The sequence below is a fragment of the Pinus tabuliformis genome, chromosome J (assembly GCF_031772625.1).
Source record: "Pinus tabuliformis cultivar Carrire ecotype Pingquan chromosome J, CPIR1, whole genome shotgun sequence".
NCBI classification, from domain to species: domain Eukaryota; kingdom Viridiplantae; phylum Streptophyta; class Pinopsida; order Pinales; family Pinaceae; genus Pinus; species Pinus tabuliformis.
The window spans coordinates 1,037,476,811-1,037,548,899 of NC_142295.1; the positions used below are offsets into that span (position 1 = coordinate 1,037,476,811).

Here is a 72,089-nt window from a genome sequence, read left to right on the forward strand (position 1 = left end):
GAGAGGCAGCGCGCGAAAGTGCTTAGAAATCTGAATCATATTTTCTATCCCGACTTTAGTTTTTGCATCATTAATGCAATGTTATTTATCCTTGTATTTCTATGAGCATTTTTATGGATCACATGTGGTTTATATGGGTGTACTTTCATGAGCATTTCTATTGTTATTATGTTGGTTATATGTGTGTTTTGACAACAACTATGTGTGGCTCTCAACATGATTTTACTTGTACATGAATGGATAATGTATCTATGGCCTAATAAATGGTAATGCAACAAATTACATGAGGGAATAATGGTTCTTAACGATTCTCAGATAAGTACAAGATCCCTATGTTTAATTCTATTGGTTACACCTATAGATTACATGCTTGCCACATGTTTGACGAAATGCTTGTCATGGCTAGTAGGGGTCTGATTAAGGTATTGTTTAACTGATTGCTTTTGCATCATTGTTTCCCTATTCTATTACTTCTCCTAAGTTATCATTCCATTCTAGGAAGTGACCTAGGCTCTGGGCCTGAAATAAGTAGCTCAAATTCTGGGGATGCTGGCATAACACTGGTAAATTGGGTCTCTGGACGCTGACAGACAAGTCTATGAGAGTGACTTTGGGTTTCTGGATGCTTTCATGCTTATAACATGAGAGCAATTGAGGCTTAAGATGTCCAAAACATCAGTGGGACCCAAGGACATGATGTCTAAGTGGCTGACATGTCTCCTGAGGGTTCTGTTGCTAATGTGGATAGGTAGGTTGATGTGTTCCAACGATTCCACTTTCTTAAAGTCACATAGGAGGTTGAATCGAATCATAGCAGCCTCTCGTCACATGTTTACCTTGGTTTCCTAGGTTCTTGGGTACATGTGTAAGGAGGGCGTTGCAATTCTATTTGGCTTGCTTTGATTTTATTGGCGATGATATATTGCAAGTGGTGGAATACTCCAAACAACATGTGAAAATTATTGCCTCCTTCAACACTACATTCATCACCCTTACTCCCAAATTTGATAAGCCTGTCTCCTTTGATCAATTTCAACTCATCTCTCTCAACAATTCTATTTATAAGATTATCTCTAAGATAATAACCCTTCGTTTAAAACCTTACTTCTCTAAGCACATATCTTTGGATCAGTTTGGCATTTTGAAGGATTGGCAAATCCACAAGGTAATTGGTCTTGATCAAGAGGGTTTTCACTCCATCCATACACACAATCAAAAAGTTGTTATTTATGAAGTGGATCTATCTAAGGATTTCAACAAGGTGGATTGGATACACATTATATATATTCTTCTTCACCTTGGTTTCAACTTTCTCTTTGTATCCTGGATCTATAGTTTCATTAATACTTCTTCGATGGCCCTATTAATCAATGGATCAACTTCACCTTTCTTCAATCCTCATAGAGGTCTCAAACAATGTTTCCCCCTATCCCATTTCCTCTTTCTGCTTGTGGTTGAAGCTATTAGTCGGGCTATCATCGATGTGAATAAACACCATCTTATATGGGGTATTTGGGATTTCTCATGCTTGTTCTCTTGCACATCTCTTATTTGTGGATGATATCATCCTCTTTCTGACGATGGATGTAGGTACTGTTCAATCTGTTCTCCATGGCTACTAGCATGCTAATTAACCAGGCCAAATATACTTTGGTTGGAAATTCCCTCGACCAGGAAAACTATGAACTAGTCTCCAAGATCCTCTCAATTACCCCATCACCTTTGGGTGATCCCTTGAAATATATGGGCTTTTTTTCTAAAGCATAATTGCAACAAGAAGCATGATCGGGCTTGGTTAATCACAAAAACTTTAACTTAGAATAAAAAATTGGTGTGAAAGATGGCTATGAAGGGATGACAGGTTAGTTCTTTATAAGGATTTGATAGAACCTATTCTTGTAAACTAGGTGTCACTTGCATGGGTCCCCCTAGGCATCTAACACAAAATTAAGCAGATCTCTATAAGATACCTTTGGGTTGGAAAACATGATTGTAGACCCTTTGCTCTTACAACATGGTCTTCTATTTCCCTTCCAAAGCAACTTGGAGGTTGGGGTTTAAAAAACCTCATATGTTTCTCGATAGCGCTAATTGGAAATGGAGTATGGCGATTAATTTAGGGCTTTGGGCTTAAATTAAGGTAAAAAAATACATCTATCCTTCTACTATTTTAGATTGGCTCAGAGCCCCAAGAAGACCATCACTTTCTAGATGACTAGTTTGGAAAGTTATTAAAAGCTCTGCAACTATCATTTTTTAAGGCCTTAGATGGAAAATTGGGGATGGTTCAAAGTTACTAGTTAGAAACGATCATTGGATATGAAGTAGCGAATCACACATTTTTACTGACCAAATCACCCATGCTCTTCATTCTCAAGGATTTTTCTTCTTAAATCAGGGTTCTACTCAGATGGGATTCATGGGCCAGCGAGCTTGGAAGAGGGCATAAGACTTACAACTCGAGGGGGCTTTGGCTATTGAATGGTGTTGATTTTCTTAGTGCAATAGAAACTAGCACACTATTTTTGAAAAATTGGTAATTACTTTTGATGTTGATCTTCTTTTAATTGTTCCAATATATCATTAAACAATTATACTTCAAAAGTTCGACCATACATGAACAATAAAACAATATTGATCACAATGCACAAAGAGAACATGAGATTTACTCTAGGAAAACCCACTAAGGGGAAAAACCATCAACCTTTTTAAAAGAGAAATTCTCCTATTTGACAAGAGACACACCTAAACCTTCTAGTCATCAACTAGGTCACACCTGATCAAACCCTTTGAGTCAAGTGTCTTAACCTGATCCAACACTTTTCTTTGCTTGACTTGACCTAGAATCATGACCCTCCTTAAACTGCCATAATCCTAAAATTTCAACCCCCTGCATTAATCTCCTAGAAATTTCGGCCCTTGCAAAAGAAATTGCCCAAAAATATGTGAATTCCAAAGAGACAGAGTCTATCCACACGTGTGATCTTGATAAAGATAAGGAGATACAATTCGTCCCTCTTTTCGTCCTCCTTGTCCTTCTTGATCTTCGCTAGGATGCCCATAAATTGTCTTCTTGAGATGGTACGAATTGGTGCCACGTGGAGGAGGTCAAGCTACCTTTATATAGCGATCTACTTGGGTTGAAGGGGTGTGACACTGCTTGGGCCAACTTGACTTGGAGGGAGGCCGACTTGACAAAATTGAAGCCAAAAATTTCAATTTCAAAATTTCGATTTTTCTTCTTTTAAAAGTCCAAATGGGACTTTACTCAAAATATAATTTTCTTTTGACTTTAGCATTTAAAATATGCTTTACAATAATCAATATAAATACATCAAGGGCCAAATATATGTTATGATGACCGACCATAGTTACAAAATTCAACAAATGGCATACATATCTCAACTCCCTTCACCATAATTTTGTCACTCCCTCACATATTGAAGATACTTTGCTCTAGTCTTATGCTCCTTCAAGAATCTAAAACCCAAAATACAGGTATCTCGCGATTGCACAATAACCATCAACCCAACCACCTCCGTGGTGGGTAAAAAATATCTAGAAAAAAACTACATGCCAAAAACAAAACTTTTTATGTGGCAACTCCTGAAAAATAAAGCCCCAACTTGGGAGATTCCTCAGAAGAGATCCTTCTGTGGGCCTAGTAGATGTTCACTCTATTTTTGGATGTTGAAGATATCCCTCATCTCTTCATAAAATATCCTTTTACTGTCAGAGTCTAGGATGAGATTTAGAAATCTATGGAACCACCCATACATGGCAAGGGAACTCAACGGATGAATACCTAAAAGATTGGCTTGGTAGGAAACCTCCCAATAATATAAGAACCCCCCCCTAATTGTATGTTGGGGCATATGACTTGAATGAAACAACTCTATCTTTGAAAACCAAGATCAATCTTTCTCAGAGTGGCAGTAAACAATCTTTCCCCTCAACTTCTATTTCAAAAAACTAGCCTGCTACTCATATTTGGAACAACACTGAAATTAAAATTATTAAAGACAAACCATGGGATTTTTTCAATGGGGCATCACAGCAAAATTCTTCTTTGGGAGGCTTAGAAGGTCTTATTTATTTGACAAATACTCACATCTTCTCATTCTCCTTCATCATTGGTAATGCATCAAACAATTTTGTTGAGTTATTTGCTCTCAAATTATTATTGCAGTTAGCAAAGTATCTATATCGCTTTGAGCTTCATATTTATGGAGACCCCATGGTTGTTTTAAAATGGATGCATGGAACAACCAGACTAAAAAACTATACTCTCCTTCCATTTGTATGAAAATGTCACCCATAAAACAAGATCACTTTCTCACTTATCTTTGACTCATATATACAAGGAAGAAAACAAAACGATCGATCAACTTTCAAAGAGATGACTAGCACTGGATCAAGGGCAATGGGAAATCCAAGAAAGCAATGGATGTTCAATTAGGCAACACTAGCTATGCCCCTGAGCATAATTAATTAATCATATTTTCTTCTGACACAACTCTTTCATGCTATATCAACAATACCATTTTGATAACAAACATATTTTTGTATTCTCTATTTTAATGTTTCAATTTTAACTTGATGGAATCTACAAGATTTATGCGTTGGTTTTGGACAATAAGGCAATGAACAATGCAAACATGTATCTCAAATCTGACTCCCCCTTATTGGCTCCTTCGGAAAAGTTGCATGAAGCATGGTTTTACAAAGACAATGTTTGACACTAGATGATGTTTTCAACTATTATTAGGAGCTCTCTTTTCTTTGGAAGACATCAATTTTGGATCATAACATGTAGTTTTTCATATGTTAAGTAACGGGTCATATATTTGGGCCTCTACGCCACTAGAATGCTACAACATCTATGTTTAATATATTTTATTTTGACTATAAATAGAATACATATTTTTTTGTTTGGGAAAAAAAATATAAATTAAAGACCCATTTTACATTATAAATTAAAATAATGATTCATATTCATAACCATTATATTTCATAACTTTATATTTAGATTTAATTAATAAACAGATAAAAACTTAATATTTACAATATAACAAGGTTTTTATTCACCCCCACTTTACCATGGAGATTGTTAACTTGTAGATAAGCTTTGTTGCAATAACATGGCTTATCAATACTACATGTTCGGGAAAACCACAACTCAGTTGAAATTCAAATATCTTATATAGATTTTATTTTTATTTAATTTTATAACATTTTCTTATATAAATTTAAAAGTTAAAATAACATAATTACTTTTGAGATAATTTTTTTTTTCTTTTTTTTCACAGAAACGGTTATGGAATATATTAGCTGAGTGGTCTAAATGCTAGATTTCAGATTACAATGAGAGGGAGCAGAGCCCAAATAGTTCCGACAACCTGAAGTGCTATGGAGCTTGTGTTCAGCTGCCAACTCTTTTTGGTTACAGCTATGGCATCGATTTCTGTGATTTGCCCAAGCTTATAAATACAAACGAATTGTTTCAATAGCAAGCAATAAAACATATCAGCTCACTGATTATGGAATTGGATCCCATGTTTCGTCCCTGTCTCTTATCATTGCCCCAACAGAGAGAAGAGCAACTTTATTAGCTTCAAGATCTGCTTCTTTATTGTTATCTCTTAGAACGTGGAAGTATTTCAGGTTTTGGAATAGTTTCCCCAAACTTCTGATTCTAGATATCAGTCTTGCCAATCTTAGGTCCCGAGGGGATGAGTTGGTCACCATGATTTTTATTATCACTTGAGAATCTCCAAAAATGTTTGCCTCCTTGATTTCCAAATTCAAGAGCAACTTAAGACCTTGGAAGAGGGCCAATGCCTCAGCTTGAATGCTGGAGTTGATCCCCAGACCCCAAGCAAAATTGTGGGTCAATATGCCTTCAATGTTTTTTACAGTTCCTCCTGCCCCAGCCTTGCCAGGATTTCCCTTTGCTGCCCCATCAAAGAAGAGAGAGTGTACCTTTTGATTGGAGATCTAGTCTTGAAAGTCTTCATTATTTTCCCCCCTTATTTTCCATTCCTTAGAAGAGGAGATATTTCTGATGGCTTGATGAAATTGCAGATTTAAGGAGGTCCCCCAAACAGTATCTAACTGATTTAGATTTGAAGCGTCTTTTTGATCTCCCAAGCATTCTTTTAACATAAACTTTATCTTAGCTGCTACCACCTTGACATCACGCTGAGTGTTTCTAAAAATTTTGCTGTTTCGCTCTAGCCAGATCTGCCAGCAGCAAATTTTAGGAAGGGAAGACCAAGCCGCTTTAATCACTCTGTTTTTGGGAGGAGGCCTGGGGTAGCTGTTTTGCCAGTTAGCAAATAGATCAATTATGGAGGTGGGAAGAACAAAGTTGGGGTTCCAATAATCCATCAGCTCCCTCCAAACCTGCACAGTGAAACTACAGTTTAACATGAGATGCATGGCACATTCCACATTCTCTCTGCACAGGGAACACCTGGACGGGCCATGGAATCCACGTCTTTGCAATTTGTCATGAGTGAGGATTTTCCTGTGGCATAGGAGCCAACAGAACATGTCGATTTTGGGCAGAGAGGAAATGCTCCAGATCGCTTTCCACAGAGTAGGGTCAGGAGGGACATTCGGTCTCAAAGTGAGTTTAGCGTAGCCTTGAGCTACTGTGTAACCTGCAGACAGTGAACCCCAGCCATGCGAGTCTCTTCTGCGTATATGCGAGGGAGCAATTCCATTCAGCATAGCCTGAAGGCAGCTGCATTCCTGAAGAAGATCTGGAGGCAAATCAATGAAACTCCAACCTGCCCAACGCGTCCCAGCCCACGTGGATATATCCCACAGCGTGGATTTCCCATTTCCAGGAATCCAGTAAGCATTGGAGTAGATCAGGGGGGCGGCTTTGGAGCAGAGTCTTACAAAAGGAGAGACGCCTTGGGGCAGAGGCCCATCCAGGCATCTAACTCTCTCGCCTTTGAAATACTTCCTCCATAACGCTATTTGGGCCTAGCCAGGCTTGGGCGCAATAATTTTCCTATTCTAACATATAAATTAGATAAACATTTTAATAAATTAAAAATAAAAATATTTCTAAAAATGTAAAATTTATATAAATATAAATATTATTATGAAGAATTAACATAGCTCTAGGTTACCAAAAAAAAATCAAATCTGGAAACCAATACCATAAATCAAATATTTCAAAGTAAAAACTTTCCTTTAAATTTTACATTTAAAAAAATTGCATCTTAAAACTGGATATACATCCAAAATTAAAATAAATATAACATTATTAAATTTTATAGCCACTTAAATTATTTTTACTTTGGCCATACATCCCAAGTTAAAATAAATCTATAATATTATAAATTTTATAACCAATAAAAATATTTTTTTTCCCTTTTTTGTTTTCACTAGTTGTTTAGATAAGTCTTATCGGTATCCTCCACATGGTCACCACGTGCAGTTATTAATGCCACCAAAAAGTCAGAGTAAGGTTCCGCCCGGCTATAGAAACACAAATTTGGCACATGCCAAAGCATTGCGATTCGTCGGCCAGGGATGCCACGGATGGAGCGAAGGTCCATCGTGGCCGTTGTTTTTGGTAAAATCTGGACCGTCCAATAATTCCCACCCAATATGTATTAAATTAGAACCTTCTAGCTATTTAATCTCTTGTCCAATCATACAGGGTTTGTTCACGGGAAAAAATGTAGAGTTCAGGAAAGAGCAGCGGAAAGGGAGGAAGGGAGCAGGCTCCAGGAAGAAGTCTGTAAGCAAAACTGTGAAGGCTGGATTGCAATTTCCGGTTGGGAGGATTGCCAGATATCTCAAGAAAGGGCGGTATGCTAAGCGTGTTGGAAGCGGCGCGGCCGTTTACATTGCTACTGTCTTGGAATATCTCGCCGCCGAGGTGTTGGAATTGGCCGTAAACGCCGCCCGTGACAACAAGAAGAGCAGGATCATCCCTCGACACATTCAGCTGGCTGTTAGAAATGACGATGAATTAGGGAAACTCTTGGCGAGGGTTACAATTGCAAGCGGCGGAGTGTTGCCAAATATTCATCAGGTTCTCCTTCCCAAGAAGTCCGCCGATAAAGCAGAGAAAGCTGCTGTGTCGAAGTCCCCCAAATCTCCGTCCAAGTAGAAAAGCCCTTCATAGCTCTGCTTCTTTGAAGTCGCTGAAAATAATAATGGTGTTCTATAACACCGTCCCTTCCTGTCGGAGCCGATTTGTCTGACCATTATCGGTGGCGTTGTTTGTGACAACCACTGAAGCTACATTGTGAAGCTTCTGGAATAAAATTCAATGTTTACTTCTGTAATGGCCGTTAAGGCAATTGTGCTTTATATCTCAAACGAGAGGGGAGTGAAACAGGCCGGCAGTGCTTAGATCTGGCCAGAAAGTAAAAACGAGAGGAGGGTAAATGGTAAATTAATTATATGGAATTATTTTTGATTGGCTAAACGGCATTAGTTTCTCTTCTAGAAGAGGGTAAATGACAATAGTATTAATTCCAGGTAGCTAGATCCAGTATTTTCTTTGATTGGTAAGTTGTAATAGTATTGATTTTAGGATTTTCAGTCAGGTGTTTTTTGATAGGTAAATGGCGTAATTTAATTTAATTAATTACTTTATTTATTTTTATGAATTTATTAATAATAATAATAATAATAATTATTGATTTAATTTTTTTTTGGTTATATATATAGATGCCGTTTCTATTTTGCAGACTATAGAAAAGTAAATGTTCGCTGACATGCCAGGCATTTACCTTTTGCTCTCTTTTTCTAGGTTGCTATCTCGATTCGGGTGCTCTCTTTCTCCAGGTTGCTATCTCCATTCTGGTGCTGTGAGAAAGAGGGCGAAAAATAAATGTCTGGCATGTCAGCCAGCATTTACTTTTCTATAGTTTACGAAATAGGAATTTTCTATATAGATAAAGGGGCATTAAATTTTGTTTGAAGTCTGTAGTTTTGTTTTTACAATCTTGCCTGTTATCTTTAGTTTCTTTTATTTTTAAAGTCTTACCATGTTATTTTGTAAGTTGGTCATACGCTCTTAAGGGTGACTTACATGAAGTGATTTTTGGTGGTTGCCTAGAGATTTGTATTTTCAGATTTTATATGGTTATTCTTTTTTCCTTTCCATAAAAATTGTAACAAGTATTTGTCTTTGCAAGTGTTCTTTTACTATTTCAAACTTATTGTGGGTCAAAGTTTACTGCAGTAGGAGAATGCAGGTGTTATTTATTTTGGTCAGAAAACTTTTACTATTTCACTATTTCAAACTTCTTGTGAGTCAGGTTTTACTACATGAGGAGAATGGAAGTGTAAGTGTTATTTATTTTAGTTAGACAACATGACTCAAGGTGTTATCTATTTTGGTTAGACAACATGAGTGGAAGACATCATGCTCATTTTTGAGTAATGTTTTTGGAGATGATTTTAATGAAGGATGAATTTACAACTTTTGTGATTATTCAGATATTTTATGAATTAGCCAGTGTTACGAGTCTCAAAAATTTAGAGAGATAGTGATAGATATTTATGGATCTATTTGTTCTTGTTATCGTCATCATTATCATAAGTGTTATGAAGTATAATTTATAAGGAGAGAGAATATTGATAGTAGTGAAAAAATTGATAAAAATAGAGTTTTTGTTTTGTTTTTTTTTTGTTTTTGTTTTTCGTTTTTGTTTTTTTGTTTTTTAAATTATTGTGGGGTAACACTTTTAATCTCTCTTATTTTGTTTTGGATTTTATTTTTTTAGTCACTTAAATTTCACTTTAAAAAGAACTAGAAGTGAAGAAGAGAACCCTTCTAATGGAGAAGGAGTGATTTTTTGAAAATTAGAGCCTTTTGGTTGTAGGTTGGGTATGAAAACATGAAATTGAGCAAACCTTAGGAAGGCCATAAACACTATTTGGGAAAAGTCAATAAGGTTTATGGATTTAAAGCTACCTCCTTTAAGGAAAATTGTGAAGAGAGTATCATATTTTACAGACATTTTAAAATTGTAGGTGAGCAAATATTGAGAAGATCCTCTAAATGGTTGCTCTTTCATTGTTTAATTGATGAAGATGACAATGAAGAACTAATGAAAGAAATCATAAAACCAAAGTTGGAAGTTCTTCATAGTTAAAAAAAACAAAAGCCTTGGTCTAGATGGCCTTTCCATTGAATTCTATTTGGTTTGTTTTGATTTTAATGAAAGAAATCACAAAACCAAAGTTGGAAGTTTTTCATAGTTAAAAAAAAGAAAAGCCTTGGTTTAGAGGGCCTTTCCATTGAATTCTATTTGGTTTGTTTTAATTTTATTGGTCATGATTCAGTGTAGTGGTGGAATATTCTTAACATAGGGAGATCACTGCACCTTTCAACACTACCTTCATCATTGTTATTCCCAAATCTAATAAGCTTGTCTCCCTTGATTAGTTTCAACTCATCTCTTTTAGATAATTTTATTTATAAAATTATCTCTAAGATAATAGCCCTTCATTTAAAGGTTTTTGTCTTTAAGAAAATCTTTGGAGCTATTTGGATTTTTAAAGGATTGGCAAATCCATGAGAAAATTGGTCTTGCTTAAGAGGGTTTTCACTCTAGCCATATAAAGAACCAAAATATTGTTATTAATTTGATCTAAGGAATTTGACTAGGTGGATTGGTTATACATTAGATATATTCTTTCTCACTTTGGTTTCAATTTGTTCTTTGTATCTTGGATCTATAATTGCATTAGTACTTCTTTGATGGCCTTTTTAATCAATGGATTGACTTCACCTTTCTTAAATCCTCGTATAAGTTTTGGAGAAGGTTTTTTAAATACTTAAGAGGTTTTTGATGATGGATTTAGTTAGTGTTCAATCTATAAATCACATATTAGACATAATCCCTATGGCTATTGGCATGCTAATTAATTGAGCCAAATCTACTTTGGTTGGAAAAAGGATTCTTCAATCTTTGGAGAGGTTTTTGATGATGGATGTAGTTAGTGTTCAATCTATAAATCACATATTAGACATAATTTTTATGGCTATTGACATGCTAATTAATTGGGCCAAATCTACTTTGGTTGGAAATGCCCTTGACAAAGAAGATTTTGATCTTTTTTTCCAAAGGAAAATGTGTAATTTTCATTAAGATTTTAAGAAAATTACAAGTTGTATGCCAACATTAGAGCAATGCTTTCACTACTATCAAGTGGTGAGTTAGTTTAGATGTTATGAGCATTATATTTACATATTCCTTCATTAAACTTGAAGGATCAAAATAACCATAATTGTATTTCCAATGTTAAAAACTGTAGAGCAAAAATAAAAATAAGAAACAAAAACTAAGATGATCATATTGATCAGTCTTGGAGGTGAATTGCTTTGTTGATGAAAGACCTGTGGTAGATTTGGAAAAAGTCTCCATCCTTGTACTCTTAGATTATCCATTGTCTTTTGGTTAGTTATATGGCCTTTTTGGAAAGATCAATGACTTCATTCCTTTCCTTGTAGATATGAGAGTAGATAAAAGGCTCAAACTGTGATTTCAAATCAATGGCTTTTTCCACCAAGTCTTTGAGTGTGTGCAAGTGATAGTTATAAGTCCCATTTATTTAATTTATGATGAGTTGAGAGTCTCCAAAGATTTGTATGTTGTGGAAGTGTTTTTCTTTGGCAAAGAAGAGTAGGTGTTTGACATTGTTTAGTTTTGTGAAATTGTTTGTGCCTCTCTCTAGTCCCACTTTTATTTTGTAGCTCATAGAGTTGTTTAGGTGTAGGATAGCTCCTTCAAAACCCTTTGGTTGGGTTGAGCCATCGAAGTATGCCCAAGGTCGGCCTTTGTCTATTAGTTCTGGGATTATTCGAGGGGGACATTGTGCTTATCTTTAGGGATATAGTTGTATGTGGCTAGGATGTGGTTGCAGATAACCGCTCCTAATATGTTTTTGTTTTGGAAGATTCTATGGTTTCGGACAATCTAGATGCCCCAATAGATAATTGGAGGCAGGTTTTTTTAGCTTTTGGTTGGTTGTATTAGACCACCAGCTTTGCCAAGCCTCCTTTACATTTTGGCCAGTCTAGTGAACAGGGACAGTGTTAAAATTGACAACCAGGGCAAAACTTCACGTGGGTCATCTTATTCATGGCTAATAATATTTTTATTAGATTCCTCTCGTCGAGAGGTGTAGGATTGATATAAAGATCATCCAATTCCGATAAGTATTCATGGAGATATGAATTTATTTTGATTATAGAATTATTATCAAGCCGACCTACAACTCATGTAGGCTCAGAGGCCCAACAGTTGCATCTATTCACCCACCAATGTTATGTATAAATATAAGAGGACTTTTCTTCATTTAGACTCATTCATCTCATCACATCTCTCTCTCTCTCTCTCTACTGCGTAGATATGAGTCTCTTCTTTACTGCGTTGAAATGGGTCTTTCTCTCACACATGTGAAGCCGGAAGTTGTTGAATTTAAAGCTGCAACAACAGAAGTAAAGATTGACTTGCGTGGCCTAGAAGATCTCCTCTTTGGAACTGTGTTGTAGGTTCATCTAAACCTCTTTTGAAAGCCGCAACTTTTGGTGGTGGAATGAAGTCAATCTGATGAACGGTTTGCAAGATATCGACTGCCTAAGTTTGAAGTTGGAAACTGCTGAAACTGAAGTTGCAACTGTAAAAGTAAAGATTGACTTGCGTGGCCTAGAAGATCTCATCATCTGAACTGCGCAATTCTTGGAACTCTTCCAAAGCTGGCAAGAAGCTGGTGTCTTCTGCTAGAGGAAGTGTTCTCAATTTTGTTCCTGGAACTCTTCCAAAACTGGCAAGAAGCTGAAGTCTTCTGCTAGAGGAAGTGTCCTAGATTGCCAGCTGAAGGCATGCTCAGGGGCATCTTTGTCTCTGGCTACAACTCTGAAACTGGTGTGGCAGGTTGTGGCTCAGGCTCGCTTGATGTGACTTTGAAGCTTGTAGATGACCATCATTTCCCCCCTGTCAGATACAAGGTGAGAAGATGGAGAAAACTCAACTGCAAGACTGTTCAATATTTTGGAACAAGTTCTGACATGTGTTTGGAATATCTTCTTGGCTGTTGATGCCCATTGCCAAGAAGCGATCCATCCAAGATGAATCTTTGTTCTTGTAGGATGTTTATTTCTGAAGCATCTGTGTGAAGAATGACTGGTTTTATGACAGTGCTTACATGGATGAAGATCAAAACAATGATCTTTCAAATGGCCAACTCGGTCACAGTGTTGGCATTTTACAATCTGTTGTTGTTGTTGCTGTGGAGGAAGAGGAGTAGAATCTGGAATAGCTGAAGTTGAACTGTCATGAGGAGTAGGTGTACTCTCATGAGGAGCAGGTGAACTGTCATGAATGAATCCAACACTCTGAAACTGAATGGGCTTTGAGTAGTCTGGAATATGAAAGGACAAGTTCTTGTCATATCCAAGACCAGTTCTGTGCTTGTTGTGGACAAGTTGTTCCCAAGGTCTGATGATGGGCTTGGGAAGTGCAAACCGAGTTTCTGCATCTGCATGTACAACTGCTGCTTTATTGGATTCTGGATCTGATTCAACCTCAATCTTACTAATTTCACCACTTGCTGGTTTAACCTTGAACGACATATTGTTTTGAGCAGAAAACAATTTGGAATGACAAATTCGTTGAAGCTCATCTTGCTGGAACTGAGATTCTAGTTGCAAAAAATCAATTTTTTCTTGTGCATCATGCAGGCAGGTTTGAATGTCACAAAGAGTGTCTTTGCTAACATTTACCTTCCCACCAATAGTGGAGTGTATTAGTGTATTCAGTAACTCTAATACATCATCAAATCTGGCCATTGTCTCAACAAAGAAATGAACACTCAACAATCCTAGTGGAGACTATAGCAAGTCTAGACAAACCCCAGCTATTGAAGATTTCAAAAATTAAGAATATCAGTTTGAAAAATACGTTGTCCAATACCAGACTTTCAAAGATTCTGTTCTTTAAATTCTGTAGAAATTTCACATCTGACTAGACTTTTTAAATTAAGTTACGTAGCTGATTCCTTCAAACTTTATAGAACTTGCCTCTATATCCCTTCTGGAAGCTCAGGAATGCAAAAAGAATAAAAAAATCCGTGAATACTAGCAATGGAGACACGGCTCAAACTCGACGAATATACACAAGGGTAGCGCGACCTCTTCCTTCAATAATAAATCCAAGAATCTCAACCCCTTTTTTTATTGGAAATGACCCCAATGATGTAAAAAACTTCACCGAAGGTATTCAAAAGGCACTCAACTAATTCCAGCTAAGAATTTAGCCAATCACTAACAGATTTGTGTCCAGCAAGAATGAGAGGCTCAAAGTCCTTCCAACACAGATATAAGAGATATGTTTCACCCTTAAAATGCTCAGGTATACCAAGATACGCTTTGTATGGATGCACAACTAAATGACTTCTTCATTTTTTTGAAATTCGAACTTCAACTACAGGAATGGATTACATATACCTCTGATATATCAACTCTAATAATAACAGAGATCTGAAGTAGAATATACCAGCAGATGTTAGGAAGAACAGTGGCTGTAGATAAGTGTTATAACATCAAAGAAGCTCCATCATTACAGAGAAAACACCACAGTGATAATATATGCAACGTATTCAGCTCCAAGACAGAGAAATAAATATGAAGTGTCTTCAATATATTCACAGCCACACATCCAATGAGATGAGGAAGTTTGAGACCCTCTATAGCAGAGGTACATCACCAAACATCACTTCCAATAGTCTATACTTATTAATATTTCAAGCACGGGTACAGTGATATGCTGCTTAACTGAAACAACCACAGAAAATACAAGTTTGTAGCCTTGGGGCTAGATCATTCTTTATGTGCCAAGAGGCAGTCACTATCTATGTCTCCTGTAAAATATGCTCTGCTTCATCTTCTGCGTATTTCACATCCCTTCTCTGCGTTATTTTCGCTACCATCAAAACTGCAGAAAGTTACATATGTTACACAGATATTATTATTTTCAGAACCCGTCATTCTTGTCTCTATACAACAACTTAATTGTGACCACCTGGAGCCTGGCCACCAGAAGGCACGACATCGCACAGTAAATTCAAGCATTCACACAACACAGCGTTTAATGCAGTCTTCAATTCAAAACAACTCGCAACATAATGAAATAGTGCCAGCGCACCATTCAAGGCTTCCAAAATTGATGTGGGTCTCTACAACTTCAACCCTTCAAGCTCTGGTCAGAGGCGGACGAGCTCTGTAGTTTAATCTACCACCAGATCCGATTTGGTGATTCCGGCGACGGTTCTTGAGGGCAAGACAAGGGTTTGTACAAGCCTAAAACAATGGATATGGACTGGATGAATGCCCCTCACTCCATGGGGACAACAATTATCGGAGTGACCTACAATGGAGGAGTGGTGCTCGGAGCTGATTCGCGGACAAGCACAGGAATGTATGTGGCAAATCGAGCTTCGGATAAGATTACTCAACTCACAGATAATGTTTATCTCTGCCGCTCAGGCTCAGCTGCAGATTCGCAGGTGGTCTCTGATTATGTGCGCTATTTCCTTCACCAACACATAATACAACTTGGGCAACCTGCCAAAATATCCTTCATGCGGGCAGAAGCAAATTCGGAGATCTGCTCTTCTTATTGTAGATGCCAAACAATGACTCAAAAACTGCTCCAACGTGCCTCTTAATACCGCTGCCTCTCTTAATACCAGTGTTCGAATCCCTTGAGTTGATCAGATAGGGATGGCAACTGGTCTCCCGAAATCCCCAAATTTTCCTATGTTGAACCACTGGTGGAAGCAAGCGCGAAACTGTTACTTGGAAATTTTTGGATGACAGCTAGGCATTTAAAACAGCATGATCCCTGCATCGAAAATGGAGAGATCTCATCATATAAACCCGACAATAAAACTCCTCTGCTTAGTCCCAATGTCAAGCTCAGCAGCGACCGTCAGGTCAGCTAACTTTTAGAATAACCCAATTCAGAAATAGCTGGCGCCGGAAAGCTTCAGCAGAGGGAGTGAGCGACACGGCTTCGTTTCTTTCTTTGAGAATCGCAGTAGACTCCAGAAAAGAACGAGGGACAGAGTATAAAGGCTGCGACGTCCAAAACGGATTATGTCATTCCAGAGTTTCTTCTCTGATAGCCCTCACATGTGCTCATATTGTGTACAAAGAAGCCATGGTCCACAGCCCATATTAAAAACTCTTTTCACCGAAAGTGGAAGACTATAACAGTGTGGTGGCCAAGGCCATTACTTCGGCGTCAGGGCAGATTATCAAGGGTATATTTTTCTGCATCAACGCTTATGCTTCTCAGGTGCATTCAATATCAAAAAACGCACATTCAGCAGCGCATAACTATGGACAGTGCGCAGTCTCAGGATAGACGCGCTCAGGACAGAGGGCGCAGTCTCAGGACAGTGCGCAGTCTTAGGACAGAGGCACGCAGGACAGAGGCGCTCAGGACAGAGGCATTATGGCCAGACAACTGTTCAACATTTACTTAAAAACGCATATGTCAGAGTGCGCAGTTTAGACAAAATGCACAATCTTGGCAGAAAAACGCATATATGTGCATGAATTTCGATTAGGCACAACAGAGAGATAATCGAAGGAATCGACAGAGTAAAAGCATCAAATTTCTGACTGTCAGTGAATTAATGGAGTGTTATGGACAGTGAACATAAATGTCATAACTGATATGCACATAGAGGCCACAAAACAAATGGCTCAAATTGGAGCAGGACCAGCAATCGCCTGCTCTGATACCATGTTAAACACACATGGACAACAAAGACAATATGAAAGATAAAAAATGTAATACAATTTTATTAACAAGAGATTTACATTTATAGTACATTATATGACTCTTGGGTTTCAGATCCCAAGGTCTCTTGGACTGCTTTGGTCTATTCGGCTTCCACACTAACCCATTTAGGATTAGGTGTCCAACAATGAATCTAACACTGTTGACGATAAGCAAGCTGAATATTATCTACCAGCTGCTCTATCTACCTCCGCTCCTTCGGACTCAATGGGAAGTGGTGCCTCAAGACACTTCACTGGTTACAAAGAAGTACTCTATAATCTGGTAGAGAAAGAAACTAACCTGGAAATTGTCCTTGGAGATGACATGAAATACCCAGTGAAAGGTGTAGGCAGTGTTTCTCTTAAACTGAATCAAGGTAATACGATTCACTTACAAGATGTATTATATGTACCTGATCTAAAAAAGAACCTGGTATCCATCTCGGAAATGGAAGACATAGGCTATAAGGTAACCTTTAGCAATGGTAAGGTACGCATATGGAAAAATAATGTTAAAGATGCTTTCACTCTTGGGTTTTGAGTTGATTCTTTATATCAAGTCGGTGGAATTCTGCTAGGTGTCATGTCTTGTGACAACACTTACGTTCGAACTTTGGCATCAGAGGTTTGCCCACCTTCATTACAAAGCTCTACCCAATATAAGACAGATGGTAACAGGGATGCCTGAATTCCAAGTAGAGAAAGAAGGTGTATGTCCGGGATGTGCCGAAGGAAAGCTCAAGAGGGGACCATTCCCTTCAAGTCAAAGCAAGACCTCCGATATATTACAACTAGTTCACTCAGACATATCAAGTATGATGCCTGTGAACTCCTTGGGAGGATACTCATATTATCTCACTTTTATAGATGACCATTCTCGAAAGACCTGGATATACTTCTTGAAAAAGAAGGATGAAGTGTTCCCTTGGTTTCGACACTTCAAAGCCCTAATCGAGAATCAAACCGAAAAGAAGATCAAGATCTTAAGAACCGACAATGGGACTGAATATGAATCTAATGAGTTCCATGATTTTTGTAAAGACGCTGGCATCAAGAGGGAGACTACTACACCATATACTCCTGAACAAAATGGTGTGGCAGAAAGGAAGAACCGCACAATTATGGAAGCTATCCGGGCCATGCTACATGATCAAAGTCTTCCTAAGTTTCTATGGGCTGAAGCTGCAAACACTGCCGTATATGTACAAAATCGATGCCCTCATCAAGCATTGGGTTCCAAGACTCCTGAAGAAAAATTCACCGGTAAGAAACCTGATGTTTCTCATTTTAAATTTTTTGGAAGCCCTGTATACTTTCATGTGTCGAAAGAGAAAAGAAATAAATTGGGAGCATCTGGAAAGAAGGGAATTTTCGTGGGCTATGGTGAAAATACTAAAGGCTATAGAATCTATGTAGCCGATCAAAGGGAAGTCATAATTAGTCATGATGTCACCTTTGACGAAGATATGGCTCTCAGCAAGGTGATCAATCTTCCGACTTTGAGGAGCTCTCAAGAAGCCGACACCAGGGAACCGAAAGAAAAGGATGATGAATCAATGCCTGATGTAGAAGAACCCATGGATCCGATTGATCCTCCTCCATATGAGCCTTCCTCTTCTAGGAAGAGGCCTTCATGGCTTAAGGGGTTACTTGATGATGCTGAAGGACATGCTGCACCCCGAGGAACCTTTCGTGAAAGTAAGAAACCTAATATGTATCAAGGATACCTGACCATCATGAGCACGATCATACAAAATGAGCCTTCGTCATTCTCAGATGCCGTCAAGCATCAAGTATGGAAGGATGCTATGACCGAAGAATATGAGTCTATCATAAAGAATGATGTTTGGGAAGTAGTTCCCAGACCCCAGGACAAGACTATTGTTACTTCCAAATGGCTTTACAAGATAAAGCATGCAGCAGATGGAAGCACGGAAAAGTATAAGGCTCGTTTTGTTGCTCAAGGTTTCTCCCAAAAGGAAGGTATAGTCTATGATGAGATATTTGCACCTGTTGCCAGATATACGACCATCCGCTCGATCATAGCCCTTTCCGCTTCACAAGGATGGAACCTACATCAGATGGATGTCAAGACTGCGTTCTTGCATGGCTCGATCAAAGAAGAGGTCTACGTGGAGCAACCCGAAGGATTTGAGATTTATGTTCGAAAATCTCATGTATGCAGGTTGAAGAAAGCTCTCTATGGGCTGAAGCAAGCACCCCGAGCATGGTATGAGAGGATCGATAGCTACTTGATGAAGCTGGGATTCACTAGGAGTGAAGCCGATCCTAACCTTTACTTTAAGGTTGAAGATGACAGGCCTCTCATACTGGTATTGTATGTGGATGACCTCTTTCTAACAGGTGCAGACCCTCTCATTCACAAATGTAAGAGGGAGCTGGCCTCTGAATTTGAAATGGAAGACCTAGGACTGATGCACTACTTCTTAGGACTTGAAGTGTGGCAAAAGCCAGGAGAAATTTTCCTATCTCAAGGAAAATATGTGGTGAAGATATTGGAAAGATTTGGAATGGTGGACTGCAAGCCTGTAACTACTTCGATGGAGCTTGAATTCAATAAGTTAAGCGGTAGTGTTGCTGGACCTGTTTTACGAAATGCTACCGAGTATCGACAACTCGTCGGAGCATTAATGTTCTTAGTGAACTCCCGTCTAGATATATGCTTTGCAGTCAACACGTTGAACCAGCATATGGTTGAACCCCACCACATACACTGGATTGGTGCCAAGAATCTGCTGAGATATCTTCGTGGCACAATCTCTCATGGATTAAGATACACTGCCGATAGTTTGAGACTACTTGGATACATTGATGTTGATTGGGCAAGTAGTGTGGTGGACCGTAAGAGAACTTCCGGGTATTGTTTCACCTTGGGATCTGCTTCGATATCCTGGATGAGCAGGAAGCAGAAGTCGGTGGCTTTGAGCACCGCCGAAGCAGGATATATTGTTGCTAGCATAACCTCGTGTGAGGCAGTCTGGTTGCGAAAGCTCTTCAGTGAGCTGTTTGGATTTACATTGGATACCAACTGTGATTCTCTGTAACAACCAGAGGTGGGATTCGATTATTGAGGAATCCTGTATTCGTCAATTGCTCCAGCAAATAGACATCATCTGGGATATGGTAAGTCGATGAGCAAGGAAGCTCCATCACATTAAGATGATGTACAGGTTGATACACCTTGTCAAAGCCCCGAGGAAGGATCTAATCTGTGATTTTCCCAAACGATTTGGAGTCAGCAAGAAACCCTTGTACAAGGGTCTTGCATGTTTGCATACATCGAGCTCTGGGAGCTCTGAGGGCTTGCGGTTCCTATTGGAGCAACATATGACCACAGGGTGACTCACCCTCCCCTGGTGGTGCATACTGGAACAAGATGATTCGTTCTCTTGTGGGACAAGATGATTCGCTCTCTTGTGGAACAGGATGATTCGCTCTCCTGTGTAGCAGGATGATTAGTTCTCTTGTGAGGCTTGGATTGATGTGTTCTCCATGGAAATTGTAGCAGGATTGATGTGTTCTCCTGTGAGGCCTGGATTGATGTGTTCTCCATGGCAGTTGTAGTAGGATTGATGTGTTCTCCTGTGAGGACAGGATTGATTAGTTCTCCTGTCGAGGCATCCTACCCATGCAGTCTGGGACTCATGGGAAGTACCTTTCATCTGATCAATGAGCAGGGAAATGAAGTTAGGGACCATAGTAGTACCGATGGATGCATCGTTGTAACTATCGTACTCCCTACGCTAGGATGACCTCCATTGATTTGGGATCAATGATACTGGTCTGGGACCAGTGGTAGGAGTTGTACCATACTATGATGCTGACTTCGGGTCGGTTGAGACTGGTCTGGGATTAGTGGTACATACTCTGAGACTGACTTTGAGTCAGTGGAGGATGATATTGGTCTGGGACCATTGGAGTTGTACTCACTATGATGCTGACTTTGGGTTGGTTGAGACTGGTCTGGGACCAGTGGTACATACTCTGAGATTGACTTTGAGTCAGTATGATACATCCTCGATCATTTCTTCTTCTTCATAATTTAGACAAAAGCAGAGTAGAACAGAACAATGCAGGAGCAGAGCAGAACATAACAAAACAGTACAGATAGTGCAGGGTAGAACAAGACAAAGCAGAACAGGCAAAATAGAGCAGAGCAAGGCAAGGGTCAGGCTGTACAAGGCAGTGCATTTGATGGATGAATAGTAACGACCGATAGACAGATTGCAGATGAAGTTCTCCATGGTTGAGAGGGAGTGTTAAAATTGGAAACCAGGGCAAAACTTCATGTGGTTCATCTTATTCATGGCTAATAATATTTTTATTAGATTCCTCTCGTCGAGAGGTGTAGGATTGATATAAAGATCATCGAATTCCGATAAGTATTCATGGAGATATGAATTTATTTTGATTATGGAATTATTATCAAGCCGACGTACAACTCATGTAGGCTCAAAAGCCCAACAGTCGCATCTATTCACCCACCAACGTTGTGTACAAATATAAGAGGACTTTTCATCATTTAGACTCACTCATCTCATCACATCTCTCTCTCTCTACTGCGCAGATATGAGTCTCTTCTCTATTGCGCTGAAATGGGTCTCTCTCTCTCACACATGTGAAGCCGGAAGTTGTTGAATTTGAAACTACAACTGCAGAAGTAAAGATTGACTTGCGTGGCCTAGAAGATCTCCTCTTTGGAACTGCGCTGTAGGTTCATCTGAACCTCCTTTGAAATCTGCAACTTTTGGTGGTGGAATGAAGTCAATCCGACGGACGGTTTGCAAGATATCGACTGCCCTAGTTTGAAGCCGGAAACTGCTGAAACTGAAGCTGCAACTGCAGAAGTAAAGATTGAATTGCGTGGCCTAGAAGATCTCCTCATCTGAACTGCGCTGTAGGTTCATCTGAACCTCCTTTGGAAGCCGAAACTTTTGGTGGTGGAATGAAGTCAATCCGACTATCGGTTTGTGAGATATGGTCTGCCCTAGTTTGATAATGAAGCCGCTAATGCTGATGCTACTGATCTAGGGTTTGCTACTGCTGATATGAATCAGATTTATTGTACTATTTCTCTCTACTGAATTATTGAAGATAAAAGAAGATTTGATCAAAGGGTTTCCCCACACATTGTGGGGTTTGTCCCTGGCTAGCCGCCACATCTTGTGTCTCTTGTCTTGGCTTGTTTTCTGTCGATCGTTTAATGTTCTATCTGCACTTTACTTTATGTACATGTGATTGCTAATCGATGGAATATAATAAGAAAAAGAAGTAAACTGTTATAAGCATAGAATATACCATAACTTAACATGAGTGTTGTGGTGGTTATTCTCTAGATGTCCGCCGAGACAGAGCAGTGGAGAGAAAGGTGGTCAGTGTCCTCGATTGCCATTTTGCAAACGTTGCATCGTGAAGGCCCATGTAAATTTTGATTTGTCAGGTTTTGATTTGTTGGGATTTTGTTTGATAGTATAGACCAAAGGAGAAGTTGTGCTTTGTGAAGGGCTTTCTGTTGGAAATAATACTGAGAGGGGGGGTGAATCAGTATTATCAAATTCTTTTCAATATATCTTCCTTATTTATACTTTGAATAATTCTTCAAATATTGATCATTACTTTGTATGTCAGTATCATAAAATAATGAGCAAGAATAAGAAACGCAAATAGTCACACAAAAGAACACCAGATATAAGGTGGAAACCCAATGTGGGTGAAAACCACTTGCTGCAATATGTCTCTATCTTCTTTTAATAAGAAACTCATTTTACAATGATTTTGTACTGGTGCAGTCCTTTACCAGTACGCAGGCTACAACCTGCAGAGAGCTACAACCCTCTTAGCTCTTGTACTAGCCAAGATACTAGTACATAGGTGCTGGCCTACTGAAGGCTACAACCTTCTCTTTCTTCCAGGGACCACGTTTCATAAATTTTCAGACTGGATCCATGAACATCAATCAATCCTCAAGTATATCTGCATCAAACAATCTCCTTTTCCCAATTAGCACTGAATGAAGTAAACACTTCTCTGACAGCTGTACCCAGAACACAGTAACAGTAACCACACACCAAATTCTGAACCCAGAATACTGCAGCAATAGACAGAGGCAGCTAGATCATAATTTAAAGATATACGCTACTTCAACAACCTGAAACCTGCGTGCAGATCTATAAAGGATAATTCCTTCTTTCAAATATTCAGACACTAATTAACCCAGATTGTCAGATTTATAGATCAAGCATGCGCCTCATATAACAGATCAAAATCATGCAAAGATACTATTATTCAAGCATAAAGATTATGACCCATCAAAAGAACTTATCCTTCTTTATGCGCTAAGGTTCCTCCTTCATTCAGATCCAGATCTGCACCATAACCCAATCACAAATATTTCAAATCCAACACTTATTAGATATTCAATTCATTCGATAATACTTTGCCAAATGATCTCCTTCCTCTTTTATAGTCTTAGGCCTTCCACAATACCACGATTCAAAACCATAGGATCAAAAAACCGTTGGACTAATACCATGAACCAACCATGAAAGTGCGTGAGATCAACACTTTTGGATGCAATACCATGGGCCAAAACCATAGGATCAAAAACTGTCGAACTAATACCATGAACCAACCATGAAAGTGCGTGAGATCAACACTTTTGGATGCAATACCACGGGCCAAAACCATAGGATCAAAAACTGTCGAACTAATACCATGAACCAACCATGAAAGTGCGTGAGATCAAACCTTATCTCTACATGAAATAAACTTTTCTCTGCATAAAAGTGCGTGAAATTTTCTCTCCATGAAATAAACTTTTCTCTTCATAAAAGTGCGTGAACATTTCTCTACATGAAATAAACGTTTCTCTGCATAAAAGTGCGTGAACTTTTCTCTACATGAAATAAACTTTTCTCTGCATAAAAGTGCGTGAACCTTTTTCTACATGAAATAAACTTTTCTCTGCATAAAAGTGCGTGAACTTTTCTTTACATGAAATAAACTTTTCTCTGCATAAAAGTGCGTGAACTTTTCTCTACATGAAATAAACTTTTCTCTGCACTATAATTTATCATCTTAGATGAGTGGGTTGCCATCAAGTACAACATATGTATCATAATGCCAACACTTTCAGCTTCCAAATGGAGCGCCACCACCAGCGCAGAGGGCCATTTTCTCGAGCTTCCATGATGGCCTCGAACCTAGTATTGGGGGAGTAGTTGCCATTGGGGGCCTTAGCCCAAATTAGCAAATCTTCTTTTGCTGTAATCTTGATGTTCGCCTCTTCTAGAGCCCCCACGAACCTCAACCACTCCCTGCTCCATTTGTCACTTATGCCCAAGTTTTCAAAGGTCTACCATTGTATATATGAATTCTCAGCTCGCCCCTCCTCCTTGATGTGGGCTAAGTGTGAGTATGCAACATCTTTGAGTTCCTACCTCATTTCATATGGTAATATGTGGGCGTTGCCACTACCTTCCTAGGCATCAACCTCGATTCTAATTTGGGTGCCATCCCCCACCTTCCAAGCCAGGCCTTGTTTGATGATGTCAATGGAGTGTGTGATGGCCTTCTAGATGTTTGAGACTCCAACATGGTAGTGGCTAGGGTTGCGAAGCCAATCTGAAATTGTTTGTGGATAAATATATTTGTTGTAAATCACTTATGTTCAGAGGTTGTTAGAGGTAATTATTTTCTAGGCTAGCTTTGTGCCCAGGGCCTTTGCGAACCCCTGAGGTTCCTTTAGGCCCCACCTCCCCACTTCTTTGGTTTTGCTACCCTCTCCCACTTGCCACAGGTGAAAGTTTTGCCTGCTTTTTGGCCCCTCGAAAGGAATCTGCAATAGATTTGTTCGATTTTGTGGTGAATACTTTTAGGGATCCAGGTTAGGGACATCCAGTAGATTGGAATGGCCTCAAGGATCGATTTGTTGAGGGTAAGTTTGCCAGCCCTAGAGAGCCACTTCTGCTGCCAGATGTGTATGTAGGTTTCAATTTTTGTTATCATCCATGCCCAGTCTGCAATGCAGTACCCATTTGTCTTGAGTCTGAATCCCAAGTATTTCAGACCATCCTCTAGCTCCTGTCTTTCAAAGCCGAAGTGTTGGGAGGTGAATCTTTGTTTATTTGGGAGGTAGGAACTGAAAATGATTGTTTATTTGACAAGGTTTGACTCCATTCTTGTAGCTTTACAAAAGAGATATAAGATTGCCTTGAAACTAGAGGTATCCCTATAGGATCCATTTAGAAAAATTAGAATATCATCAACAAAGAGAAGGTGAGAAATGATGGCCCTGTCATCGATTTCCACTCCTCCCAGTGTGCCATCGATCCTTGCTGATTTTATGAGTTTGTTGAGTCCTTCCATTATTAGTAGGAAAAGCATTGGGGAGAGAGGGCAGCCTTGTCTGAGGCCTCTTTTAGCGTGGAAGAAAATGGAAGCTGCCTCGTTGATCAGGACATTGAAGGAAACAAAAGTGAAGTAGCTCCCCATCCACTTGATGAATTGGTGAGGGAAACCAATGTGTGTGAGCATGCGCTGAAGATAAGTCCAACTGACTTTGTCGGAAGCCTTGGATAAGTTGATTTTGAGGATGGCCGCTTTTTTTGATGAGGCTTTTATGGAATGAAGCATTTCCTAGGCAGTGCTTATAGCGTCTTGAATGTGGCAGTGCTTGAGAAAGGCAAATTGTTCCTTTGAGATCATCCTGGAGAGGATTGGTTTAATGCAGAGTGCAATTATCTTGGAGGTAATCTTGTAGATGCAGTTGCATAAGGAGATGGGTCTGAAGTCATCAAAGGATTGAGGTTTATCCACCTTGGGAATGAGGGTTATGAAGGTGGAGTTGAAGGCTTCAGACATAGTTCCTGAGGTTCTGCAATCTTCGGCAGCCAGAAGGAGGTCCTGGCCGATGAGCTCTAGGAAAGTGATGTAGAATTCGATGGGCCAACCATCTGGCCTGGGGCTCTTATCTTTGCCCAGAATTTTAAGGGCAACCTCCAATTCCTCCAAGGTGATGGGCGAGTTCAAAATCTCCCTTTCTTCTTCCTCGACAAATCGAGGGACCGCTTCAACCACCCAGAGGATTTTCACTATATTTGCATCTCTTGGACTTTTGTAGATGTTCGAGAAGTGTCAAACCCCTAGATCCGCTAGTTGTGTGAAAGTGTTGGCTTCTCTCCCATGTTGGTCCTTTAGAGCCCAGATAGTGTTGACACCTCGCTTGCCTCTGGCGAATTGTTGAAAGAATTTTGTGTTTTCGTCGCCAACTTTTAACCAAATAGCTCTACTTTTTAGGCACCAAGTCTCTTCGGCTCGTCTCAGGAGTTTAATTTTTTCCTTCTCTAGATTGATAAGTCGATCCTTAGTGTGGAGAGTAGCATAGCTTGGCAACGCGAAGGATTCGAGTTGAGCTAGTTCTGCCTCAATCTTGACCAACTTCTCCTCTTCTTTTTGTTTTTTGGTCTTCACCCAAGCTATTGTTTTCCTTTTGAGACAATTTAGGTTGTTTGTAATGAATGATGCAGGAGACAGCTCAACTTCCCTGCTATAATGGGTTCAATTTTCTTTAACCAAGTCCTGAAAACCATCCTCCTCAATCTAGGCAGCATTGAATTTGAAGGGGGATCTTGGCTTCCTAGCTGCACCTTCAATTTCCAGGAAAATCAGGGAGTGGTCTGAACAACCCCCAGAATCGACCCAACCCTGATTCGGCCAAGACTGTTTAAGAGGGATACTTGATAAGGAAACGGTCTAGTTGATGGGGCAAGGGCGTTCTTCCTTGTTCTGCAGTTCCTCCAAGTGGGCATATTGTGAGCAGAGTCTATGCTTATGAGGTCATTGTCGTCCAATATTTTTTCGAAAAACCCTATTAGGACATCAGATTGAGCCTTGTTCCCCCATGATTCTGCAAGCCCCAGGGAGAAATTTAGATCTCCCCCAATAATTATGTTCTTTGACTGCATGAAGTCCGTCTATAAAAGGCTTTCCCAGAAAAACTCTCTGTGATGGCAGGGGTCGTATATGTTGTAGATTCTCAGAGTGATATGGGGTGAGTTTGAAGTAATGTCAGCTCCCAGGAAGCCCTGCTCTCCCCAGACATTTGTGATCTTGAATGAGGATTTTTTGAAGCCCAGGGCTAGTCCTCTCGAGTGACCTCTCGCATCCAGAAAGAAAAACTCCCAGTTGGGCAAAAAGGGTTTGAGTGTTTGTAGAACCAAGGGGTCATTGCCAAGAGTTTCTTGTAGCATTAGGAAATCCAAACTTTCAGCTAGACATAGTCTTTTCAACGTCAACTTTTTATCAGGGCTAGCTAAACCCCTACAGTTGAAAGAGAGGCCTTTCATAGGTTTTTTTATGGAACCAATTCACAAAAAGATAGAAAAGATAAATCAACACCTTAGAAATAAGCCTCTTCGAGGGGGCAACCTCCTTTACATTACACAAATGAACAATTTTTAGATGATACAAATGACAAGACCTCCTTTCTATATATAGGAGTCTAAGGGGTCATAATATAATCAAAGCCGACATAAGAATAATAATGTAAGGGCAAAATAATAACAATAGTGGGCTTCTATGGGGCACAATAATAAAAGTATGGGGACTACATGGGTACAACAATATAATGAGGGGGTTGTACTAATAACAATAAGGAGTTTTACACTAGTGGTATAGGGGCCTAACATGCACCTCTCCTTCAAAAAGTGTTGTCCTCAACACTTGAGTAGTTCCTGATGCTTTTGTATAAAATTCTTTTCCTCCCATGTGAAATCTCCAGTGGGTAGGTTCTTTCACTTAATGAGATACTCTGAAATTGATCGATTTCATAGCTGTCGGGTTCTTGTTTCTGTGACTGCTCCAGTTTCCAATATGATTTTTCCTTCCTCTTCTAGAAATATTGTTTGATTTGAGATCTTCTGCAACTTTTGATTGAGTGGCCACACTTCTTCGTCCTTCTTCTATTCATCCCTTGCTTTGTTTATCCAATATGAATGGATAATAGAATTAGCACAAAACAATGCTTCCACATTCTCATCCTTTCTTGAAAGTGCATCTGCAACAAAATTTTGCTTCCATTTTCCGTAAGATGATGTTAAAGTCATAACCCAACATATTTGTGACCCATTTTTTCTGTTCTTCTAAAGATAATATTTGTTCTAAAAAGTATTTAAGACTATCATGATCCATTTTTACCTTGAAGTGTCTTCCCATTGGGTAAGGTCACCATTTTTTAAGTGAATGTAGTATTGCAAACTTTTCTTTTTCATAAATATCTTGCTTGAGATGTAGTCGTAAAAATATCCAGTCACCTACATCAAAACTTTTTTCACTGCGATGCTGATCTACCTGTTGTTTCATTCGATTTTGCACCAAAGTGGAATTATCCTTCAAAAGTTGGGAACTTGTTTTGATGCTCAATGTGATCTTTCACTGCTTGAACCTTTTTATTTTTGATATGTCTTTCTATCTTGAGAGTTTGAGGAGTGGAAATTTCTTTCAATGCTTTACAAGATATGGTTAGATTCATTTCTTGATGCTCGATGTGATCTTTCACTTCTTGAACATTTTTCTTCTTGATATGTCCTTCTATCTTGATAGTTTGAGGAGTGGTAATTCTGGCCAATGCATTACAAGATATGGTTGGATTCATTTTTTTTTCTCGATGTGATCTTTCACTTCCTGAACGTTTTTCTTCTTGATATGTCCTTCTATCTTGAGAGTTTGAGGAGTGGTAATTCTTGCCAATGCTTTACAAGATATGGTCGGATTCATTTCTTCCTTCTCTGGGTTGGTTCCTGGTGTATATCATCTCCTTTTGATGTTTCTTGATCATTTTCTTCCTCCTCTTCATAATCAATGTAAAATAATTTCTTTTCAACGCACTTATGACCTTTAGTGCATTTGATATCACAATTGTAACAAAACCATTTTTCTCTTTTTTTCTTCCAATTGTTGTGGTGTAAACCTTGTAGGTTGTGGAAGGCTAGGAGAAAAAACACTTCCATAATTATAGTCATGAGTGGTGGGATTCCTTGTTGCCTTAATTTTACTTTCAATTTTTCTTACCCACCTGAATGCCTTCTCCAATGAATCAGGTTCCCAAAGACGAACCTCATTTTGAAAATTATCCTTTAAAGTATATATGAAGACATCAATCCTTTGCTTGTTTGGAATATCATTTACCCTTATATTCAAGTTTTGGAAGTCCTCAATGTGCTCTGCCATTGAACACTTTTGTTTGAGATTTATCAATTGGCTAAAGAAGGTGTTTCTCTTTGTATCTTCATAATGTGCTATCATTTCTTTTGTGAAAATTGACCACGTAACAAGTGGTTTACGAAAACAAAGACCTTTATACCATAAAAATTGATCTGGTTCTAAATATGAAAATGAAATACATACCTTTTGTAACAGTGGTACGCCATGTATATCAAAATATTTCTCCATTTGTAGTATCCAATTTACTGGATCCTTGCCATCAAACTTCCTCATCTCGCTTTTTCTTGATTTTAGGAGCTCGATATTGAAACAAGTGTAATCTTTTAATTTCATTCTTTAAGTTCTGAAATTTTGGCTTATAATAGCCCTTTGAGTCCTCTTTTTAACCTCGAAAGTCTGATCAAGATTGGATTCTGTAAAGAAGCATTATGTTAAATCTCCCACGATGACCTGATTATAGATTGGTTCATTAGAGCGAACTTGTACGAAGTGCCAAGTGTCACTATTTCAACCTTAGGACCTGAAACTGACACATAGAAAACTATAGTTCGTCTTATTTCTGTAACTTCTTACGAAAATTAAATTTGATGCTCAGAGCGAAAATTATGATGATTTTATCAAGGTGACCCGTTTTAGATGAAATTTTGGAGCTTGCAAAAACCCTAAATTCCTCAGATTATATCTCTGAAAATATAGCGATACAAAATCTGAAATTCGAGCGCGAGGTTCAGACCAATTCCTTCTCAAATAGTTTTTTTTTTTGCTTCTGAAACTTTGTAGGGAAAATATATAGCGAAAATGCCACGATGACCTATTTGGAGTAGCGAAACCCTAGAATCCACAACTCTGATACCAAATGTTATGAAACCAACTCACAAAAAGATAGAAAAGATAGATTAACGCCTTAGAAATAAGCCTCTTCGAGGGGGAAACCTCCTTTACATTACACAAATGAACAATTTTAGATGATACAAATGACAATACCTCCTTTCTATATATAGGAGTCTAAGGGGTCATAATATAATCAGAGCAACATAACAATAATAATGTAAGGGCACAATAATAACAATAGTGCGCTTCTATGGGGCACAATAACAAAAGTATGGGGACTACATGGGTACAACAATATAATGAGGGGGTTGTACTAATAACAATAGAGGGTTACGCTAGTAGTATAGGGGCCTAACAGGTTCACGGAGGCAGGGTTCCCCTTTGCTCTAAGGACTTGATCTATGGGTGTTTGAATACCAGAGACCACCTCCAGGCTGGCTCTTTTGATAGCTTTGGAGATACGCGATTGCCTTCCTGGAGGAACTTTGGGGGGGAGAGGTGGGATTGGGTCCTCCTCCAATCCAAAGGCATGGAGGGGGGTAGGGATGGAGCGCAGGTTGTAGCGGTGGGAGGATCCGGATGTCATGTCCCTAGGGGCACACTTGGCTGGGTGAGATGGCTGGTAGTGCAGGGGGTGTTTAGGATGGGGATGGGAGCAAAGACCATCGGGCAGCTGGCTTGGCTAAACTTGGGTAGGGGGAGACTATATTCAAATTTACATGTAAAGAATTAGAAACAGAATTTATACATTCAGTGGGAGTATGAGTGTTAGAGGGAGAGGAGATACCCGTGAAGCCCGTGCCTTCTCTGGAACGTGCCTTGGTGATCGGCGCCTCTGGGTTCTAGTTTGCCATCCTCGGTTGGGCTGGTGAAGCTGGGGGCTGCCTGTCCGATCCTTTCGGCTGTCTAGATTGTAGGTTTGTAATCTCTGCCATTCCCAAATCCGTCTGAGTGTTGGCCGCGACATAGCTTCTCGGGGGGGGGGGGGGGGGGGGGGGATGGCCTTAACCCTGTGACTAGTGGGCAGGACTTGTAGAGGTGACCAACTTCATGGCATCTCCTACATCTAAACGGAATGCCCTCATAGTCCAATTCCTGCCAGCGGATTGTAGATCCCAACTGAAATTGATAGCTTTCCACCAAACTGTCTCTAGTGTCCAGGTAAACTAGGATGTGGGCCATCGCAAGGATTCCGGTGTCCATATATGTTCTGTCATGGTCCAGGTAGGTGCCAAGGTCATCCCCAATGATTTTGAATATATCCTCAGACCAGAATTGCAGTGGGAGACTTGGTAGCCGAACCCATATTGGCCCTGCTCTAATAGTCTCCTTCTCCGGGTCGAAGAGCGTTGTCCATCGCTTGAGGAGCACGGGAGTCATCTCCAGGTGCCAGTATCAGGTCAATACCCAATTCACATCGTCTGGCTCAGCGAAAATTAGCGCAAACCATCCTCTTGACATAGCCAACACCGTAGGGAGCTGCACCAGAAAATTTCCTCAGACCTCCATTTTCCATCGCTTCAGGCGACCCGACTAGTAGTTCCTTCCGCGCACACGTCCCACAAGGACAATGCTTTCTGTTAGGGAAACTTTGTCCATTCCGATGCCTTCACCAAAAACGAGCTTCCGGCCCCTTTCACTTGTCTTAGAGAGCTTGGAATGTTGGCCTCCATTGCCTTTAGATTTTGGTTTTCAGTATCGCTGCTTCCTGCTCTCACCGGATTGCTTTCCGAGTCCGAGTCCCTTGGCTCTTCCCTGTCTGGCTCATTGTTCACCAAGCCCTTGAAATAGCCCGAAGGCTACACCTTGTTTCTTGGGTCGAGGTGCGTGTAGGCGTCCTGAAGGTATTCAGGCCTATTTGGTGCGTTGTTTATGGTCCCGTGTACTGTGTTTGGCTCGATGGTGCCAAAATCCCGATCTTCAGAAGTAGCGGCTGCGAAACCCTCCCTTTCTTGTAGGCCCTCAAAATGCTGCTATTGTCTGATTTAGGCTAAGAGGTCAGATGGTGATGGAATGGAGAGGAAAGGGGAATTGGTGCCTTCGACGAGGCTAATAAAGCCCTCGGTTACCACCACTGTTGTTTGGGTTATGTCCAACCCTTGTAATGATACTTCCATGTCTACCAACCCAAAGGTATTTTGGTTAACCTGTTCTTCTAATGTAGAGGCTGTAGCCGGTCTGACCCCTTCATGCGTTTGCGGACGGGAAGCCACAAAGATCTCGGTTTCTGAGTAGTTATATGAGGTGTAGTCAACGAGCTCCTCCTCGTAACCCTCTTCCATCCCCGACATATCAATAATCTAATGGGTTTGGGTCAAGAACCGCGAACCAACGGACCCGGGTAACCGTTGTGGGTTGAGCGCTCGCCTTCAAAACCTTAGACCACGGTGGGAAACTTCCAGATGACTTGCAACCTTATGTTTTGGCCGCCCGTAACCACCGCACAGTCTGCAATGGTGAGTGAAGGGGCTGGGGTTCTGACTGGGAGGCTGCGGGACAAGTGAGAAGGGCTAGGCGACAACCTTCGAGAATGATCACTGACAAATATTGCGCTCTATGTCAAAGGGGGACCCCATGACGTTTCGCTGATGTTCCTCTGAAACCTTCCTCACCCCAACCTGAACCCTAGTGTGGAATGTGGGAAAGTGCTGTTGAAACCAGACCTGGCTTTGATTCCCATGCCCTTTGCTTGTTCTGCATCATTATCTTCAGGACCAATCTAATAGGGAAATTTCCTTTTGTTTTCACACGTTGCCTCCTTTTCTTTTTGGTCCCATATCTCATATTAATGGATCCATTCAGGAAGTCTGTATCCTTCCATGAATTAGAAGACAGAGAGATGATTTAGAATACCAACCTCTTGAACTAGACGTTACTGGCTTTGATACCAATTTTCAGCAGGGGCTTCTAGCAAAGCTTGCTACAGTGCTGCTATAGTGCCGTGCGCTTCGCGCACTATGCTACTATCGCTCTCTGCTTTCTTGGCCTTGCTGTGTCTCTTCATTTGTCTTCACTGATTGACTTCTGGTGAACTTCACACCTACTCGGATCTTTCACGCTCTGCGACCTTACACACGGCTTCCTCACCCTTCAACAGTCTGGCGTTCCTTCGAACCTTTGGCAAACCCCTAATGAACTTCGAGTGAAGATTATGAGACAACTACTACACATCAGACGATTTATAAAAGCGCACATGTATTCAAATGCGAAAAATGCCTTCTCATATTATTTCTCAGAAATGGATATAGATTACAGATTACAGATCATAGAGAGTATTCCTTGCAGAGATAGACTATTGCTGCATTTATCAGACTTTTGCTTTTCACAGAGGAATAAGCATTACCGAAGGCTTCCTGGCAACAGCTAGGCTCTGCCTTAGAATACACAGACTCGACTGATATAAGACTTGATTGACTAATAATAGATCTGGCCACTTTAGGTTCTTACTAGTGCCAAGCACACTGATACGCATGCTTCTCAGATCTATAAGACTTTAAAACTCTAAAACTCTCCGAATGAGAATGCCCCAGCAGGGAACCTTACTCTCAATCTATAACCAATGAGAGGGGACAAACGTTACTGTAGGGAATCATACAAAGGGAAGAAATCATTGCTTTCGGGTAACACCGAGGTGACATCTGCACAAAGATTCTTGGTCCCAAAAATTAAATCCTACGGAAAAGTATGATGTCTTTATTATTTACAAAGTGGATGCTTTTGTCCAGCAAATCCCACGAGAAAAGCTGACCACAATTAAGTCCTTGTGACTGGACAACATTATTACAATAATGGATGCTTTTGTCGGTAAAGCCCATGAGAACCGTCAGAATACAGTAATGTCAGGGAATCTGCGTTTTTTGTACAATAATTCATCCCATGCTTTGGTGAAAATCCTCCGAACAATCATAGGTTTCCCTAAAATGATTTGATGCTTGAATTTAGTTAAAACCAACCATTCATAATGGCAGGTCATATATTCTCTTAGGGTCTTATTGTCATTATGAAAGGGTGACCATTCACCTGTTGTCATCTCTTTGATAGTTTTGTATGGGATGTGAAAACAGTTTGGGATGTTATGTTCAAAACAAATATCACAGTGGAATCTGCAGTATCCTTCATGATAGAGTGGGTCCATTGCCGTTCTGTTAACACTGTAGTCGGCCCACCATTTCTGTAACTAGTTCCATTGTTGATTCTTTGCATTATATCCGTTGTACTAAATTTTAATTTAGTATAATGGGTTTCTTCTTTATCATCTACATTAAGGAAATCCCACCATAGTTGTTTGTATGGTGCAAAGTCATATACGGTATCCGGAAAGATAAGCTTAGGATCTCCTGCTGGCCATAAGGCAGAGGTTTGAGTAGGCATGGGCCACGCCAAATTCCTGGTTCGATGAATGTAGATATATTTTTCATAAATTCCATTGCGGATTCCTCCATGACACCATATACCTGAAATATCATGAAAGTCTCTTTGAAGAGCATCTTCTACATATAAGGCATCCATTTTTGCCTTTGTGTAAATCATATCATGTATCTATTTACTCCCTTTTGGATACATTCTTCTTTCTAGTACAAGATGCTGAATGTCAGAGTATGTGCTTGCAGATTAGCATCTAGTACTTTTGTATTTTTCAGCTGCCATGTAGGCTTCCAATTTTCTCTGTATTCTTCCCAGTCATGGTTGTCTAGTATAGTGCGCATGACTTCTTGTTTATGCTCTTGGTCCTATTCTGTAACTATGACCATGATATGTTCCTGAGGCTGGATAAAGTCTTTGTTAAGAAAATCTGAGAGACATTTTTTGTGCCCTTTATATGTTCAACTTGAAAATCCAAGTTAGCAAAGAGTGCTTGCCACCTGGGAAATTTTGCCTCGCCTGGTTTCTTGATGTCCTTAGTTAATACCTTCTGTAAGGCTGAAGCATCGTTTCAGAGCAAAAACTGTCTATTTATTAAATAGACATCAAATTTGCTGATGTAGTTCCACGCAACTTTGACTTCTTTCTCAATTGTGGAGTAATTCTGCTCAGCGGGATTCCAGGTGCCAGATGCATACTGGACCACTTGTTCAGTGTCACCTTTTCTCTGCTTTAGGATTCCTCCCCATCCTATATTACTGGCATCTGTTTCAACAATCTTGAATGCATTGTCGTCAGAGACATATAGAATAGGAAGAGATTTTACCTTGTCTTTGATGTTCTGAATAGCTCTAGTGTGTTCTTCTGTCCACTAAGGTGGATTTTTTTAAGTATTTTATTTAATATACTCTTGTCAGTGGCACAATTTTGATAAAAGTTACTGTCATAATTCAAATAGCCCAAAAACCTTTGAAGCTGGTTTTTGTCTGTAATAACATTTGGAAATCTGTTAGCAAAATCAAGCGCATGCTTTTGTAGAGAAATTTGGCCATTGAAAATAGTATGACCGAGAAATTTGATAGTAGTCCTGAAAAATTCTACCTTTTTCTTACTTAAAATTAGACCATTATGCTTTACCAACTGCTTAAATGTATGAACATGCTTGAAATGGTCCTAGATGTTCTTAGAAAAGATTAGAACATCATCAATGTAAACTATGAGCTAGTCAAAGTATGGTTTAAATATTTTCTGGAATTTATATGGAGAATTTTTCAAACCAAAAGGCATGACATTCTACTCATAGTGGCCTGCTGGGATGCTGAAGGCGGTCTTGAACTTGTCTTTCTCTGAAATGGCTACTTGCCAAAATCCTGCCTTCAAGTCAAACTTTGAAAATATCTTAGCTCCTACTATCCTTGCAATCAGATCTCCTTTGTGAGGGATCGAATAGGTGTCATTTGCAAGAACAAAATTTAGAGGTTTGAAATTTATTACCAGCCTTGGGATACCTCTTATTTGTTGTGATCTTTTGTTGACATAGAATCCATAACAGTTCCAGGGACTGTCAGATTCTCTGATGAGCTTTCTGTCTAAGAGCTGTTTAATCTCTTTTTCACAGAGATCTCTATATTCTTTACTCATAGGAATAACTCTACTTTTACAGGGCTTACCTATATATCCTTCTTTGTATGGAAGCTCAATAGTATGCTGCTTTCGGTGCCAGAATGCATTTGGTTTTTTTGAGCAATATTCGTCCTCAATTTGTTTTTTCAATTCCTCAATTTTTCTTCTAACCTGAGGATTCTTCAGCTGTTCTTCTACCTTAAGTGTAGATTTCAGATCTTTTAGATCTGTTAGTTTGGCTTCTGCTTTGTCCAAATTTTGGACAGTTTGGACCATTGTAGAGACTCTAGGATTTGAGATATAGGGAAACTCAATCCTTTTTGTTATTCCTTTTGAAGTAGGAACATAAATAAAATAACCAACTTTGTTTTCTTTTAATCTTGTTGACCCATGTGGCTCAACAGCTGCTAGGAATATATTTCCTAGAATACAGTCAACTGGGATGTCTGCTACTGCAAATTTCAAATTGATGCAGTGATGTTCAAAACAGATAGAAGCCTTAGGAACTTCATACTTGAGCGTTTTATTCCCCAATCCTACAACATTTCTTTTTGCAAAAACCCAATATTTTGCTGGTATCACTTTCTTATTTAAAATGTTCACATTAGCTCCTGAGTCAAGGAGTGCTGTGAGTTCAAACATTTCTCCCTTTATGCAGAGGTTCACTTTTACATGATGTTGCTGGGAGGAGATAGCTAGAATTCTCATTTCTTGAAATCCAGAGACAGGGTCTTTCCTTCCTTCAACAATTTCAAGATCTGGGTTAAGATTTTTGGCATATTCTGCTGTGTCCCATGAATGAGAATTTTCCTCTACAGCTTGCTTTCCTTTCTTTATTTCAGCAATTTGGGATTTCAGGGTAGAGATTTTAGATTTAATATTATGAATTTCTCTACTCACTTCCCCCAAGGTGAGTGAACACACCTTGTCTAGCTTCTCTTGATGTCTCTGGAAGGACTTGGTATTCCTTTCAAAAGAAGCATCAACAAATAATGGCTTTTTACCTGAATTTCTGGAAGAATTGGATTTGAACTGGTCCATGAATGCCTCTGTTAGCCGACTCTTCATTTCTGCATCTTCCATTGCTCGAATCTGAGAAAGAATTTTTATCTCATCTTCTTCTGTGGTAGCCATTAAGATTTTCTCCTTCTGTGGTCTGAAGGACATTTCTTCAGAACTGGGATCACTGTATGATTCTGAATCAGAATCATAATGCATCTGACAAGCACATTCTTCCGGTTCAGGACAAGAACAGGATGTTGTTTCAGAATCTGAACAATCTTGCATGTGTGCTTGTAATTCTTCTTGAGACGAAGAACTAAAGGAATCAAAAGATGATTCTTCCAATTGTTGCTACTGGATTTGGTTTTTAATTAGCACATTTGGGCAACGTTCTGTCCTGTGAATGCGGGAATCACACTTCATGCATTGTTGATATTTTTACCTCTCTGAAAAGAGGCTTGGAACTTCTTCCCTTTGTTTTTCTTAGATTCTTCTCCTTCTGGACATCTTGAGGATGTATGTCGAGTCTTGCCACATAACCAACAAGTGGGATTGTTCCATTTCTCTTGTTTGGATGTATGTAAATGAATGTCAGAGGGTCTATAATAATGTGTCCTGGGGACATACCTGTAGTAGCCCTTCCTGGCTTTAGAGGAGTGACTTTTAGGCCACTGAGAATACTTTCTTCGATCTTTGTAGCCTTTTACATTCTATTTATACTCCTTTTTAGCCCATTTTTTTGCTTTTCTTCTTTTGACCAAAGGGTCATCAACTGTAAGTCCATATTTACTGCAAATGGACTTCTTGTTTGGGAGCTTTGAAAGTTTTTCCAAATATTTGTTTACTTTGGAACTTGTGCATAAGCTCACTAATGTTTTTGTAATATGAGAATAAATCTCACCCCATGTATATGATTCAAATGGCAACTGGAAAACTTCTTTCAACCTGATATAATCAACAAATCTTGATGGAAGAGCAACAAGATATACTTGTTTCCATAACAGATTCTTTGAATTTTTCACTTCATATATTCTTTGCATCCAATCTTTGTGAAAGTCTTCATATTGTGACATCTTGTGACATTTGAGATTCATGAGGATGACTTCATGCTTATCTGCAATCTCCGTTTCACTGCCACACCAATGTTCTAAGATCATGGAGGTTAAATCTCCAATCATGTTGCTTATAGTTGAACCATCTGAATTGTGAATCACATCCCCTACTTCGTCTTTAAGCACTTCTGCTTCCATTTTTATCAGCAATTTTAGAGACGATTTAGTCTCCTACTACCTAAGCAGTGTCCCTGTAAAACACTGAATAATAGTCTTGCATGCTTCTATCTCACTTTTTCCTCTAAGACACATGAGTTTATATTCTGTGAACATCATATCAATTAATTGTATAATCTAACCAACACTCAGATTATCAACATTCCACTCTCTATGTGATTCAGGAAAAATGTATGAGCTTCAGGAAGCTTGCCTTTGCCTTCAAGATCAGGTGCAAGATATTTATTGAACCTACTTTCAAGAGTTTCATATATGGGAAAGATCTGAGACTCAGATTCTTTCTTATCATCTTCTTCTTCCTTAAATAAGGAAGCAATGGTGACTTTTTCTGTAGCCTCTGGCTTTTCTTTTGAAGATGTGGCTACTTCTTTGGGGAATAGTGCCAGGAATTTGTTGATTGGTTTAACAGGATCCTTAATTTTTATATTTCTTTTGTAGAGAAAAGAGGTAGGAACTCGTTTATCTATTTTTGACAGACTTATCTTTTCAACCCTTTCAGTTAAACCAGATATCAGATTTTTAGTAGTATTTATGCGATCTACTATTTTTTCTTCCACTTCATCTACTTTGTTTAAAGATTCTTTGGAATAAGATCTAACAACAGATGAAGTATACTGTACATCATTGAGGTTTCCGTTAACCTCATTTAGTGAGACTTGAACAGTATCAAACTGTTCCTTTATTTCTACAGTCTTTGTTGTCTTTATCTCCAGACCCTTTATTGCTGTATTGGTCCAGTTGATTTGTTCACTGGCTTTTTGAATCCTTCCATCTATGTCTAGAGTATTATCATCCTTTTGAACCAAAGGAATTGTCTTTGCTGCATTTTGAGTTTCTCCGATGATAATTCCTCTGTATGGAGGAAAAGTAGATGGCGTCTCTATTCTATTGCCATTTAGGGTTGTCCAAGCATGTTTGGTGGATGAGGAAGAAGATGATCCTGTCAACACAACTTTAGGGGAAACATTTTTCTTCCATTCATAAAAGGAAATCCAAGAATTTGTAATTTCCATATAATGTTTCCAATCTTTAGCTAATTTCTTCTTCTCCTCAATAGTATGACTTAGGCCAAATTGCTCAGCTTCTGGATTGGTAAATAAGTCCCAGTTTAACATGGCTTTCATCCATTTAGAACTTATTTCTGATTTCAAACAACCATTCATCAGAGTAAAGAACTTGTGCATTTCCATGACTGCAGGCTTTTTACAGTCATCTGGAACAGGACCAAATCTACATGAAGGAATCAGGCCTTTTGCTTGCTCAAGATAGCCTAATCCATATTTGGGCTTGGCTGGCCTCATTACACTGAACATTTCTGTCAATCTGGGATCTTCTCCTTCTAAAGTGATAATCTCATGCATCATTAGAACATGGTCAGACTCTGGCTCATGAGGAAAAGGGATGTCTGAACATTTTGGGTTAGGGCATGGATTGACTGATGTAGAAGGAGGAGCTTCACTAGTTCTTGGATGGTGATTCTCGTGAATGACAGATTCAACAAGGGTACATAAATTTACAACAGCTTTACATTCAGGACATGTAACTTCTAGGGAATTGAAATTGACTAGCTGGGAAAATTCAAACAAAGAAATATGTTTACAAGAAATTGAGCTAGAACAAGCGGTATCAATAGTGGATGGATCTCTATAAAATTTGGAACTTTTGCAGGCTCTTTCAATTCCTCTGTAATCAATAGTAGATATTCTAGGGAAAGACAAAACAACAGAGGATTGGTTCTCTTGGATATCAACAGAGGTTATTCTTTTAAGTGTTGGAGGCTTGGGATTAGAAACTACCCAGTGTTCAGGGAATGTAAGATCTTCCCATCGAATTGTCTGATGTTCTATTTTCTGATTCTTTGAATCTGTTAGAACAATGACACTTGCTTTTGAATCCCGACTGGGTGTATGGCGTATGGCTGGCCATAAGGTATTTGTGTTCTGAAAACATCCTTTGGATTGTATGGCTATGTTATGTATTTTCTAGTGCATATCAAACCCTGAAGTTTGGATCTGCAACTGCAGGATATGATCTATTGTTTCGTCAAAGACATAGACTGAAAAATTAGGATAACAGTCAAAGTATACTGGGCCATGCGACAGAGGGGCAACTATACCTCCTATTAAGGAATCAGTATACTTATTATGAGTAAAATCTCGGACTGTGGCTAGCATAAAAGTATTTAACCCTTGATGAGTCAAAGGGTTGATCCCGATCCTTATGCATCCCAAGTGCAAATATTTTGTTTTTAACCTTTTAGCTTCGACCTATAATATTTTTTGATCCAGAAGAGGAATAGACTGAATATTGTCAGAATTCTCCTGAATCTGGCTAATAGACTCCTTTATACTAATTATAGTGGCGGATTTTAAATGGAATATAGACAAATCATCATAAACTTTTGATGCAGAGATAATAGGTAATTGCCATCGAGCAGATGGCTGTGGCTCTTAATATTCAAGTTCTGCTTGATTTAAGACTCGACTAGTACTTGATGCAAACATATCCCTAAGGATCCTCTTAATTACCCCATTAACTTTGGGTGATCCCCTAAAATATCTAAGTTTCTTTCTAAAGCCTAATAGCTATAGGAAGCATGACTGTGCTTGGCTTATCGCAAAAACTAAACTCATAATAAAAAATTGGTGTAATAAATGACTATCTAGGGATGACATGTTGGTTCTTTACAAGGCTATGATAGAAGTTATTCTTGTATACTAGGCTTGACATGCTTTGGTCCCCTTAGGTGTCTTATATAAAATTAAGTAGATCTCCTTAATATACCTTTGGGTTGGAAAATGGGATTGTTGACCCTTTGCTCTGATAACATGGTCTATTATTGCCCTTCCAAAGTAGTGTGGAGGTTGTGGTTTAAAAAATTTCTTATGGTTTTCAAGAGCGTTAATTGGAAAGAGAGTATGGTGATTAATTTAGGTTTATGGGCTTTGGACGTAAATTATGGAAAAAAATACATCTATCCTTATACTATTTTAGATTGGCTCAAATCTCAAAGAAGACCATCACTTTTTGGGTCATCAGTTTAGAAAGTAAAAACTCCACAACTGTCATTCTTCAAGACCTCAAATGGAAAATTGAAATTATTAAAGACAAACCTTTCTTCTTTGGGAGGCTTGCGACGTCTTATTTATCTCACAAAAAGCATTTTATTTTAAAAACATTATAATTAATAATTTTTTATTTGGTTAAAATTATGGATTTAATAGTTTCTGTAAATATAAATTGCATGGAAGCTCCCCGCGGGTTGAGCTGTGACTGCTTCTTTAAGCCCTGCGCGGCTTAAGAACTACTGGATCAAAACTTTTATTATACTAATAAAATGTTGTTTTTTTCCCCGGAAAAAAAAATATAAATTGCATGGACAAAATAAATTAGTCCAAATTTTAACCTTTTTTTTTCACAGTGGAAAAACTTATCATAACCAAGTTATCAAATTTTTCTTTGGTTGTTATTCATCAATGTGATTCAAGGAAAACCACCCTACTTGGAATGATCCAGGTGTAGGCTTCCACTCCTCTAGAGACCTCTGGGTCTTGGGCCATTAACCTGTTTACTTAGGTTGGAGGAAGACAAACTCTTAGCCAAGCACAAACAATTTATATTCTAAAATTTAACATTTGTCTTTGTAAGTTGTAATACGAGTACAACCATATTAATCGATGTGGTATAGATCTAATATAATCATAATATTAATATTGAAAAATGACAATAAATGTTGATGGTATAGATCTAATATTAATCATAATATTAATATTGATAATGATAATAATAATAATAATAATAATAATATTGAAAAATAACTATTATAGTAAAAATATTATTATTATTATTAATAAATAATAATTAAATAAATATTAATAATAATTCGAGCCCTGAGGGTTAGCTCAACCGATCGAGTGTCTATTGTTAAGTGCTTTGCCGATTGGGAGGTCATAGGGTCAATTCTCCTTGATGCCCTTAGGGTTAGGCCTTGATAGTTTCACTGGTAGGATTTGATTCCTTTTGGGGTTGATTTTACCAAATTTTCTTGTGAAAAAAAGATAAATGTTACTAATAATTCATAAATTCATTAATAATGATAATAGTAAGTTAATTAATTATTGAATTAAGGCTTCTGTGATCCATATTAAGTTTTTGAGATAAATTTTCGGTGATAATCACATCAAAATTCATTTATCGACGCGTTTAGAACCAGCAAGTGTTGTTCATCATTAAGACAAGATGAAGAATTAGATCATGCCAGTGAGTTAAATAGAGATATTGACCATTCAAACTGCTAGAAAAAATGACTACTTTTGACCAAAGGAAACAACTACATTTGATTAGGCTTTAGCGACAATTAACTGGACCAAGAGTTAGGGATAAATTATTAATTAATCAATTAGTCAAATTGTTTATTAATTTATTAATCAATAGGGATCCAACAATCGCTGATTTTCCATCCGTTATTTCTGTTGAGATTATTCACCTTCCTTTCAATTTCAATGGTTTCTTTAAATTTCCGGTGATGAAAATGAGAAATTCTAGTAGTGACCCAGGCCTCCTCAATGCATATATGATGCTTAGTCTTTTCTGTGTGTTTTGCCAAAGCTTAAGACTAGGTCTTCACATGCTTGATATCTACTGTGTGCTCATGAATCCTTTGATTAATAGAGAACCCAATTTCACCAATGCAGGGGGGTCCCATAAGAACAAGGAATAACATAAACACCTTTCATATCCAATAAGGTATTTTACAGATATTAAGGAGCTCCGAATGGTGTCCCTGAGAATAGATGTGGCCGATACATGCCTTTGAACTATGTTACAGTGAAGTTCAAAGGCCTATTTTTTAATCGAGAAACACTGGAAAACCCTAAACATCCAAAAACCTAATCCTAGGTGATGAAGCACCAAAACTGTGGGCCCTATTTGGGTAAATTGGTACATCAATTTTCCGGGGTCGTAACTTTGGCATGCGATTTTCATTTGGCTATCAAATATCTCGTTTTGAAGATCTCGAAGAATAGATTGAAAAAATCATTAGGCATTTTTTGTGTTTTTTCAATCTTTGTTATCCATAAAAACGTCGTTTAGGGTGTCAAAACAACTCCGGATGTTTAGGACTTGAAAATATAACAAAAATAGTAAACTGTGCTACAATTAAGGAAACTGAAAAATTGAAAGAGACAATGTTGGGAGTCCAGTGGAATAGGAGGGTGGCCACCAATATCCACTTGGATCAGTCCTCCCTCCTTAGGAAGCAATGGTCCCAATTGTGTTGAGTGCCTCCATGAGTTGGAGAAACTTATGCTGAACTTGGTCCTTGATGAACCACTTTCTTTGGTGCAGGAGTTGGCCAATTTGACAACCTGATATAATTGGATCTTCTGCTGGCGAGTGTTTTTGATTTGTGTGCCCATGATCTGATCAGTTGTGGTCTGTTCCGTGTAGTCTGGGTTTAGCTCTATTGGTGTGAGTTGTTCTACAATGTCGGATGTGTCCAACAATGGTGGACAGTATGGCTGAAGGTGGCCTACATTGAACACTGAGTGCAAACAAAAGAATGGTGGGATGATTAGCTTGAAGGCATTGTCCCCTACAACCTTGGTGATGGTGTATGGACCATATCGGAGTGGGCGAAGCTTGCGATTGGGTCAACCGAGGCGCTTCTTCTGCAAATGTATCCAAACTTTGTCGCCCACCTTGAACTTGTGTGACACCCGATAGTGATCATTGCGTTGCTTGTACTTAGCATTGGCTCTGTCCAATATATTATGGACCTATTAGTGGATGTGTTGACTGCGCTCAATGACGCTGTTAGCCCTATCGGCTTCGGAATGGACAAGAGCCGATTCTACTTGAGTAGCTACAAATGGTATGACCACATCAATGGGACATAATGGTTGAAATTCCAGCCCTATCTGAAAGGGGATGTGGCTTGTTGAGTTGTGGAGAGCTCTATTGTAGTTGTGTTGGACATAGGGGAGGATTTCATCTCATGTGGATGGATGCTTCGAGTTGTACATGCGCAGATAGTGTATGATCATCCTGTTGACAACTTCTGTTTGTCCATCTTTATTGGGATGGAAATCCGTCGATTTATTGAGTTTGGTATCGAACGTTGAGCAGAGACTTGACCAAAACACACTTAGGAATTTGCTATCCAGAAGAGAGACAATGCACTGTGGGATCCCAAAGTGTGTCCACACTCGCTCAAAGAAGAGCTTAGCAGTGGACTCTGCTGTGATACTCTTCTTGCATGCAGCCATAATGGCCATCTTAGAGAATCTGTCGACGACCACGAAGACACAGTCGTTGCCGTGCTTAGTAGAAGGAAGGTTCGACATGTAATCCATGGAGATGGATTCCGAAGGTCGACTAGGAGTAGGCAGAGGGGTATATAGACCTTGCTTTTTGATGGCTAGTTTGGAAATGGCACAGACAGTGCATGATTTAATGTACCTCCCAACATCTCGATGAAGGTTCAACCAATAAAAATACTTCTACAGTACCCACTGTTTTCTCTACTTTGAAATGTCTAGCAACTCGATTGTATTACGCCTCCCAAATCATCTTGGCACACTTGCTTGAAGGAACACAAATTTCTCCCAGGTGGAATAATAGTGCATCGTGAAGGTGAAAATTCAGATTTTTCTTATCTTTTGGGAGTGTTTGGTATGTACTACCGAGTTCTATATCACTCTCATAAAGATGCAACACCTCGAAGTCTCATGCCCATAGGAGCCGAGCACAACGATCAACACCATGACTGGTGGTCGGTTGAGGTAGTCTGCAACATTATTAGTGATGTCCTTCTTATATTTAATGTTCAAATGGAATTGTTTCAGGTATGTGGACCATTTCTGATGGGATCGTTCCGCAACTTCGTTTGTGTCTGTATGAACTGCAGGGGTCAATGGTTTGTGCGGATGACCGTTTCCTTATCCAAAATGTAATGCTTCAATTGACGACATGCTTGCACAATGGAATACATTTCTTTTTCGTAAGTGTGATACTTTCGAACTGTGTCTAAAAGTGTCTCATTGAGGTAAGCCACTAGATGCCCCTGCTGAGTAAGAAATGCACCAATAACATAGTCGGAGGCATCTTTCTCAATCTTAAATGGATGTTACTGGCCTAGTAATGTGAGCACAGGTGGAGAGTAGAGGTGATGCTTCAACTCGACAAATGCCTTTTGTTGAGTTTTAGACCGAAAAAATTTGCTTTCCCTCCACCCTTGGGGACTTGACTTAAAGTCTAGGTGATATGAGAGAACCCCAACACGAACTTGCGGTAGAAATTGGCAAGACCTAGAAAGTTGTGAAGCTTAGTTAGAGTGGTTGGGGCTGGCCAATCTCGAATGAATTGTACCTTGGCCAGGTCCACATGCACACCCTGGTCATCAGTGATGTACCCCAGATATTGAACGTTGGTCATGCCAAAAGTGCATTTCTCCAAATTGGCACACAACTTGTGTTGTCACAAGGTTTGAAGGACTTGTCGAATATGATGGAGGTGCTCTTCCCAACTCTGGCTGAAGATCAAGATGTCATCCATCAATCTCATGAATGTTGCGGGGGCATTCGTCACCTTGAAAGGCATGACCAACCATTCGAAAATGCCCTCGGATTTGAAGGCAGTATTCCACACATCAGAGGGTTTGATAGGCACTTGGTGATAACGGAACTTCAACTAAATCTTGTTGAAATATTTAGCCCCCTTGATCTGGTCTAGAAGTTCATTAATTTGTGGGATTGCGTACCTATTCCAGACAATATTCTTGTTCAACGTCCGATAGTCAATACATAGTCTCCAACTTCTGTCCTTCTTTTGTACCAATAGAATCGAGCTCCCACAGGGTATGAGCTTGGCTTGATGTGCCCTTTCTGTAACAACCCATGAATCTGCCTCATGATCTCATCGTTCTACAGAACAGAGCATCAATAGATCGGTCCATTGGGTAGCGGCGCGCCCGAGGTTAGATCGATGGAGTGCTTGACCTGACAATGCATATGTACCCCTGTAGGTGAGGTGAAAATGTCCCTATACTCCTCCACAACCTTTTCCATTTGTTGCTATTGTGCGGAGGAGCCCTGTCTCGAAGCCATGGCCACAACCTTATTTTTTCCCTAAGGGCGAATCATAAGGAAAACAATTTTCCTGGTCTGAGAAATGATATTACTACATTGCTTTGTAGTAATCAAAGAGATAGTGGTAGGCGAGGCTACCTCCTATATCCTGTCTAAACTCATACACCATGCCACTTCCACAAGTATGGTTATCATAATAATACATCACAAGCTTTGAGAGGAGCAACATCACACAATACCTCATCCATGAAGGGCTTGATGCTGTAGGGAAGGTGACACTACTAGTTGATGCGAAGATCTCATCCTTGGTGAAGCCACTTGATGGTGTACCGCCACAGATGTGCTATTGTCGGTAGTCCCAACCACTTCACGACCTCTGTTGAAATGAGGTTCTTTTGTCTCCCACTATAGATAATGAACTGCATCGGATAACCTTTCACCCACATTTGTGAGTGGAAGAGGCATTCGACCTCCTCTGGATCGTCAGGCTCATTCTTCTGGATTTTGGTGGTGGCCACGATGGCACTAGGCTTTGTGTTAATGATCTACTTCCCTTTGTCATTCCCCTTGTTGGGTTTCGACTTAGAGTTGGAACACGCGTATGATTCAGAAGCCTTAAGCTTGGCCACCAGTGACTGCTTGAATCGAAACTCAATTGTGTTGTGAGTGGAGCTCTTATGAAACTCACAACATTTTCCCGTGTCCTTTATCTTTGTGGTGTTTTTCTTTTCTTGCATCTTCGACAGGTTGTTCTGGGCTGCCCCGCATTGGATTTGGCCTTTTCTTTGTGGTCTGGGGGCACCTTTTCTTTTCTTGGGATTCACATATCCAAAATCTCGCTTCTTCTGTTTAAAATTTTGCTCAATCTTGACAACGTATGGATATGTTGTGTCAAGCGAGGAGATGTCTAGGAAATTCATCTTGTTCTGGATGTAATTGTGTTGACAACCACGGTACTTGAGTACCAAATGCCACTCAGAATCCTTGATACCCAACTTAGTGCGGAGGGTATGGAAAATATTTGTGAACTTCAACATATCCTGGTGCCTTCCCTGCCGTAGCGTGGTCCACTTTATGTATTTATCTTCATAGCTCGTGACAGGGTAATATTGTTCCTTGATGGCATCTTCGAAAGAATACCAAATGGGTGCAACTAAAAACAACGCTATTCTCTCTCGTTCTTTTGTTCACAATAGGTTTCCCACTAGTACTTGATGTATGGGGCGACTTTGAGAAGTGTAAAAGTAATCTTTTCCCGAATGGAAAAGTCATGAATTGAAAAATATCCTTCCAACAGATTCAACCATTTATATACAACGTTTGCATCTATTTGACCCTGAAATATGAGAATATCAGAGTTAACTTGTACCTTAAAAGGGGTGACGCCTCCAAAGTGGCTGCTGCATGAAGATGCATCGCCTATGGGTAGCCGTTGAAGAATTTGGGTAAAGTTATCTATCATTGCGTTCCTCTGTCACTCAAGGGCTTCCTCGAGCAATATTTTGAAAGGATCTCCTGCCCCCTCATATTTATTTTCTTCTGCCATGGGAGGCCGTCAGGGCTTGCGAAGCTGGTTTTGCAAAGGTTCAACTAGATTGAGCCCTAACTCCTTATACCCTAACCTCGTTGAGGACATGCAAGAGAAATAGAGAAAGAGTAGACTGCTCTGATATCACTGATCCGAACTTAAACAAGAATGCAAAAAATTACAGATATAATTATAAATATAGAAATGCAACAAAAATAACACTTCATTTCATTAATATTAGAACATTGAAATATGCTTACAAACATAATTGAAATAAATTAGCTCGGGCGATGGTAGCTTATCTCTGAGAAGAGATGTGGCGGCTACATGCCTCTGAACTATTTTACAATGATGCTCCAAGGCACATTGATTATTGAAAAACAATGGAAAACCTTAAACATCCAGAAACCTAACCCTAGGAGATGAAGCCCCAAAACTGTGGGCCTCGTTTGGGTAAATTGGTACATCAATTTCCTTAGGTCGTAACTTTGGCATAAGATCTTCGTTTGACTATCATAATACCTCGTTTATAAGATATTGAAGAATAGGCGTACAACTAAATTAGTAAGGTCATTTGAGACTTTTTCGGTCTCTATTTTCCCTAAAAACGTCATTTAGGGCCTCAAAACCGCTCCGAAAATTTAGGACCCAAAAACTGCCAAAAATAGTAAACTATGCTACAATTAAGGAAACTAAAAAACTGAAGGAGATAGTGTTTGGGGTCCAAGTGGAATAGGAGGTTGGCCACCAATATCCACCTAGATCAATCCTCAACAATGTAAACTTTGAAACGGGAACTATAAACTCAAAATGGGAACTCTGGCCCAAAAACCCCAAAAAAACATCAAAAATAGTGCTAAAAACGAAAAGTGTGTATACTGGAACGATGTTTTTATTTTTTAGGCGTAAATTTTGAACATGTTTTAAAAATGGCAGTGAATACGAAATTTACTATGAAATTTATGTGCAAATAATAGGTTCAAAATGAAAGTAATGATACTGGAACAATGACTTTTTTTTTAGGGTCAATTTTCGAAATTTTTAAAAAATGCTAATAAAACCAAATTTTTATGTCTCAAACAAATTTATTTATGAGGAAAAAACACATTAATGTTTTTGGTAGAATATCATTTTTCTTTCCTAAGTATAAATTTAACATGTTTTCAACCATAACATGCTAGATACAAAAGAAATTGAAAATTTTTCAACTATAAAATTAAAAAACCATGACATTATGAAAAAATTACATCACTAAATGAATTTAAAAGTCTTTATTTGTATACTAAATAAAACATACATTATATCTCTAATATTTTATTGCATTGTAGATATTTAAACAATAAAATTTATCATACTTAAGACATATAATCCAACAACATAAAAATGATTCATAACTTCTCATTTAACACCATATGGAAAACATTAATTTTATTTGAAGATAAGATGCATACATCAGTTATATAAACTGTCTTAAACAATTATTCAAAATCACTCATATTTTCTTGCACACCATCAAAATTCACATCTTCAGATGAGTGACTGGATGCTGACGAAGATGTTCCATATTCTTCTCTTTCATCAACTAGTGCCCCATCCGAGTCCACATGCATGCCAAACATTCCAGGTTTCAAATTTCTTCTAGATCTACGACTGGTTTCAGCAGACTCCCATGTCAACATTGTTCCTTCTGGTAACAACCTTTTCAGAATCTCTATCGTCTTGAAGTGAAGAGTTCCTCTCTTTGTTAAATTGAAGTCATAAACAAGTATGTCAACATCCTCCAATTGTAATATGTCTGTGCGGCGACGATTTATATTTGTACCCTTTCTTTTTCTTTTTCCGCCATTTTTTTTGTCAGCTACCATCTCTGGCTTATACACACCATTGAATGGGTGTGTATTTGTGGCATACCAATGTACTTCAACACCTGTAACATCCTCATTTTTTGTAAAGACCTTTATAACTTTAGCAACCCAAAATGGATAGCCATTGGGATCTCCATCTGCTAGCACTGCAATCATGCAACCCTCCTTAATATCCTGTACTGAACCCCTGTAAAGGTCATCCATGGCTTCACGTTGTGCACGAGATCTTCTGGAACCAATATACATCTCTCTTTCCATTGCCTGTGAAGAATTAATAATACCTTGACTTTGTTGCTGTTCAACAATGTTTACTTCCTCATGTTCATTCGATACATTTTGTGGCCAACTAAATGGATTTTTCAAAGGTATATCTTCATTTGTTGTTGTTGAAATGATATCACTTTGATTATTGAAAAATGATTCCCACCAAACTGAATCAGCAATGTCAAAGTACTCATGTGTATATCTAATACATTTTTTAATTTCTTCCAGGCAATCATAATAATTTATATGTCTATTCTGTCTGCATGCATTCTGAACTTCACCAATTGATTGCAATAACAATATTTTTGATGAAAATATTGGACGATTTGGAATGAACTTCAAAAATTGCAAACCTGATGACGGTGCCCATTCTGTAGTAGTTGAAAACTTCTTGCCCCATATTAGTGTTTTCCCATCAATTTTTTTGATACGAAATTGATGTTGGAAGCTAATGTCATATAGTTTTTCAATGCATTTCCCCTCACCATATGATCCCAGAATAAACCTTCGCATGTCAACAGTTTCTTCCAACACATCAAACGTAGGCTCTGGCATGTATGATTTCTTAATACATTCAATTAGTGATGGTAAGCTCCCAACTTCCTTCCTCCTCAATGTGACTGAAAAACGACTGAACATCTGATCAATATGGTCATGAGTGTGCCCAACAAGAAGGAAACCAACCTTTACCTTTTGAAAAATTCTCAATTCAACAAGCATGTTTAGATATCCAAAAACAACCTAATTTTTGTTTTCACGGCAAGTGTTGTCCAATTGTAGATACAAAACTTCAGGAAGATTACCAGACCAATGAGAAATCACATCATGAATTATGGTTATGGTCAGATTTGCATCATTATGAATATTTGGAGCTGTGAAGTACACCCTTGGCAACATTTTCCCATTGAAGAGCATACAACCGACCAAGTGAAACTGAATAAAATTTTCCTCTTGTAAATTTTTGGGTGTGCGAACAAAATGTGGTAAAAGTGTTTTCTTCTGGTCCATACCATCAATTATCAAACCCAAATATTTGTTCGGATTATCATTTTTTTTTTTCCGAAGAAAGAGAATTCATAATTTCTATTAAAAGAAATTACATGTTGTTGATGCCATTGGCATATGCTGTAGTGTGGTTTTCACCACTGTTCAAAAAACAAAATTACATATAAGTACCCACAGAGATACGGTGGTTTTGTATCCCGCAGAGAAGTGCATTGTCTCAAAACAATAAACAGATCTGTAAAGTATATCCGCTATACAGGAGCAATAAAAAACATCTGAGCTGTAACTGTTATATACAATAAATATCATAGAAGAGCCAAAAATTAGATGGGGGCATCGCCACCCTGAGGGAGGCCATCAATATATGGACGATGGAAAAATCTGTGCATCCCATCTGGTTTGTGTTCCTCGATCAGCCAATCTCCTAGAGGACGATCCGCCGCTTCTTTCGAGAGCCGGTCAGCAGTTGAATTTCTTTCCCTGTAAATGTGAGAAACAGTGATCTGGTCAAAATGTGTTTTGAAAAAAACAATTTCTTCCAAGATATGTTTCAATGAAAAAGCATGACAGATGGATTTGTTGTTAACCCAATCAATCACAATCTTTGAGTCCCCAAAAATTTGTAGTTGTCGACAGTTTTTGGACAAAGCAAAGTAAAGGAGATGTCTCAGTGTAATTAGTTCAGCATGGTTGTTTGTACCCGGACCGAGTCCCAATCTCAGATGGAAGTAGTGTGAGTCTGATAGATGAAATAGTATGCCCCCCCCACAGCCTTGTCTCGGAGCTGCCCCATCAAAATATGCCCACGACATATCCTTGTTTATGATTTCTGGCATAATGTTCTTGGGGGTATTCTGTTTGTTTTCAAAGGGAATCTCCATATATGCCGCACATATGGAAGGTGGGAGAAGGTTCCAATTTGCAATGCAGTCCTCAAAGATGATTGCATTCCGCCTGTTCCAGATAAACCAGGACACCAAAAGTGGTAAGTTCCTGGACTTTTCTGATGCCACTGCGATCCACCACTGTTCCCAGGCCGAAGGTATATCTTCCCCCTGCCAAGCTGTATTTATATTAAGAGCCTGGGTGACCTGATTCCAAAGATCCTTTGTGACCTCACAGGTAAGAAATAGATGTAGGGATGTTTCTTCCTCTTTTCTGCAAAGTACACACCATGTTGGTCCAGCAAAAGCCCTTTTCCTGAGGTTGGAACCAGTAGGTAATTTATCTGCAAGAATGTTCCACATGAGAAGTCTAGTTCTTGGTTGAGCTTGAAGGTGCCAGAGAGCTGACCACCAGCTTTTATGAGAGTCTGGATTCTTTGCCTCTATCAGCTTGTAGTATCCGATCTTCGGCGCATAATGACCAGATTTGGCAACAGCCCAGATTAGCTCATCCTCATCCTCTTTTAGTCTGATGTGCGATTCTGTTAATGCCTGTATGTAATCTTTCCAGTTTGAATTCCATTCATCTGTCAGTTGCCACTGTCGGTCTGTTATCCATGCTTGTGAGAAAATGGAAGAATGTTGCTGATCTCCTATCTGCGCAAGGAATTTAATGCCCCTGTTGTTAAGATAACGAACTAGCCCTTCCGGCAGTATGTGCGCATTCCCAGAGCCTGGCCAAGGATCTAAGCCAATGCGGACTTGAGAGCCATTACCAATACGCCATAAAAGATTGTCTCTAATAAGAGGCATAGCATTTAGAGTGGCCTTCCAAATCGCAGATATGCCCTGTCGGTTCCAATGGGGCCTTCGGATCCAGTCAATGATGTTTGAGGGCCAAATGTACTTCTGGTGTATAACTTCCGCCCAAAGACTGTTCTGTTTGAGTAGTGACCAGCCCTGCTTGGCTGTCAACGCTTGTGCAAATTCCGGAAGAGCTTTAAGGCCCCACCCTCCCCATCTCTTTGGTGTAGTGACCAAGGACCATCTCGTCCAGGCAAAAATCTTCCCTTTTTTGTTTCCATTCCAGAGGAATCTGTTGCATACTTGTTGAATTTTTTGGAGAATGCCCTTTGGGATCCATGTGAGGGACATCCAGTATACTGGAGTAGCCTCAAGAACAGATTTAATCAGCAGAAGTCTACCTGCTTTAGATAGGAGGCGATGATGCCAACAATTTATCCTTTTTTCTATTTTGATGATGAGCCAAGACCAGTGCTCTATTTTGTAACCATCTGGCTTTAGTCTAAAGCCAAGATATTTGATGCCATCCAGCAAATTGATTTCCAAGAAGGGGAAGTGCTGAGTCGCCAGCTGTGATTCCTGATATGTGCACCCCGCCGTGGACCTGGTAGATTTCTCTCTATTGATCACCATTCCCGTAGCCTTACAGAATAGTTGGAGTATATCATTTAGGGCAATGGAGTCCCGGACACTTCCATTCAAGAAGATTAGGATGTCATCAACAAACAGTAGATGAGTGAGGTAGTACTGCTCAGTGATTTTGAGTCCACTGAGGTCGCCATTCCTTTTTTCTGTTGCAATGAACCTACTAAGCCCTTCCATAACAATAAGAAAGAGGAGTGGGGAAAGAGGGCAGCCTTGTCTGATTCCTCTGTTGATGTTGAAGCGAGTGGAGGCCGATCCATTGATGAGGATAGTGAAGGAGACAGAGGATATGCAACCCATTATCCAGTTTATAAGAATGTGGGGGAAGCCCAAATGTGTGAGAATCATCTTCAAATAGAGCCAGTTAACCTTGTCAAAAGCCTTTGCAAGGTCGATCTTAAGAGATATGCCTTTGAGGTTCTTATGCTTTATGGAATGTAAGGCTTCCTGGGTAGTGCCAATAGCCTCTTGGATGTGGCGATTTTGGAGGAAGGCAAACTGTTCAGCAGAAATATGTGAGGACAAAATAGGTTTTATGCGGTTTGCAATGATTTTAGAAATAATTTTGTAGAGGCAATTGCATAATGAAATGGGATGGAAGTCATTGAAGGATGTAGGGTCATCTGTTTTGGGTATCAGGGCAATGAAGGTGTAGTTCATAGGGGGATGGATGTGCCCTGTGGTCCGGCTCTCTTCAATGACTTCCAATAAGTCCTCGCCCAGAAGATCATAGAAAGCTAGATAGAACTCCACTGGCCATCCGTCCGGCCCCAGACTCTTATCTTTCTTGAACCATTTGAGGGTGCTTTCCAACTCCTGTTTGGTAACAGGTTGTATGAGGTCTTCAATATCCTCCTGACCCACAAAGCTAGGGAAATGGCCTGCAAGATTGATGATGTCAGGAAGATTGATGTCATTCGGAGCAGTGAATTGTCGCTTGAAATGTAAAACCCCCAATTTGGCAAGTTGCTGGTGCGTGGAAGCCCAACCATCTGGTTCACTAGGAAATTTCCAAATAGTGTTTGATGCCTTTCTGCCATTCGCAAGGTTATGGAAATATTTGGTATTACTGTCTCCAGCTTTGAGCCAAATGGCTCTGCTTTTAAGCCTCCACAGCTCCTCTTTTTCTTGTAGGATCTTTGATTTTTTCCCAATCAGCTGGTTCAGTAATGATTTCGATGCTTCAGTTAGGTAGCCAGTCCCTTTTTCGTCTGTCAATTGAGCTATCTGTGCTTCAGTATCAATAAGCAGCTGTTCATCGCTGAGACGCTTTCTCCTCGCCCAGGTCTCAGTCAATTTCTTTAGCTCATTTAGTCTATTGCAAAAATCCATCGCTTTCCGCTGCTCTCTCAGAGGAGGTTGTGATCCCCAGTATTCCGAGACCATATTAATGTAATCCGGATCTTTGAGGAATCCAGCAAAAAATTTGAATGGGGAACGGGGCTTGATTTTTGCATCGCTGACCTGAAGTAGTATCGGGTGATGATCTGAAAGACCACCTGTGCTGACCCATTGTCTATATAGGGGAAAAAAAGGAATCAGTTCCTCATGCATCATAAATCTGTCCAAACGCCACCCCAGAGCTGCCTCCCCGGTTCGCTGATTGTGCCAAGTTGGGAGCTTCTTATTCATAGGAATATCCACAAGTCTATGCGCATCAATTAGCATATTCATCTGATCCGCGATAGGATCAATCTGAGCATGATGGCCCCAGGATTCTCCAACCCCCAGGGAGAAATTGAAATCGCCCCCCAGCACTGTATTCTGTGTAATGTGATTGCCATTCAGAAAGTTTTGCCAGAATGATAGCCTATTCAGGTTAGGTCCATATATGTTAATAATCCTGATAGGGAGCCCCAGTTCTCCCATGAAAATGTCCATGCCGAGGAAACCTCTGCCCCCCCATGTGGAGAGAGGCCTGCTTTTTCTTGGATTTATGCCAATGGCCAGACCACCTGATCGGCCACTTGCATCCATACCATGGAATATCCAGCCTGGGTGAAGAGCCTGTAGGGTTCGCACCGCCACCTCTGATGTGCATAAGGTTTCCTGAAGGAATATTATATCACATCTGGATTCATGCATAAGTCTTTTCAGAGCCAAACGTTTTTTGGGGTTGGCTAATCCCCTGCAATTGTAGGAGAGCCAGATCATGGGGAACCACAAGTCAGGGGCTCAATTGCTCTAAGTGCCCTTTCAATGGTGTATTGTCGCCCCTGGGCGACATCAGCAACAACGTTTTGTATGGCCGAGTTGATTTTAGATGGTCGACCCCTCTTTGGCTTGCGGTATCGTCCAGGGGATGAACCCAGACCAAGCAATCTGGATCGGGCCCGGGGTCTGAGATGGTAGGGGTGTGATCCGGAGCCGACCGGGGAGGATGAGGGATCGGGGAGGCCCAGCTCCAATTTGTGAGCGGAGGGTGTGGTGGAGAAGGTGGGTGGAGGGGGAGCAATAGTGCAGGGGATGGAGGGAAAAGGTGCCTGATCATTTTGAGGGGACCGCATAGAGGAGTGCATAACAGAATGAAAAACTTCAAAAAAATGATGAGAACTGATGGGAATAGATACATTACCCGGATGAGATGAAACAGTCTCCGCGGTCTTGGAACGGGTGCACGGTGGGGCAGGCGTAGATGTAGCCTTTCTTCTGGTGTTCTTCTTGGCGCCTTCTGTGGTCACCTTTGTTGGAGTCTCATTTTGAGTCGGCTCCCCTTCCATAGGAATATTTACTCCTATGTTTTGATCCACTGTAGGCTGCTGTCTGGGGCCTTTGGTATCCTCGGATGTCACCCCCGAAATCAGAGGGCAGTCCTTGTAGAGATGGCCAATTTTATGGCATCTTCGACATCGAAATGGTACACCTTCGTAGTCCAGCAGCTGCTTGCGCGAGCAATGTCTGTGATGCAGTGTGATTTTCTCCTCCAGTCCCGGCCTGGTGTCAAGATGAACGAGGATGCGAGCCATTGTCATGATTCCAGTTTTCTCATAGGATTTGTCATGCTCCAGGTAAGTGCCCAGAGCGTCGCCAATTTTCTTGAAGACTTGCGGGGTCCAAAATTGCATGGGCAATCCAGGAAGACGAACCCAGATAGGCCCAGCCCCCAATTGTTCACGCTCCGGGTCGAAAAGAGGATCCCAGCGCTTTAGCAGGACTGGTGCCAGCTCAATATGCCAATATTGGGAGAGTATCCATTGGGTGTATTCAGGCCTGTGGAAGTGCAATGCGAACCAGCCCCTCGCGAGGACCCTGATCTCAGGGAGTTCTTTTAGAAGAGTGCCCCATATCTCCTCCGTCCATAGCTTGAGTCTTTCCACCGAGTAGGTACGACCCCTTACCCTACCGACCAGGACTTTACGGGCAGTTTCCAAAGCATCCGCCATCTGAGCGTCTGCGCCAAATGTGATGTTGATATCAGAATCTATAGCACGAAGGCACTTGCCTTTTTTCAGTTTCTCTGAGCGCTTTCCAAATGGGAGATCCTTTAGGAGTTTGCGGCACGGATCAGATGAGCTGTGCTGTGCGGATCCCGCAGAACGAACTGGGAGCAACGGAGTGTTAAAACAGCCCGAGCGGATGGGGGAGCGAGGGCCAATACTGCTTGTGCCCGGGAGCAGTGAACGGGGGGGACGCAATGTATCCAGTGGGTTCTGCGGCATTAATGAGACGGAGGGAGGATGTGAGGACGGTGGAGGCGGAGGGGGAGTCGGTAGGGAGGGTTTAGAAGGGTTCTGTAGTGGTGAATCAAATGAAGGCGAGGTCTGCAAACAGGAACCCAATAGATGGAGCGTTGCTGGTGAAAGGGGCGGGCATTCAAGGGCCGGAAGGTCGGCCAGATTAAAGTCCGAGGGTTTCTTCTTTCCTGAGTGCGACAGTTGCGGGTGTAAGGATGAGGCAGCTGTCTCAGAGGCAAGCTCTATACTCCGGGGCTTCATGGAAGGCCGTTTATTATATGCCCAGATGTCCTGGTGAGGCATGGGGTCCGCCTCGTAGTCCACGAGGTCCTCATCACCCATACTGCCTGTCAATACAGAGATGCCCCAGAAAACCGACCAGGGGACCGCCCGACGGAAAGTAAGGAAATCCTGTGCGCTCTATTTGGATTATCATAACACTTCTTTTGATGCTTTTAGAACTTCTTCCTTTCATTTGTTTGTTGTTCGCGATGCTCCTGAAGTTCTTTGACAATTAAATCTACACAACATAAAATAAATTCATTAAGAAATATGTTTTCATAGTTGATGGCTATACAATTTTAAAAGTTAAAGTTATGAACGCTTACCTCTTTCTTTTCCTTCACATTTGTCCCTTTTTGATTTAAGAGAAGCACATGTACTGCAAATTCCCATCCTTGTCTTCTTAGGAATATGGACATTATTGAATTCTTTCTTCCATATCTTCACAAAATATTGATATGTAATAAATTTGCCATGTCCCTCAGCACCTTCTGCATATTCTTTGTATAAGTTGTAGATTTCTTGTCTTGAAAAATTATCTGGAATATGTATTGTCTCTCTATTTGGCATACACTCTCCATGCTTTGAAAAGAAATCTTTCATCCATGACATTGCAGTGTTTGATAATGGCCCAAGCTGTCTTTTATGACGTACTTCTGAATAAAATGTGGGATCCTTTTCCTAATTTTCTTGAATTCTCGAGAGACGAAAATTCCCAATCGAATGAAACATTTTGAAAGCTTTTCTACACAATAATAAATTCCTAATATGATAATCATAACCTGACAATGTAGATTGCATGCATCCAACTAAATATGAATTTTGCATGCTTTTATTCATTGACAAATATCTCTTCCCGCTTTCTAATGAAAATGTGAAATCCATATGTTTCAAGCAATTTTTTTGGCAACATTCACTTGAAATGAGAGCACTGATAGAACTTCTTCTCGTCAGATATTCTGCTCTACCCCTTTTATAACTAGAACAACTTGCATTTATACGAAAAGGTCTGCTCCTACTCCTCGATACAATATTTCTGGGCAACATCTCCATCATTGGATCATCATTTTTATAAGGATTTTCAGCATCATTAAGAGGAATGTTATCCACACTATCATCAGCTCTGCTTTTCAGATATTGACTTAGAGGATACTCTTCATCTTCCCCTTCTTCAGTGCCACTTTCATAGTCTTTAGAATTCGGACTGAATGGAAAATTTGACTCAATGTTTAATGGATATTCTTCCCCATGTGCATTGTCAGTGCTACTCTCATAGTCCATAGAATTAGGACTACGTTGAAAATGAGACTGTTTACTTATTGAAGATGCTACATCCTGTCCTTTGTCACTGCTACCTTTATAATCGTTAGAATTAGGACTAACTGCATGATCCTGTCCTTCATCACTGCTGCTCTCATAGTCCTTAGAATTAGGACTAAGAGGACACTGTGACACTCCAATCTTTTGAAATTCATCATCCCGCACTTCATCACTGCTGCTCTCATAGTCCTTCGAATTAGGACTAAGTGGACACTTTGACACTCCATACTTTTGAAATTCATCACCACGCTCTTCATCACTGCTGCTCTCATAGTCCTCAGAGTTAGGACTAAGTGGACACTTTGACACTCCATTCTTTTGAAATTCATCACCACGCTCTTCATCACTGCTGCTCTCATAGTCCTCAGAATTAGGACTAAGTGGACACTTTGACACTCCATTCTTTTGAAATTCATCACCACGCTCTTCATCACTGTTGCTCTCATAGTCCTCAGAATTAGGACTAAGTGGACACCGTGACACTCCATTCTTTTGAAATTTGCCATCATGCACTTCAAAACTGCTGCTCTCATAGTCCTCAGAATTAGGACTAAGTGGACACCGTGACACTCCATCCTTTTGAACTTCAACATCATGCTTTTCAAAACTGCTATTCTCATAGTCCTCAGAATTAGGACTAAGTGGACATCGTGACACTCCATTCATTTGAACTTCACCATCATGCTCTTCATCACCGCTGCTTTCATAGTACTTAGAATTAGGACTAAGTGGAATCTGTGACTCTTTATTAATTTGAAATTCTCCATCCCCTCTTTCATCAGTGCTGCTCTCATAGTCTTTAGAATGGGGACTAAGTGGAAGAATTGACTTTCTATTCATAGTGGAAGAATGCCCGCTATATTCATCAATATGAATAGAATTGTTACGCGATGAAGATGTTGATGGTGTATAAATCGAAACTTCACTATCAGAACAATCCATCCCTTTGAAATAGGAGATGTTGAATGATACAAATGGAGTCTCCTAAGGATATTATATAGCTTAAAGAATGAAATATTCCCTCCAAAATTATTCCCTCCAAAAAGTTTCACGAAAATATTTCCCTCCAAAAATTTTCGCGAAATAATTTCCCTCCAAAAGTTTGTTAGATTTATTTACCTTCATTAATTTATTTTACAATTTATTGAAAAATGCAAACTAAATTTTTTTATGAAATAAATCACTAAAATTAAAATTGTAAACTACAACTTGTACATTAATTATTGTAATAGTTAAAGTATATAATATTTACTAACAACTGAATTTTTTTAAAATTTTTATAATATATTCTAAAACAAATTAATCCCACATTCAATCCGCTGTAAAACAATTCTACAATATTCGCTTTATAATATTTTAAAACAAATTATCCCACATTAATCGTACATAAAAACATCTTTGTAATTTCACTTATATATTAAATTTCATTATCACTATTACTCACGTCACATCCAGGTTTTCTGAGGTTCGTTGAAAGACTCGTGAATTTGTGGAGCAGCTTTATTGTTATCAACAACATATTGAACAAAGAATTCTCGCAATTGAAAGGTAAGTTCAATTTTTTTCCTTCAAAATTTTCATATTAAATTAATTTAATGAAGAAGATTTTTTTTTTTTTAAATTAATAATTTTTTTGAGCATGGTGGGCCCGATCAAACTCAATCGCCCAATAACTGTGGGTAGGCCGTCATCGTGCCCCCCATGTCCCACGCCATCCTCCCTCAACCCATGCGCCCCCCCCTCACCTCTCAGCCTCCACCCAACCCATTACCGACCTCGCCCCCTCACCCATGCCCTCTTCACCTTCCTACCCAACCCATGCGCCCCCCCTCCTCAACTCCCCTCGCCCACCTCCCCCACCCCTTAACTCCCACGCGCCCCGCCCAACCCAATCCTCGGCCCACGCTCCCCTAACACCCCATCCTCCCGCCCCCCGCCACCCAGACACCCCCTAAAACCCCCCTAACCTAACTCCCCTACACACCCCACAGCATGCCACCCCTAACCCCCCCGCCCCCTAACCCCTACCCCGTGCCCCCCCTTAACCCCCTACCCCTACCCGACCCGACCCACCCCCTAACCCCCTTACCCCTTGCCCCCACTTAACCCCCCTACCCCTACCCGTCCCCACCACCCCACCCGACCCGACCCACCCCCTAACCCCCCTTCCCCGTGCCCCCCCAACCCCCCTACCCCTACCCGTGGCCACCACCCCACCCCACCCGACCCACCCCCTAACCCCCCTACCCCTACCCGTGCCCCCCCTTAACCCCCCTACCCCCACCCGTGCCCCCCCTTAACCCCCCTACCCCCACCAGTGCCCCCCACCCCACCCCACCCGACCCACCCCCTAACCCCCCTACCCCTACCCGTGCCCCCCCTAACCCCCCTACCCCCACCCGTGCCCCCACCCGACCCCCCCCCTAACCCCCCTACCCCTACCCGTGCCTAACCCCCCTACCCCTACCTATGCCCCCCACCCCACCCCACCCGACCCACCCCCTAACCCCCCTACCCCTACCCGTGCCCCCCACCCCACCCCACCCCACCCCACCCGAACTGACCCACCCCCTAACCCCCCTACCCCTACCCATGCCCCCAACCCCACCCCACCCGATCCACCCCCTAACCCCCCTACCCCTACCTGTGCCCCCCCTTAACCGCCACCCCACCCGACGCACCCCCTAACCCCCTACCCCGTGCCCCCCCATCCACTCCCCCTAACCCCTACCCGTGCGCCCTCCCTCCCCTCCTCTCCCCTCCCCTCCCCCTAACTCCTACCCGTGCGCCCCCACCTCCCGTCCCCCTCCCCTCCCCCCCCCCGGCCCACGGACCCCCCTCCCCATCCCCCTCGGCGCCGCACGCGCGGCCCTCCGCCCCGCCCGACCGACGGTCCGTCGATTCCCGAAATCGACGGACCGTCGGTCGGGCAGGGCGGAGGGCCGCGCGGGTGGCGCGACACCCGCGCGGCCGCGGCCAGTGCCACCCGTGCGGCTCTCCGCCCCGCCCGACTGGCGGGCTGTCGATTCCCGGAATCGACGGCCCGCTGGTCGGGCGGTTGATTCCGGGAATCGACTGCCATCGGTCGGGCGGGGCGGAGGGCCGCGCCGAGGGAGATGGGGAGCGACGGGGAGAGGGCGGGGGGGCCGGGGAGTGGGGAGGGGGGGCCGTGGGCTGGGGGGGAGGGGAGGGGAGGGGGCGGGGGGAGGGGAGGGGAGGGGGCACGGGTAGGGGTTAGGGGGTGGGTGGGGGGGTAGGGGGGGCACGGGTAGGGGTTAGGGGGTGGGTGGGGGGTAGGGGGGGCACGGGTAGGGGTTAGGGGGTGGGTGGGGGGGCGTAGGGGGTTAGGGGGTGGGGGAAGGGGGGCACGGGTGGGGGTTAGGGGGTGGGGGGGTTAAGGGGGTAGCGGGGGGGGGTGGGGGGGCACGGGTTAGGGGGTGGGGGAAGGGGGGGCACGGGGTAGGGGTTGGGGGGGGAGGTGGGGGGAAGGGAAGGCATGGGTAGGGGTTGCGGGGGGTGGAGGGAGGGGGGGCACGGGTAGGGGTTAGGGGGTGGGGGGTTAAGGGGGTAGCGGGGGGGCTTGGGTAGGGGTTGGGGGTGGTGGGGGAGTTAAGGGGGTTGGGGGTGGTGAAGGGGTGGGCACGAGGTAGGGGTTAGGGGGGTGTGTAGAGGAGTTAGGTGGGAGGGCCGGAGGAGGGGGGGAGTTAGAGGGCCGTGGGGGGGAGACTGGGTAGGGGGACAGGTTGGTTGGGTAGGGTGTTGTGGGGGGCACATGGGTAGGGGGTAGGCGGCTCGCCCTCACTTGCCCGACAGTCCACTTAGCTTCGTCGTCTCTGACCCGAGCTCTCGCCCGCCCATTGACCCGCCCGCCCACCCGTTAGAGGTGGCTGGGCCATTTTGATTATACAAATAACAAATTTATGGTATATTTTTGTTGTTAATTTAAGTTGATATGATTTTTTTTTTATTTACTAATTTATGTGTTTTTATTTTTTAGGAAAATGGCATCAAGGAAAATTTCTGTGAATCTTTCTGGACCAAAGACTCTTAGAGGTGCATCTTCAAAAAATATTGGTGAACGAACTCCACCTGAGCTCATGGCTACAAATCATTCAAGTGCCTTAAGTGATAAGAAGATAATTTCAGACTGGAAAACTTCAAAAGAGCTTAAATTTTCATTAAGGGCCTGGTATGTGAAAGAAAGAGAGAGCTCAAATGTGAATATATATCTATATATTGATACACCCCATAATAATGAAAATTTGGAGGTGATGGGAAGAGTCATAGATATGTGTTCGGTACCGAACACTGAAGTTGTTTACGTACTTACAAAAGCTCCCAAGTCACATGAAAGGATTAAATACCGACTATCATATTCATTATATGACACGAGAGAGGTATCTACAAAGTTGTGTAAACAAATCGTAAACGATATGATACAAAACATCGTAAGTATTGTTATTTGTATTTTTATTTTGCGTTCTTGAAAGTGTCTCGCTATATTTTTTTAATTTTGTTTTTATTGACATATGATATTTTGTTTGGCAGAATTTTGTTAAACGTTGTTCAATTATGTTGGGAGGCATTCATTTCATAGAGCATGATATCATGAAAGTTGTCAGCCATTTTTACTCAGTGTCAGAAGAAGATATGGAAAACATGGAAAATGTAGTAATTGATGATGCTACAAAACTACATCCAAAGAATCAGAAAAAAAGGTCTCTGGTGGATAAATCTAGCAAGGGTAAACAAGTTACTTTTGAGGACGATGAAGTTGAAATTGACAATGAAACATATGTTGCCATTACTGAAGATGACATTGGAACTGAGAAAAGTTGTAAAAGACCAAAAGTAACAATGCCCAAGAATAAATCTGTTGAGAATGTTATGACGAAGAAAAGTAGAGTTGAAGATCTTGAAGTAGTCATTACCAGCAGTCAAGAACCTAGTGAAACTTCAAAAGAAAGTAGAGAAATCATTACACCAGGAGCTGATTTAGATGATGGCATTATCAAAACAAAACAAAATGCCATTCGACAGAACTTGACAAAAAGAAACTTAATTGATGGTGGTCGTACATTTCAGCTAAATGTCAGACAAACCTATAAGGCAAGTGAAGGACAATGCCAATATCAAGTCAGAAAGCCACATCATCTGCATGTTCACAACTTGAAGACATTGATGAGGTACAATCCATATGCTCATGTGGTTAGTTATGTGCTTCTTGTTGATCCACTTCAAGTTCCCAACAAAGAAGCATTTGATAAGTCAAAATGTTTTGAATACAATTATTATGTGCTTGGGGGGAACCATTCTGTAGAAGCTCAAAGACAATTGATGGAGGAATATCCAAATAACCCACGTTTTGAAACAATGAAATGTATCATTTATGCTGGTTTAAATGAAACAGAAGCAAAGTTAGTAGCATGGGACCATAATTCAGATAATGAATATAGGATGTCTATGAATTTCATCCAAAGGGTTAGATTTATTCATAGTGAATTTCAAGAAAAATGTGGTGGGGATAGGATACATGTTACTGCAGATTTCCGAAAGGAATGTTGTGTGGAAATAGGCTATCAAATTGAAGAGAAAACCAATTCAAAAGGTGGAAAAGACAACAGACATAGTGATTTATTTAGAGGTGTTGATAACATTTTCCAATTGGCATTTAGAACTGGAGATGTTTGGAAGTTGATTGATGAAATTTTTACCATGTGGGAAGACATTGGCATTAAAAACCAGAGGGTCAAAAAATCTAAGCCATTGATATGTAGCAACAGTAAATCAGCTCCTGAACTGAAGCAACTTCCAGACGATATGACCATCACGCCTTGGAGGGCGATGCAAGGAGTGAAAGATGAAAAAATTGTCAAAAAAATATTATCTCGTGTGAGGTCAGGGGAATTATCATTGGAAGAAATGTCTGAAGAATTTCAAAAGTAAGTTTGCTGAATTATTTTTATTTATTTCTAGGATTATAGTTATCTTTTAAATAAAACATGTTGTTCTTGGTACTATTTGTTATACATATCATTATATTAACTTTTTGTTAATTTATCTATGCAGTCACAAAGTTTACATGAAAATTCAGGAACAAATGGTTAGATTGTTGAATGAAGATAGTTGGGATGATGTTGTATGCAACTATCCAGATTCAAGTTCTACATCAACATTAAAACCTTTTTATCTTGCATTTAAAAAGGTATCTTGATTCATACATTCATTTTTATTCATCTGTGTACTATTTTTAATTTAAAACTTACACATATATTTGTTTATTTGATAAAAGATGAGGAAGGAAGATAATGGAGCACCAGACAGTTTCAAGACTTTTATTGAAAAAATAAAGATTGAAAGACTGAGGAAGCAACGTATTAAGAATGTTGAACTTGATCCAACTCTTAATCATTTCATTTGGAATGGGCTAGACACTATTTAATATCAAGTAATCCAAGGCGACTATGAAGACATTGCTAAACTCATACCAAAAAGGGATTATGCCCTAGTTATTGCAGATATTCCCCATGGTTTCAATATTCCAAACATTTACTATAATAGTGAGCCTTATACTTATCAAGATTTTAATAAAGTGGTTGCGGGATTTGTAGAAGTGACGTCATCACCATTATGGAGATTTGTGACATTTCATTCAGACACACAATTGGCAATGATATTGTCAAGCTTCAAGGGGAAAACAAATTCAAGGATGCAGCTTACATGGTAAGACGTTTAATAGGTATATTTGATTAATGTTTAAAAATTAATTTATGTACAAGTTGGTGAGCTCCAGTATTGTAGCAATAATGCTACAACTCCTGGGGCTTCCTGTCTCTCATTTTATCAACCCGGTAGTTCGTACAAACTTGGAAGCGACGGTGCTATATGCACAAGTACTAGCTCTTGTCGCAGCTGTCACTTGGTCAGCTGGCACAAGTCCGCTAGGGCTCAAGCCAACTTCTATAGGCTCTCAGAAGAAGCTTGCTAATTAATGGACGAAAGCTATTCTCAAAGAAAAACTACTCTACTTGACAAAATGGACTGAAAGCAAATCAAAGCATGTAAACCTAGGAAACCCTAATTTAACTAGTCTAACCTCTACAATGCAAGAAATGTGAATGAAACTTCTACCAATGCTACTGTTACCTCTAATAAGTGCAAATGCATGGATCTAAACTACTTGCATCATGAAAGATATGTTTTTGTAATTTTCCTTTAAGTGTGTGGAATGACTGTGATTTTGTGCTAACTAGGGTTTGATTGTGCAGATGGGATGGAGAAGGAAGGAAAGCGTGGGACAGGTTGGGGAGGCTAGGAGAGGTCCCTAGGGATCCTTAGCATCCATCCACAGAGGTTCCTCGCATTCAGAAGCTCGGCAACCGAGTGAGTGGCCTCCTATAGGAAGTCTGCAGGGGATCCTACAGGATACTGTGGTTTCTACAGGATGTCTACAAACGGCTACAGGATGACCTACCGTGAGTGTTTGGCGTGATGGAGGAGTGATGAAATGGTAGGGGGAGATGTGTAAGGTAGGAATGAGGCCGGTGATGGCTGTAGAAGTGGAGGAATAGGATAGGGAGTGAATGTAGGGAGTAGGTTGGAAGATAGAGGGCTAGGTCAATGAAAGGGCTAGAGAATGGAAGTACGTGAGGAGTGAAAGACTTTGGGAGATAACAGAGCGGGGTAAAGGTCGAGGAGATGTGTTGCATGCGTGATCAAGATGGAGAATGAAGTAATGGATGAGAGAGGGAAGTGCAAGTGAAACAAATGCTTGTGACTGTTACCAAACCAAAAATGCATTAACCTAAACTACCTGTGCTTGTAAATTCAATGAACAGCAATCCAAAACGCGAAGGAGAATGTGCATGAAGCTGTGGTAAAGGAGTGTGGTGCAGGTGTGAATGACAAGGAAGCATCTAACATAACGTGACTGTGTTTGCAGCAATCATGGAACAAAGAAATGCATATTTTTGGTGGCTAGTCATGGACTGCACTCCAATCCCAGATGAGACGGCAGTGAGCCTTAACAACCCTTTTTGTTGGAGCTCCAATGGACTATATCTATCCTCCGCTACACTAAACAACTGTAAACAAACTCACCATAAGCAAATCCTATCTAACTCATGAAAAAGACCAACTTAACAACCTGTAATTCGAATTGCATGTGAAAATGAAAAGCTCAAAGTGCTGAAATGAAATGGAAACAACACTACAATAGAGGGGATCTATGGCTCTCAGGTTGGGCCCTAACCTGAGAGCTATAGTCTCCTTAAGAAACTCAAAACTAGATCACAAACTGCCTTCTTTATTCATAATCTGATGTCATGCCAAATTGGCTTACAAAAAGGATCGAAAACTGAACTGTGCTCCAAAATTACAATAGCAATACGAGAGTTTCAACAACCTATCCAAGGCTAAGGCCTCTATACTTATACAAAAATGATGATCCAACAAGTATCCTTGATTTTAGGAGCTCGGCTGTCCAACTAGAGTTTAACTGCTGATCCTGTAGGACGGTCATAACTGCTGTTCCTGTAGAACAGTTATAACTGCTGTTCCTGTAGGACAGCTGGCTGCTTCTTAAGCTCGGAGGGGAGATGGATTGGAGCTCGGAGTTCTTGGTGGGAATCACGAGGAATGTCCCAAGACCGTGGACATCCTCTCCTAAAAACCAGCAGTGCCACCTCATTGTCTCTTTATCTCCTTTTTCGTTGTCTCTTGCTCCCTTTTAATGCCAAAACCTGGAATCACAATGCATTAGTCACGTAGATAGAGTGCCTACCCTTCTTCCTACAAACAGCATGAATAAACTAAGAAATGCATGCATAAGCAGTAAAAAATGAATAGTTTGAGCAAGTAGAATAGGCCAAAATGAGCCCAAATTGTACCAAAATTGGGGCTCATCATCACCCCCCAGCTGAACCATTTGCTCATCCTTGAGCAATTTTGCCCCGGCTCCTTGTCCTTGGCCGAGAGCTGGGGCCCAGAACCTGCTCCTTCTTCTCTACTTTTGGGGCCTCTGTTTTTTCTGCCTCAGGTGGAGACGAGGGTGGTGCTTCTTCCCCCTTTTTCATTTCCTTGAGCCGGGCTTCAGAAGGCGACTGGCCTATTTTTCGCGTCCAGGAAGTGACTTTTGGGCTTCCCTTCTCAGGGGTGGCCTGTGTTTTAGAGGGAGTTCTTGTACTGGGTGAAGTAGGGATGTCTCCTGAAGTGGGTTGGCTGCTGGGTGGAGGCTGCGACTTGTCTGTTTTCATTCTCTGACTCCTCCTTGCTTCGGAAGGTAGAGGGATCTCCCTCTCTCTCTTTTCTTTGGGTTTTACCGGTGTGCTGAGGGCAGCCAGTACCGCTGCCGCCTCCTTTTCGAGGATGCTAGCCTTCTCTTTCTTGTGCTTTGCTCTCTCAGAGCTCCTTGTAGAGGGTCCCTCCTCCTTTGGTTTCGGGCTTCCTGCAGAAGACCCTTCCTTGACCGGTTTTGGGCTCCCTGTAGGAGCATCTTCCTTGGCTCTTGGGCTTCCTGTAGGAGCCTTTTCTTTTAGCACGTCTAGGCTTCCTGCAGGAGCTTTTCCTTTTTCTTTCGGGCTTCTTGTAGAAGCTTTTTCCTTTAGCAGTTTTGGGCTTCCTGTAGAAGCCTTTTCTTGATTTTTTGGGCTTCCTGTAGAAGCCTTTGTCTTTGTTTCCAGACTTCCTGTAGAAGTCTGTTCCTTAGTGATTTTTGGGCTTCCTGTAGAAGACCCTACTTTGTCCACTTTCGGCCCTCCTGTAGAAGACTCTTTCTTTACGCTCTGTGGGTCTCTTGTAGAAGATCCCTTCTCTGTTTTTGAGCCTCCTGTAGAAGCCTTCGTCTGCTTTCCTGTAGGCGTTGTTCTGGGGCTTCCTGTAGAAGCCTGCGTTTGTTTCCCTGTAGATGCAACTGTCACCACCTTTTTTTTCTTGGCTGCATGGATTTTGCTTTTGGCTTTGACTGCAGGAGCTGACGAGGTGCTTGGGCTGACAGGGACCACCTCCGCTTTGTCCATTCTGCTCTTCATCCTCTGTTCTCTTGCTGTCAAAACAGGTGTGTCACCCTCCTCTTCGTCTTCCTTTTCTTCTTGCTTCCTCTTTTGTTCCTTCCTCTGCACCGTGGCAGGGTTCTTCTGACCTGGTTCCCTCTTTTCTTTGGCCACTGCCTCTTTGTCTTCACTGCTGGAGGAGCCACTATCTTCGACCAGCATTTTGATGTCCCCATCTCGTGTTAGATTTCTAAATGACTCCCAGGAGAGGGGAACTTTATAGGAGTGCAGTGCATCCTCTACAAGCAACTTGATCAGCCCATGGTGTGCCACCTGATCTGGGACGCCACCCTTCAGCTTCGTAGCACATTCCATTAAAGATTGCAACAGGAAATAAGGAATGCTTAATTTCTTTTCTACAGGAAGCTCACTTCGGTGCCTTAACTCGTTCAACAATCGGAAATGGTACCCGTAGATGATGCTATAGCGCCCCTCACATGTAATATATTTCATAATCTGCAAGCTGACCTCGTTCCAAGTTGGTGTCAAACTATTCCTTCGTACTCCATTCTTATCTTCAGAGAATTCTTCCTCAGGTGGAAAGAATTCCTTCTTCGCTTGCTGGCTCTGTTTTCGTTCTTCTTTATCCCACGGGAGACCCATAGGAAGCTCAGTGATTCTACTGATGGACTGCGGGGTTATCTTGAGGCTTAGGCCTTTGAAATTGACTGTGGCTAGCACCTTGGATTTTGGCCTCAGGGCCTGCAAGAATTCCTCGGCCACTTCCTCATTGTACCCCTGCAACTTATCACAAAAAGACATCCACTGTGCTTGTGTAAAGAGCTCCACAACTGCCTGATTTCTCCTCAATGTGGTTGAATCAGTGGGCTCTCGTCTGATAAACCCACCAGGCATGATGAGCACGGTGGTTTTGACCACAGGTGGTAAATACAAAGGGAATTCGGTCTTATAGACGGAGCATGCAATGAATTCACAAAACCACAGTCTAATTATACCTCTATCCTGTAGAAGCGATAGTATGGGCACGACAATCCAATATCTTTTATGACCAGACTGTGAATAATGACCTTGCCACCTTTGAAAACCAATTGCGGAAGGAGTTTCAGGGTTACCTCTTTTCCACCACCTTTTTTTACGTGAAGACTTCACCTTCCTGTAGAGACTGCTTTCCTATAGATACTGCTTCCTGTAGGACTGCGTTCCTGTAGAAACTGTTCCTGTAGGAGCAGTGCGCAGACTTCGGGGGGGAACTATAGTTGGACAGCGGTCGAGAGGTGCCTTACCAGCGTTCAGGTAGCCGAGAGCTTGGCGTATCAACATGCAGAGGTAATCAGAGGAGCTACTCGAGTTTTGAAGTGAGGTTGATGGATATACACGCTTAATCGAGCCGATTAGATTTTGAATCGGTGCCGCTCGTGGCGCGGGGGGTGAGCTGTCCCCGCCGGACCGTTGGGTGACGTCACCCATCATCCGCCTGCACATTCGCTTGCTGCCGCATTCATTCCCACAGATCTGCCGCCGCCCTTTTCGGTTAAACTCGTTTCACGGTTGACGGGACTAATCTTCACGTGCGTGCTATGTGTGTCTTTTGTCGTGGCTGCCACCTCATCATCTGACTATCCTTTCACTAGCCGATGTGGCCAGTCAACTGGCCTTACGGCCGCTCAACCATTCACCTTTATGCCATGCAAAACAAATCAAAGTAATATCCATGCGATTTGATGGAGAGAAGGATTAGAACACTTACCTGCGCGCGGCTGCACATGATTTACAGTTTGTGGACGATGGATTTACCTGCTGCACGTGGCTTACACAGACCCGGAGGCACATGGATACCGGTTGCTGACGCTGGAGTGGATGGTCTCGCGTTCATGCGCCCGTGTTTTATCTCGGATGGCGGTGCTGTGGACGGTATTCACTCGAGCAGGTTGAACTGTTACAGGATCCCCGCGAGGGGTCTTGTCACAGTCCTTTCTCCTTGGGTACATGCTGCATGCTGGCGGTTCTGGCTTCTCGATCACGATCCCAGCGCTTCTGATGCATAACGTGGATGTGGTATGGCTCTCGGTGCTTGGTTTTTCTTTGACAGATGTTTTTTCACGAGAACTCATTGCTTTGTTGTGCTGCTGCAGGGATCTTGGTTGCATGGCGACGAGGATGGTGGAGCAAGATAATAGCAATGTTCAGGGGTGCCATCAGTGGCATGCATGCGTTCAATCCACTCCTCAGTCGCTAGATCTTCACTTGAAACACATTTCGGCCATCGCAACCTTCTACAGGAAGTTTCCTGTAGAACACAGAGCTTCCTGTAGAAATTTTGCACTTTCCTGTAGAAGATCCGCGTCTTCCTGTAGGAAGACTGTCTGTTCCTGTAGAAAACTGTATCTTCTTGTAGAAGATCCAAATCATGATAAAAATCGCACATACCTTGAAAAGCATTGTTATTCTTGGAGGAGGTGTTGATGACATCCTTTGATAGCATGATGAAGGCCCCTGGCTTGGAGTGGAGAGGCTTCTTCTCCTCCATAGAACATCTGCATGCAAAACTTTTATTGTGCTTATTGTTTTTTTTCTCTCTTCTTTTTTTTTTGAAAAGATAGCAGGGGCGCCCCAAAGAGGTTTTCACCCTTGCTACCTGCCCTGAGCGCCTCAAAGAGGTTTTCACTCAAGGATCTTTTTTTTTTTTTTTTGAAAGACAATAGGAGCGCCTCAATGAGGTTTTCACCCCTACTGCCTGCCTTGGGCGCCTCAGAGAGGTTTTCACCCAAGGATCTTTATTTTTTCTCTCTTTTTTCTCTTTTTTTTTTTTTTTTTTTCTTTTTTCTCTTCAGGGTATGCCCAAAGTGGAGGCAGAACCCTTCTCTATGACCAAAACAGATTTCTCCATAGTGCTGATAAACTCTTGTCTTGAGAGAGGTCTTCTGTAGATCTTCAATCGGTGCCCATTGACAAGCATGGGAATGGCTTCCTCATCAATGGTTCGAATGAGGACAGATCCATTGTCATGGCACTGTTCCACTACATATGGTCCTAGCCATCTGGTTCTCAACTTCCCCTTGAAATCTTTGAATCTGGAGTCATAAAACAAAGCCCAATCTCCCGGCTGGAACTGCTTGTCATGGAGATGTTGATCATGCCACACCTTTCTCTGAAGTTGAACCACTTCTGAGTGAAGGAGGGCCTCCATGCGGTGCTCATCCAGTCCATTCAGCTGCAATAACCTTTCTTGCTGTGCATGGCTGAGATCTAGGTCCAGCTGAGCTGCCATCCTCAAAGTGTCATACTCAAACTCAATGGACAGCAAAGCTTTCTTCCCATAGACCAGCTCATAAGGTGTGAAGCCGGTGGTGGTCTTCCAGGTGGTGTTGTAAGCCCATGTGGCCTCAACCAGGCGATCTTCCCAGTCCTTTCTGCTGCTGCTCACCACTTTAGTCAAGATCCCTTCTAATGCTCTATTGGTGACTTCCACCTGCCCATTTGCTTGAGGACGATAGGGGGTGGAAGTCCTATGCTTGATCTTCTGATGAGCTA

The 72,089-nt window shown here is 41.0% G+C and overlaps 2 pseudogenes; both read left to right on the top strand.

Annotated features, from left to right (window-relative positions):
• Window positions 1-7,700: 7,700 nt before the first annotated feature.
• Window positions 7,701-8,458, top strand: LOC149230416 (histone H2A.1 pseudogene; annotated as a pseudogene).
• A 6,896-nt stretch (window positions 8,459-15,354) lies between these two features.
• LOC149230417 (proteasome subunit beta type-6 pseudogene) lies at window positions 15,355-15,714 on the top strand (annotated as a pseudogene).
• Window positions 15,715-72,089: the final 56,375 nt, after the last annotated feature.